The 72,089-nt window shown below is 34.1% G+C and overlaps 2 pseudogenes; both read right to left on the bottom strand.

Annotated features, from left to right (window-relative positions):
• Positions 1-40,945: 40,945 nt before the first annotated feature.
• On the bottom strand, positions 40,946-41,758 carry LOC144257190 (UDP-glucuronosyltransferase 2B15 pseudogene; annotated as a pseudogene).
• Positions 41,759-53,379: 11,621 nt separating this feature from the next.
• On the bottom strand, positions 53,380-71,415 carry LOC144257238 (UDP-glucuronosyltransferase 2B31-like; annotated as a pseudogene).
• Between the last annotated feature and the right edge of the window lie 674 nt (positions 71,416-72,089).

Genomic DNA, 72,089 nt, shown 5'->3' with positions numbered 1-72,089 from the left:
TGTAACAGGAGCAGAACTGCAGTCATTTTTGCAGACATCCTGGTCAGATGCAAGGCTTCCTTTCACATTGGATTCCCTCTGCTCTTGCTGATATCCAAGCAGAAATCATTAGTTAAAATATAACTTGTACACACCTAAGTAAATACATATACTAATAGACAGAGTGTCTGACTGCCAAGTGGGAAAAGCAAATGGTAGATGACCTCATGTTTATATGAAAATGAGCCATAATTACTTTCTGTGTTCTTCTCTGTAGTTAAGAGTTGATTACCTTACATGTATATGTCTCTTATGTTATACTTGATGTTTTTGAATAATGTCAAGAACAGTGGCATGTGACATATTACTTTTGTTTGCAGCTTCTTTGTACAGAAGCAGAAATGTAGTCATAATCCTGGTGAATCAGCATTTAAATATAACTTACTTCAATGAATTTTTTTTTGGGTGGAAGTGTCAATTTTTTTTTCATGTAAATCACGTATCACACAATGCAGCAATAAACATAAAGCTCAGTGCTACACAGTACAATCTCAGAATTGTAAAACCATCACTGCAATCAAGTTTAGGGCATTTTAGCAACCTGAAAATAAGCCCTATGCCTCTACTTATTCTCTTTGCTACACTCCTAAGAATGTCTAATATACTTTGTCTCTTTATGGCACTTTGTAGGGACTAGTATAAAAGCTACTAGGTACAGAATATGAACCACTTGCCTCTGTTAAACTGACTCCATTTCCTGTGTAATATTTACTTTCAAAGTGTTACATTTTTAGTCTCTCCTTTATATACCTCTGTATTAACTGAAAGAGTATTACATTAGTAAAATTAAAAATATGTCAATTTAATGTTCCAGTTATCTATTACTGATTAACAAATTGCTCTCAAATGTAGAGGACTAGAACAGCAACATTTGTTTTGGTATCTTCTTTCATAATTTGGTGTGTTGAGTGCATTCAGCAAGGTGGTTTTTAAAAGGGGCTTTCTAAGGTGGATATGGTCCTGTGGTGGCAGGGATATAATCATGGAAGGTCATTCATCCACTTCTCTAGTCAATGTCAAGAAAAAGTCAAACTGACTTTTTGGGTTGGAACAAGTGGGACAATTCTCTCTCTCCACTAAAAGTTTATCTTGGAGGCTTCTGTACTGATTCAGATTCTATAGAGTGTGGAGAATTGAATAAGAGAGAAAGGAAGAGACAGAAAAAGGACACAGTGACAGAAACAGAGAAAGAGAGAGAGAGAAAGAGAGAGAGAGAGAGAGAGAGAGAGAGAGGGAGAGAGAGAGAATGTGTTGTCTTTTATAATAGTTTTTGAAAATAAACTATGTCATTTCTACTGTATTGTCTTTGTTGAGGGGCTATAAGGCTTGCTGAAATTCAGCTGGAAAGTTCACCCAGAGGGAAGGTAGCTTGTTAAGACTGTCAGAATATTTGAAATCATATGTCAATCACCACAATTTTTTTAAGTCATTAACAAAGGTCACTAATTTACTCTAAAATGCATTAAATATTAATATTAAATGCTAAGTAATTTCACAAAAAAGTGTGACTTTAGTTTTTACTATATAGAAGTTTAATAATATATTTATTCATACTTTTTGTATTTTTAAATTTTTTTATAGATATACATAATGATAGAATGTATTTTGACTTTCATGGAGTATAACTTATTCTAATTAAGATCCCATTATTGTGGTTGCACATGATGCAGAGTTTCATTGGTCATGTATTCCTATATGAACATAGGAAAGTTGTCTCTTATTAATTCTATTGTCTTTCCTATTCCCATCTCTCCTCCCTACCCTTCATTCCAATTACCTTCTTTTCTTTCCTCCCCCAGCTTGTTTTGTGTTAACATTGTATATTATAACATTTGGCCTTTGGTGTGTGTCGATTGGTTTATTTCACTTGGGATGATAGTCTGCAGTTCCATCCATTTAATGGCAAATGCCCTAATTCCATTTTTCTTTATGGCTGAGTAATATTTCATTGTGTATATATGCTACATTTTCTTTATGTGCTCATCTGTTGAAGGGCACTTTGGTTGGTTCCTTTGATTTCTATTGTTAGTTGAGCTGCTATAAACATTAATATGGCTGCATCACTGCAGAATGCTAATTTTAAGTCCTTTGGGTTTATAATCAGGATTGGTATAACCAGGTCAAATGGTGGTTTTATTCCAAGTTTTCTGAGTAATATTTATAGTGCTTTCTGGAGTGGTCGCACCAATTTGCAGTCCCACCATCAATGTATGAGTGAACCTTTTCTCCCACATCCTTGCCAACATTGTTACTTGTATTCTTGATAATTACTATTCTGACTGGAGTGAGATGGAATCTCAATATGGATTTAATTTGCATGTATTTAATTTCTAGAGATGTTCAACATTTTTTATGTGTTTGTTGACCAAACATATTTTTTCCTGTAAAGTGTGTGTTCAGTTTCTTTGCCCATTTATTCATTGGGTTGTTTGTTTGTTTGTTTGTTTGTTTTGTATATCCTTGAGATTGATGCTCTATCTGACACAGAGACAAACCTATATAAATACAGTTATCTCATAGTAGATATAGGCACCATAAACATGTGTTGCGGAAAAGATAGCCTCTTCTCAAGTGTTACTGGGAAAACTGGAAATCTATATGCAGCAGAATGAAATTGAACCATATCTCTCACCTTACACAAACTTCAACTCCAAGTGGATCAAGAACATAGAAATTACACCAGAGACACTGTGCCTAGTAGAAGAAAATTTAGGTCGTACCCTCCATCATGTCAGCTTAGAATCTGAATTCTTCCACAAGACTCCTAAAGCATAAGAAGAAAAATCCAGAATCAATAAATGGGCAATATCAAAGTAAAAAGTATTCTCATATCAAAGAAAACAAGAATGTGAATAGATGGACTACAGAATGGAAGAAAATCTTTGCCACCTGCACCATAGATATTTTAAATATGAAACAAGTGTCATACTTTCTGGCCCAGGAAGTATTCTGAATCAGTCTAACAAACTGTTAATTTGATATCAAATCTTATAGCTAACTATGTTGAATCGATGTTTGTTATACAAATTAGTTTTAAGCCACATGGTTAATTGCAATTTATTATTGTGGAAAATTCAAATATCACAGAAGTACAGAGATTTAACATTAAAATTATTTACCTTGAAATTCTATGTATTTTTGCAAATTATTTACACCATGTTTGTACAAGTTCACATATATTTTACTTCATTCCAAAGTGCTTTTCAAATTTCTGAAATTTAAGAAAGTCAATTTGACAAGAACAGCATGGTTTAGTACTTTATAACATTAATTGTAAGAGTGTTTTCACTGACTGTTAGCCATGGAGTTCCAAAGAAAGTATCCCATAAACAAATATGATGATGTGTGGGTTATTGCTGCTTGTGATTTGCAAATATAGAATTTAAATAGCAAGATGACTTTTCAATTTGACTTAAAAATGTTACCCCACATTGTGTTTTCTTTGAAATAGTTTACTCCTAGTATTATAGTTTATGAGTCTTTTCTGAAAAAAAGTCTTGATTTCATATCTGTTTTCTACATATCATTAGATTTTTGAAGCATGTAAAGTTTAAAAAATTAATTGACACATAATAATTGTGCAAATTTATGGGGTAAATTATGATATTTCAATTCATATATAATATTTAATTGTCAGATCAGAGTAACAACAGATCCATCACCTGAAACATTAGTCATTTCTTGTTGGAAACATTCAAAATCTTCTCTACTAGCTATATAAAATATGCAATTAACTGTTATCAATGTTACTTATTCTACTATGTAAAAGAGCATTAGAATTATGACTCAAGTATAGTCACACCCCTCTGTTTTTTCCATTATTCTTTCCCCTTCTTCCTACCTTTTTCTACTTCTGTGTGATTAAAATTTGTGCTTCTACAAATGAGAACATATGGTATTTGTTTTTTGTTGCTTGCCCTATTTCACTTAACATAATGTGCTCCAGTTCTGTTTATGTTGGTGCAAAAGACAGGACATCACCATTTCTTTTGGACAAGTAATATTTGATTGTGTTTAGAAAACACATTTCCTATACTTATTTGTCCATTGATGGGAACTTAGTTTTATTCCATATTTTGGCTATTGTGAATAGTGATGTGAGAAATATGGGAGTATAGATTTGTTTTAACATACCAATTCCCTTTTATTTGAATATATACCAGTAGTGAAATTTCTGGATCAAGTGATATTACTGTTTCTGGATATTTCTTTCCTTTTTTGGGAATTTCCATGATGTTTTCCAATATTATACCAATTTACATTCTTGGAAATGAAGTACAAGCATTCCTTTTCTCTGCATTCTTGCCAGCAATTTTTTGTGGTCTTTTGATAAAACACAGTCTTACTGAGGTGAGATAATTAATATCTAATTTTGGTATAATTTGCAGTTTCCCAATAATTTTCAATGCTGAGTGTTACTTAATGGCCCTTTGTGTATATTCTTTTGAGAAATATCTAATCAGGTCTTTCCCCCATTTGTAATTGTGGTTGAGATTTATCTATCTATCTATCTCTCATCTATATATCCAACTATCTATGTATATATCATATATCTATCATTTATCCATACATACTCTAGATTGAATACAGGGCCTGTGCATGCCAAGAAGTGCTCTTCCACTGATCTACATTTTCAACTCTTTTTACTTTTTGTTTTTGCTAAACTGCCAAAGTTGGCATTGAACTCGCAATTCTCCTACCTCAGATTTTCTAGCAACTGGGATTAGAGAAATGTCAAATATTTTATAGCCTGATGAAATATTTTCATATAGTTCAATTTTGTGTAATTAAGCATGTATGGATAATTATATTTTAAACTCCACAGACAGTCTACTGGGAAATGACTTTAGGTGAAAGAAAGTAAGCATTTCTCATGTCCTAGAGCAGAGAAGTGTTGCTGATGTTGGATGTAAAAGCAGCAATACCAGTCTCCCAGAACCAAATAGAAAGACAAACCTTGACACACAGTTCTAATTATTGAATACCTTATTAAGAAAAAAATTAAAAATAAAAAGTTTTGATTCCAAATGAAATTAAAGCATGCTGAATATGTGAAAAACGATGTTGATACTTTGAGTGAACTTGAAAAAGTTGTGTATCCATGAATAACTTGTGAATCACAGTCTAGCTCAGTAAATTATTAAGGTATAACTTGTTAATTCCAGAAGTAATCCTAACCATAAATTAGGGCTTGGGGTTGGCCTACCCAAGAGAGATGATACTTTAAAGAAAGACCTAATACTTACCAAGGATTTTTTATTTAAAGAATAGGGGGGAATGTTAAAATATTGTTTTAAAAAGCCTAGAAATTAACACATTGACTGCCTCAGTCCGGCTGCAGCAAAATAACCGGGGGGGGGGGGGGGTGACGAATAACTTGTGTACGTTGATACAGCAGTTTATTGTAGGACAACAGAGCTATTTATACATTCCATACAGCTTATCTTAATTAGAAAAAACTAGATACATCAGTCAACCAATAAGGAATCTCCACACTTAATGGCTCACTTTTGTTACTTCTCAAACCACTCCTTCTGGCATTTTGCCAGGCACCATCCAGACTTGTTTACGAACTCTAACATTCCCCTGGCAAAATACCAGGTGTTATTTTGACTTGTTTACAGACCTTAACAACTGACAGAATATTTTATCATTCCACAACTATCCTTACAGGTATACGTCTTTATCTTCTCATTACTAAGTTCCTCTATGACTTAAGAAAGTTTATAAGTTTGAAACAATCATTCAAGATGATTAGATCATAATTTTTCCCCATTCAATTTACCCTTTACATTTTGCTACTTTATAATCTCATCAAAAAGAAAAAGCTAGTTTCACTGTCCCAATAGATACCGATCCCTTATTCACCTATCCTCTTTGCTGTAGTATTTTGTGTTATTATTTGCTTGTATTGCCTACCTAGGAAGTATAATAACAAAACATGGCTTATAGCAGTTTTATAAAACTCATTCATTCTATTTTTCCATTTCCTGTGTTCTTCTATTTTTAAAAAAGTTTATATTTCCTTTTTCTATCTGTAAAGCACAAGTAATATTTTCATACATTTAATGTTGATCCTTAAATTTTGCAGCATCCATTCAAATGTTATTTTATTTTATCAATATTAAAAGTGATTTGAAAAATAGACAGATACATTAGCATGTTTAAGTACATTCTCACTTTCCCCTTCTGTGTTTTCTACACCTTCATATAGAGACTTTTAACCTAAACAATAATTAGAGACTCTTTAAAATACAATGTTTATTTGAGAGTAAGCAGAGACCAATTTAATGTGAAATATGATCACCATAGAAAACCATAAGCATTTAAAAAAAATCACAGGGTAAAGGGAAACCTTTAAAAGGCAAAATAAGGAGGATTACAAAAGCTATTTTTAAACCATAATTATCAGTGTCTTCAATGAGCAACAACTAGGGTGACACAATCCAAAGTTGAATAGTCATTGACAGGTATTCTTGCAATAGTCTTTTCTCTTTCTTTCTTTCTTTCTTTCTTTCTTTTTTTCTTTCTTTCTTTCTTTCTTTCTTTCTTTCTTCTTTCTTTCTTTCTTTCTTTCTTTTTTTCTTTCTTCCTGTCTTTCTTTCTGTCTCTCTATGAAATCACATATAGTTTCTTTAAGTTAAAACATTATAGTTATAAATAGAAATTGTATTCATTTTCACAAAATCATACATACATGGAATTTTTATTCATTTATTTTTTATTTGTTTTAATTAGTTACACATGACAGTACAATCATCTTGACATATCATACATTTGAATCAAATGGGATATAATTTCTCCTATTTCTGAGTGTACAGGTTGCAGAATCACATTGGTCATACAGTCACGTATATACATACAGCAATACTAGTATCTATTTTATTCTGCTTTATTTCCTATCCCCCCTTCTTCTCCCCTCCCCTCCCATCACTTCTCTCTACCCAATCTAATGTGACACACTTCTTTTTAATTTTTTCCCCCTCACATCATCATACACATAATCTGTATAATGATGAGTGTCTCCTTCCATCTTCTGTGCGATTCCCCTTCTCCCTCCCTTTCCCTCCCACCTCTCTTACCTATTTAGTGGTAATCTTCTTCTCATGCTTTTCCTCCCTATCCCATTTTGAGTCATCCCCCTTATATCAGAGAAGACATTCGGCCTTTGTTTTTAGAGATTGGCTAACTTCACTTAGCATAATCTGCTCTAATGCCATCCATTTCCCTGCAAATTCCATGATCTTGTTATTTTTTAGTGCTGAGTAATATTCCATTGTGTATAAATGCCACATTTTTTTTTATCCATTCATCCATTGAAGGACATCTAGTTTGGTTCTACAGTCTAGCTATTGTGAATTGTGCTGCTATAAACATTGATGTGGCTGTGTCCCTGTAGTATGCTGTTTTTAGGTCTTTTGGGTATAGTCCAAGAAGGGGAATAGCTGGGTCAAATGGTGATTCCATTCTCATCTTTCCAAGAAATCTCCATGCTGCTTTCCAAATTGGCTGCACCAATTTGCAGTCCCACCAGCAATGTATACCTTTTCCCCTGCATCCTTGCTAGTTGTTGTTTGATTTCATAATGGCTGCATTAAAAAATCCTCAATAAAATTCTGGCAAATCAAATACAAAAACCTATCAAAAAGATTGTGCACCAGGATCAAGAGCCACAAATAAATGGTCTCACACTACATCTGAAAGCCCTAGTAAAAGAAGAGCAAATCACCAGCAAATTCAGTAGAAGGCAAGAAATACTTAAAATCAGAGCTGAAATCAATGAAATCAAAAAAAAAGAAACAATTGAAAAAACTGACAAAACTAAAAGTTGTTTCTTTGAAAAAATAAATAAGATCAACAGATGCTTAGCTATGCTAATGAAGAGAAGAAGAGAGAGAACCTAAATTACTAGCATAAGGGATGAAAAAGGCAATATCATAACAGACACTACAGAAATACAGAATATAATTAGAAATTATTTTGGAACATTATACTCCAATAAAATGGAAGATAGTGAAGGCATCAATAAATTTCTTAAGCAATATGATCTGCCCAGATTGAGTCAGGAGGATATACACAACTTAAACAGACCAATATCTAGTGAGGAAATAGAAGAAGCCATCAAAAGATTACCAACCAAGGAAAGCCCAGGACCGGATGGATATACAGCAGAGTTTTACAAAACCTTTAAAGAACAACTAATGCCAATACTCTTGAATATATTTCAGGAAATAGAAAAAAGATGGAGTACTTCCAAATTCACTCTAAGAGGCCAACATCACCCTGATTCCAAAACCAGAAAAAGACACTTCAAAGAAAGAAAACTACAGACTAATATCTCTAATGAACATAGATCCAAAAATCCTCAGTAAAATTCTGGCAAATTGGATACAAAAACATATCAAAAATATCATGCACCATGATCAAGTGGGATTCATCCTGGGATGCAAGGCTGGTTCAATATATGAAAATCAATAAATGTAATTCACCACATCAATAGACTTAAAAATAAGAACTATATGATCTTCTTGATAGAGACATAAAAAATTTGACAAAATGTTATGTTCAAAACACTAGAAAAACTAGGGATAACAGGAACTCACCTCAACATTGTAAAAGTTATCTCCACTAAGCTCAGGCCAGCATCAATCTAAATGGAGAAAAATTGAAGGCAATCCCTCTAAAGTCTGGAACAAGAAAGGGATGCCCTCTCTCACCACTTCTATTCAATATAGTTCTGGAAGTACTAGCCAGAGCAATTAGACAGATGAAAGAAATTAAAGGTATAACTATAGAAAAGGAAGAACTTAAATTAGCACTATTTGCTGATGACATAATCCTATACCTAGCAGACCCAAAAGTTTCTACCAAGAAACTTCTAGAACTAGTAAATGAATTCAGCAGAGTGGCAGGATATAAAATCAACACCCATAAATCAAAGGCATTCCTGTATATCAATGACAAATCCTCTGAAATGGAAATGAGAAAAACTACCCCATTCACAATATCCTCAAAAAAATAAAATACTTGTGAATCAATTGAACAAAAGAGGTGAAAGATCTATACAATGAAAACTACAGAACCTAAAGAGAGAAATAGAAGAAGACCTTAGAAGATGGAAAGATATACCTTGCTCATGGATAGGCAGAATTAACATTATTAAAATGGCCAAATTACCAAAAGCACTTTACGGATTCAATGTAATTCCGATCAAAATGCCAACAGCATTCCTCACAGAAATAGAAAAAACAATCATGAAATTCATCTGGAAAAATAAGAGACCCAGAATAGCTAAAGTAATTCTAAGCATGAAGAGTGAAACAGGTGGTATCCATGGAATTTTAATTATTCCATTCTCTGTTCCCCACTTTCCCTCCTCTCTTCCTTCCTTTTATTCTCCTTTCTCTATCCTTTCTCTAATCTACTGATTTTTCTTTTTTTTTATTGGTTGTTCACAACATTACAAAGTTCTTGACATATCATATTTCATACATTAGATTCAAGTGGGTTATGAACTCCCAATTTTTACCCCAAATGCAGATTGCAGAATCACATCGGTTACACACCCACATTTTTACATAATGCCCCATTAGTAACTGTTGTATTCTGCTACCTTTCCTATCCCCTACTATCCCCCCTCCCCTCCCCTCCCATCTTCTCTCTCTACCCCATCTACTTTAATTCATTACTCTCCTTGTTTATTTTCCCATTCCCCTCACAACCTCTTATATGTAATTTTTTATATCAATGAAGGTCTCCCTTCATTTCCATGCAATTTCCCTTTTCTCTCCCTTTCCCTCCCATCTCATGTCTCTGTTTAAAGTTAATCTTTTTTTTCCTGCTCTTCCTCCCCACTCTGTTCATAGTTGCTCTCATTATATCAAAGAAGACATTTGGTATTTGTTTTTTAGGGATTGGCTAGCTTCACTAAGCATAATCTGCTCTAGTGCCATCCATTTCCCTGCAAATTCCATGATTTTGTCACAAAGACACCTCAAAGAAAGAAAATTACTGATTTTTCTTTCACTTATTTATTTTTATTTGTACTTTCTATATATACATAATGCAAAAATTTGCTGTGGTATCCTTTGCTCATGGTTGTGCTTCTACAGTATTTGTGATATTTGTTACTATCAGGCAAAGGTGCATGACATCACCTCTTTCATAACTTCCCAGCTTTTGTTGTTGTTGGTCCTGACATGAACAACTCCATTTTGATTTTGAAAGCTTTCACAAGTTTTTGTTTGTTTTTTAATCTTTTATTGATTCTTATTTTTGCAGTACTGGGGATTGTCAAACTGAGGGCCTTGTTCATGTTAGGCAAGTGTTCTAACACTAAATCCCCAGCATTAGATTATTAGATGTGATTTATTCTCTGTATGAGTAATATTTATGACATCAGTATCACTGATTATCAGTATAATGTATTCTAACATTCAGATTAATGTTAGTACCATAATTACAGAAACTTTATTTTATTGATGTTTTTCTCATTTTTGCCTCATGAATTTTTCTTCTGTCCTTTAGGTTTAGTTTTCTTGTCATTAAATTTGCACTGATTTAAAAATATGAGGTGAGGGAAATGTAATTCTTTTCATATTTTACTTGTCCTTACATCTCCCAACACTGACTGTGCTGCAAGGACCTCAGCCAGAATTGCTGTTTTTTATTTGGTGGCCTTTACATGGTTTCATATGCATCTCACAACAAAAGAAAAAATTATCACTATTATAAACAGTAGGGCCAGGGTAATAGCATTATAAGGATTAGTTAATTTGACTATCAGGTTTCCCAATTTTCAGTTAATCCCCAGAAGAAAGAGGAGGTTGTTAAGATAAACACCTTAGTCTCATAGATTTTGAAAATTGCCTTAGTAAGGTTATGCATAATCATAACATATTTAGTATTCCAAGCACCCTTAATATACTGAGAAAAACTGGAGAACAGGAAGGTTACCTTTTTAGATACAACATATTGGGTGACACAAATAGAATAGAATTCAGGGTCACAAGTGAGCCTTTGCAACATAAACAGAACATCTAGTTGTTACTGGTGGAGTTCTAGTTCCTGCTGAATAACTAAAATAGTAGCTCAGGACAGTATTTAAGTCATTTTGAATGGGACAAAGCTTCTGCCATGGCAGTAGACAAATAGTTTACAGTCTGAGCAGATACACTGAGCAAAGCAGTGGCAGTCGCTGTGGAGGCGGTGGTGGTTACCAGGGCAATAATCCCAGCAATGATGAGGCTAACTGCACACCTTGTCCAGTGTAGGGCTTATTCAGAAGATTATTCATCTCCATGTCCCATGGATTCCTCCACTCTCTGGACAAGTTCACTGGAAGCCAGATTGCTAGGGGCACTCCAAAGATAAATATACGTTTCACTTTCATAGCATGGGTTATACAATTTGTGAGTCAGCAGGATGAATTGATTCTACAAGGGATCTCTGTATGAGTAATATTTATGACATTAGTATCATTGATTATCAGTATAGCAAAGGATGGCATAACACAAGGTTGTGTATAGTGGGTATGGGTATAATTTGGCATGAAGGCAATTCATGGTCAGGGTCTGGACTCAATATAAACCCATTCATCTAGCCAGCTGCTACCCATTTGACAAGTCTAGCATCCAGCAATATTGACATGATATCCATCATGCTATACTGATTGCCTGCATAACGGTTGGTAACGGCTTGTACCGTGTAGCGGGTACTGCAGTAGCCCATGTGTTTTTTTGGGCACATAAGTTACATTCTAAGGTGCTGCACCTGTCAAGGCACATAGATGTTATTCTTCCTTGGAGAAATTCCTCTTATCAAGGGGAAAAGGTATGGCTGTGAAACATTGATTTCATGGGATGCTATCATCTGAGAGAGGTTTTCCAAAAGTGTTGTTGGGAATGTTGGCAGCAAGGGTTTCTTGCATTTGCCATGGGGGCGTCTATAGCTATAGGTGGTATTAACTCTAACTCTAAGGTCAGTGAGAGATAGACCAACATATGACTTACTATAATTATCTACAATAGTTTCATTGGCAAGAACAAAACAGAAGGGAGTATCTGGATTACAGATTTCATTATCTACTGTGGAGAAACAAATAGGCAGAGTAGGTGTGGAAATGCTGGTATTCCAGGGTACATTTAACTCCTGGATGGATAACTCAGGATCAATAAGGTTGGAATCATTGGGAAAGAGCTTAGGTAGGGCACCTTCCCAATTAGCAACTGCTAAAGGTACTGGCCTAGTGACCAAAGCCCAATTTACCTGATGGGAGGCTTCACTGTAAGCAGTTAGTATTACACCCAATGGGACCACCATCATAAGCCCAGGGATGAGGTTGCCACCAGGCAAAGGGGCCAATCTGGTGGTGTGTTCAACAAGACCTTTAAGATGACCCCAGGTTACTTTATGTGAGGTCTATTTGTGTTGTTGAGTCCTTTGCTTGAGATGTTTCTCCTCCAGAGTTAGTTCCTTCATCTTTGTGGTTGGTGGTTCTTGGGGTCCAGGGCTTGACTTCTGGCAGGCACTCAGATAGGGTGAGGCTCCTGTTAACATAAGCAAACCCTTGATCCATGGTTAGAAGGGGCCACCGACCACCCCATGCATTTGTTATGAGATCCTTCCATCAGTCCATAGGTAAATGGTAGGGCCCTATGAGGGCTTCCCAATGTTTATGAACTGCTCTTTCTGTGGAAAATGTTGACATTGAAAGAAAATTTAAAGCAAATAATGTTTTGTTCAAGGCATCACAAGGAGATTTGGTATATTTCCCCCCCCCCTGTTTTGTAGCATGATCTTTAATTCCTTGTTTGTTCTTCTAGGATGCCTTGAGCCTGAGGGTTATAGGGGATCCCAGTCAAGTGCTATATATGCCAACCATTGCAAACTGCTTGAAATGTCTTGCTAATATAGGCTCGCCCATTGTCAGTTTTAATAGACATGGGAACATCTATAATTCCAAAACATTTAAGTAGATGGGAGATTACTTTTTTTGTGGTTTCTCCTGTGAAGGCTGTGGACATTACACAGCCTAAATCGATATCAATGACTACATGAATAAATTTATATTTCCAAAAGGGACATAATAAGTGACATTCATTTGCCATAAAGCTTAGATTTTAACACTCAGGGATTCACTCCAGCAGGTTATAAAGGGCCAGTGGGAAAAAAGTACACATTTTCAATAGTCTCTGACTAGCTATTTGCAAGCCTCTTTAGTCCTGCTTTTCTGCAACTGCCATAGTTGGGGTCAGCAGAGAGGCTTGAGTTTCCTGTGTTGGTCTATCCTGGATGGCCAAAATCAAGTCATCCAGTGTGCCATTTTGTACTGCTGCCACTGCTGCTTTATGTTCCTCATTTAATTCTTCCCATATCAATACCTTGGCTAGGGCTTACCTAGCTCCTTCATGAGACACCTTCCCTTCCACTTCCTTCTTTATATTGTCAATAAACTGTGGCAAGTCTTCAGTGGCTTTCTGCCTTACACCCTGTCTAGAAACAGTACATCCTCCAGCTGGTAACTTCCTCCAGGCTCTGAGCCCAGAGCCACACCTGATCAAAATAATTTGGTGGGCCTGTAGCTTGTCCTGCAGGGGAACTGAAGGTTACTTCTCACTTCAAGCATTCAGCTGGGAGGTTAACACTTGTGATGTGGTTATGATACCTCTGCTGTCCACATTCATCATAGAATAATGCCTTCCACTTCAAAAATGTTGCAGACTCAAGAACAGCTCTGGCTAGGTCTTTCCAGTCTTGAGGGCAATTAAGTTCAAGACTGGGTAATTAGAGCATTTGCCCTGTAAAAGGCCCCAGGGCTCATCCTCTTTTACTGCCTTCTTTAACTCCATCAGGGTACCCAATGCGTGTGGATACCAAGTGGCAGGGTGCTGTGGTGTAGGGGCCATGTTGACCAGGAAGGCTTGTCTTCCCTTACCTTATTTTTTATCACTTATCATACATAGATCTTCAAAAGGATCTCTGCACTCTTGGAATGGGTTTCTGAAAGACTATGGCTTGGGTCTGTCTGGCAGCCTGGTCATTTCTAAGCTGTCATAGTCCCTTGCTGGCTTTTGCATTGCCTCATAAGGAGGCACTTGCCATGGACTTAGGGAAAGATATAATTTTTGTTTGTCAGTAGAAGGTGCACTTGTGCAATTTGTGGTCACCTCTTCCTTCACCATGAAATCTAGGGGTACCAGTTCCTGTCTCTCTCCCTCCTGCACCTCTTGTGGTTCCTTGCTTTGAAGTAGATTCTCACTCCTGCTTTTTCCCCTTGTCTCTCACAGCCTCATCTTCCCTCAGGGCTATCACTTTATGACAAAGGTCTGTTGCAGGACCCCCTAAACTTTGCTAAATGGCTGTCACAATAGAAAAAAATGTAGTGGTCAAGTATACCCCTGTCTCACTTCAGCTTGTTGTGTTTGCCATTATCTTGTCCAATATCCTAGGATCAAAAACATGAGCAGCATTCCACAGACTAGTGTTTATTATTACATCCTAGAATGTCTGGGCTTCTCTCTTATTCAGGGTTAAATCTCTAGTATCTAAGAGAGTGTGTAGCACTTGCAGCTGCGAGTCTTTAGTGGAACTTGGTAGGTTCCCAATGTCCCCTTCCTCACGGCTCTGTGAGGGCCACACCCTTTCATATAGGCTTACCTTAGGTCCATGTTCGCGCCACTGCATGGGATCTCTTTCATCCAATGAGGAGGTCCATGGAAGAGAGTAGTGGAGAGTGTGGCTGCAGAGTCACTAATCAAGACCTCCAGAGACCAAGCAATAAGCAAGTCTGATTTTATTGTGCAGTTACCAGGTATATATACTCAGGCAGTATCTAAGCACAATACAAGTGGTCACTAATACAATTTCTTGCCAACTGTCCTTGTAGTGACCAATCAAGCAGCGGGCTGTGGAGCAAGTGCAGGGACTACATCACATGGACTCATGCTCAGGGCTGTGTCTACGGGGTAAGCAGTTTGCTTCTGCACCTAGCACAAAGGGAGTGGTTTGCCACCCATATGCCTTTAAAGTATGCCACATACACAGTACTCCATGCAACTTGTCCTCACAGACAAGGAGTCAAGGATCTTTGGTATGAAGTAGGGTTAGAATTTCAGGCAAGCTGGGTAGGGCTGCCAGAGAGGAAACAATTGTTCAAATAAAAGATGAGGGTAAACTCTAGCCCTCTGGAGCCTGAAAGGAGATTATTGTGATGTCTTTGTGTCTTCTTAGCATTCATATTTCTGGGTATAAAGGGCTTATTTAAAGAGATTTATTTGGCAAAATGATTGTAAGATAGAGAAGGGAAAGAAATTTTACAGTAAACCCGAGGGAGAGAATTGGAAAAACAGATATGGGGAAGACTTCACAGAAATAACAAAAGGAAGTTTATTTCATGGGCATTTGGGAAGAGTGAATTATGAAAAATTACAATTTCTCATTTCTCTGTGCTGGGTAAAGTGACTGTAACCATATTAGAAGTATAATAAAATTTCTGGTGGAATTTTATACATCTATTGTTAATGTTTTTAGAAAACATACAAGAAACTCAATTAAATTGAAAATTCTGAAAAGTGACCATTATTGCATAGGAGATATTTAAGCAAATAAGATCTTTTTTTTATATAAAGTTGTGATTTAACTGGGCATCTTGCTTCTGCCAATCCTATTTTTATTGACATAACATGGTTCTTCTTAGTTCTAATCATGTGCTGTTCACTCTGTTCTACTGGACATCCCTTGGTGAAAAAAACCAGTCACTTACCTGCTGTGCTGAAATCTACATTGTATTATGTGTCTTTCAGGGTGAGGATTAAAAGAAGTTATGGGAACAGACAGTAAACAAGGAAGTAAACAAATTTAAACACAAATATGTATCATACAGAATATGTGAAGAGAATGTCATAATGGCAACTGAGAGACTTTTAACCTATATAAGAAATTATTGCAGCTGAGCAGGGTGGTGCATTCCTGTAATCCTAGGAGCTCTTGAGGCTGAGGCAGGAGGATACAGAGTTCAAAGCCAGTCTCAGCAAAAGTGAGGAGCTAATCAACTCAGAGAGAACCTGTCTCTAAATAAAATACAAATTGGTCTGGGGATCTGGCTCAGTGGTCAAGTGCACCTAAGTGCAATCCCCAATACATAACATCCCACAAAAATAAACAAACAAACAAACAAATAAATTCATTTCAAACAAAAGAAACAATTATTGTTTTCAATGTGTAATCAGATGCGATTTTGTGTGGATGGACCTTTCTATGCAGAAAATGGAAAGATTATGTAGAACTAGAAGGTAATTTAGAGGTTAGGTTGGATATAATTAATATTATTACTAACAAAGAAAGGATGCATAGGACTTTAAGATTTATTGCCAAAGAGAGCTGAAGGAAGAGATTTAATAAAACTTTAAATTATGAAAGTGAGCACTCCTATCCCTCAATTTAGAGAAGGGGGAATGAAGCATGGTGATTTAGATATTTTTGAAATATCTCACAATGAATGAGTGATAGTATGTATTTTAACACAGAAAGGATAGTCTCAAATTGAACACTCAACTATTACACAAAATTGCCTCTTGGAATACAGAGAAATTCCTGTAATTAACACAGCATTTAGCTACATGATATGCTTCTCAAAAATACCTTGAAAAATTGTCTCAGATAACAAGGATATCTATGCTACTTGGAAACTCTAATATTTACAAACTAAAATTCCTTAGGAATAGAACAATTAGAGCAGAATCCATCATCATGTCTCCTGAAGACACATCTACCAACTGACCTTCTTTCTAAGAGAAGTTGTTCTGGGAGAACAACTGCAAGGTACACTCTAAAATGTAAGCTGATTTTAAAGTGTGACCTTGTCTCTTTACCCATTCACATAGTAAGAAAATGGCCAGATGTTTAATTGACTTGTAACCATGAGCACTGAGCTACATGAGAAATTGTTTCAATTAAAAAAAGAAAAATAGTGTAATCTTTCTTACTTAAATTATCTAAATTTGAGTAGCAACAGAATCCCCTCCTCAGGACAGCCTTACTACTTTTATTCCTCTGCTGTCCTTAGATATTGTGGCCTTCTAAAAAACCTTAACATAAGAGTGCTAGTTCTTATTTGTATGGTAAAATTCTTCAGTGAACATTTATTTGTGTCTATGTATTTCCTTTGGGGTAAGTTTTAAATTCCAAATTGAATTCTTCAATAGCTATAGTGTTATTCAGACCATCTATAGCATCTTATCTGACTCTTGCTAGTTTGTTATCTGTGAGAAAATTTTCCAAGTTGTTGAATTTATGAGTGAACAATTATTCACATCATATATACCTATATTATATTTATAGTGGTTTTAGGAATTGTTATGATACCCACTGTTCTGTTCTTTATCTTAGTTGTTTGTATCTCCTTTCTTTTGTCTTTGTTGTTCTTGCTGGAGTGTTATCAATTTTATTGATTTTATTTTTAAAAAGTGAGATTTTTGTTTCTATTATATTTCTACTTTTATTTTCATGGATTTGTGCTCTTATCTTTATTATTGCTCTCCTGATTTTTTGGGTTTAATTACTCTTCCTTTTCTAATTTCTTCATATAAGAAAGTAGATTACTAATTTAGTGCCTTTCCTCTGTTTCTAGAGTAGCATTTAGTGCAGTAATTTTCTCTCAGAATTGCTTTGGTTGTATCACACAAATATTGATGTGTTGTACTTTGATATTAATTCAGTACTATGAATGTTTTTATTTCATTTGAAATGTACTTTTTTACTGTAGGATTATTGGAAAGTGTGTTGTTTAATTTCCAAATTTTTAAGGATTTTCACATTGTCTTATAGTTATTGCTTTCTAGTTTGCTTCCATTTTTATCAAAGACCATACATTATATAATGTTATTGTCTAAAATATCTTATATTTTATCTCTGTCTATCTTTGTGAATGTTCCATGGGCACTTGAGAAGAGTGTGCATTTTTCTTTGTTGGTTAGAATGGTCTATAAATCTTGGTTAGAACCTGTTGCCTGATAATATTATTCAGTTCTTAATACTTTCTGTTTTCTACTGGTTGGTGGTTTGGTCAGTTGGTGAGGGTTGACTATAAATGTCCCCACTATAACTTTTGAATTGTTTTTTGCTGATTTCAGCTTCACCAGGTTTTGTTCCATGCATTTTGAAGGTATATTCTTTAATGTTTGGGCATTAGGATTGCATTATCTCCTTGGATTAATCCTTTTGTCATTATACAATGTCCTTTCTTGTCCCTAGTAATTTTTTTTGTACTGTATTTTACCTTGCCTCATATTCACACAGCCACTCCTACCTGGGTCCAGTCCCAGCAGGGATCCAGGGGTCCTAGGAGGAGTGGCATCGGACAGGAGGACAGGTACCAATTTAGGAACAGCCTCCAAAAAAATCTGCTGCCCTAGAGGGGCTTTTACTTATACCTTTTTTACAGGTGTTTTTTCAGGTAGTTAATGGATAGCCTCAAAGCCCAAAACTTCTTTGATTTGCATGATTTTGAAGAGTTACAATCTTTTCTGACATACATTGATTACCTAAGATGTTGGGTACATTGTTTAAAATATTTTCCTATAACCTTAAATCATTATTAAGCTTTTACATTTTCACATCAATCGCTAGGGATTTAGAATTCTGTTTAGGTAATTCAGAATTGAATTCATTTCAGTATTGGTGTCTATTGTCTTTGTACATTTAAATTGTGGTTTTCGTAGTTTTTAGAAAGACAGATTATTTCTATTTATATTCTGGATTTTGACTATGTTGTTAGGATTAGTTTTAGTAATTATTTACCCTGTTGAGGTTTAGCATATAGATTTTTACTGTATTTTGGGGACTTTGTTCTCATAGGAGTTTATTTTCATCAGTCCATGCAATGTTTTTCTTGTGTTGACATTCTGGGGTTGTTGGTGATATTGCTTTGTCCCTGCTCATTCCTTATGCAGAGGTGTATGGTACCTCCTGGGACCACTGGCTAGTGCTGTTTGACCTACTAAAGGAGGACAGAGCCTTAACGGCTGGGTCTCCTTGTGCCACCTGGTGGAGGGCATGCAGAAACAGAGCTTTGCTGCTGTGGTATATGAAACTACCCATGGGGGCCCCAACTGTGGATCAGAAGCTGGGAAAGCCTGGGGCATCAGGTCATGTAGATGGTCCCAAGTGTAGAACGGAGTTTGGGATTTTCCACTATGTCTCTTTTGGGCTTCTTATTTCCAGATCCTTTCTCTAGGAATTAGGTTTTGTTTTATTTGGTTTATGCTTGCTAATGGCTCCAGGTCACAAAGCTCCTTGTTGTACAATTTAAGAGCATATAGGAGATAAAAAAAAAAAAAATCCAGAGGGAGCTTACTACATTGGTGTCCTAGGTCAGGAGGTGACTATTTAGTATAGTTTCAGGTTTCTAATATCACTGTCAACTTTTTATAACTCTAGTGATCCTTAGAGGACAAAAACACGGGTAAGTGGGTCTCTGTCTTCCATTTTCTCAACTTTAAACTGATTTTAATGCCTGTCATTGCTTTCTATTGCCTCCTTAACCTTTATCTTTTTTACCCTATTGTATACTTACTGATGCTTAAGTGGTAGAAATGAGTTACCAAGGCCTCACAATTTTGTTATTTTCAATGTGCTGGTTTTTCTCTGCTCTCCCCAAAAATGTTATTGTCTATTCCTAGATCCAGAATCAAAGGAGCCAGAAACCGGCAAGATTTCACTACCAGAAAAATCACTTAAATGTATTGTGTATTTGAGGTGTTGATGAAGAAGCATTATGTTCCACAGTTTCTAGGAGAAAAAGCAGTCTGTCATTTTAATTATCTAATTTTTTTATGAATAACTTCTATTTTATTTTCTTTTTTCTCTCTCCTGCAGATGATTTCTCTTACTTGAAATGCCTAGGATGTTGCAGTATCATTTTACCATTTTTGACTTAATGAATAATTTACACCCTCTTCCTGGACCATGTAAGGATATCTGGAGAAATTCATGACTGGAAATGGTTAAGTGGTCTTTAGTTTAAAATTTATGTATATATCACCATTAGCTGTTACAGTTATGGATTTTTCTTTCAAAAGTTATTTTTTTTAAAATAAGTGCATTCAAATTCATCACAAATATATCTAAATTTCATTTTAGAAAATTAGTCAACTGTATCCAACATTTTACTGTACTATTCAGGTTATAAACCTGATATCAATCATTAGCATAATAAAAATATTCTAGAATCCTTTCTCGGTTACTAGAAATCTGTTCTTAGTCTGTGCTCACAATAAACATTACTTAATTTGCTCAAATCATTAGTTAGCTCTGTACACCTATATTTTTGATACTTGATAGAAATAATTTGTATGAGAATAGTTTTCTTCCATGTGAGACTGAATATAATTTATTGGCAGTCAATGTATTTTTATCTGAAATACTTACTTTGTTTTTCACATTTTAAAAAACTTAATTGCTTATACATCTATAAATGGCTAATTTTATCTTTTAAAATTGGTCTTATATTCTCAATTCCCATGATTGCCAAATTATACAAAATGTGTTTACAATTTAGCTCATTGATTAGGAAAAATAAATGATTTGATGAATCCTTTTGGAAATAGACTTTTTTTCTTGTTTTTGTGGTCTGTGGTTCATGGTTTAATCGTGTTAAGAGTTTTTAGAAGAAAAAGGTAGAATATCCAATACTATGAAGATATGAAAGAGGTAAAAGTGGTAGATATTTATTCTGGATAATATTTCTGCCCTGTCCTAAGATAAATCCTTACAGATTCTATCTGAATTACTAGAAATTCAGTCAAAATTTAACATAGGATAACATAGAATTTGGTGTTAAAATACAATTTTACCAACATTTAAGAAAATTGTGGGCTGGGTTCTTCATCTGTAAAAACAGGACTCTAATAATACCTAGCACCAAAAGTTACTCAATTAGAGTCAACATTATTAAATGAAACATAGTGTATAAATCTGTTTGTAGAACACATTAAATGTCTGAAGAATATTTCCCCTGTTATTTACTGTTATTTACTATTCTGCTAAATGGAAGTGGTTTTGAAGAATTCTAATGTAAATACAAGTTCATCATTCTTCTTTAATTCTTTGTCTAATTTGGCATATGCCCCTTTTCCTTCCTCAATGTTATATAAATTTTCCTCAGTACTGTATTCTGTTCTTTACAGCCTCCACATCATTTAGAAAATAGTGATCATTTATTTTACTAAGAAGATTCACCAAAAGGAAGGACTTTTTTTTTTTTTTTTTTTTTTTTTTTTTTTTTTTTTTTTGTCCTATAGGAAATTATTGCTCCTTACAGATACTGTCTGAGTTACAGGAAACAAAGTCCAAATTTAATGTTGGAGAACATAGAATTTGATGTTAGAATACAATTTTACCACCATTTCAGAAAATTGTGGGCTGGGTGCCCACTTGTAATCCAAATGGCTCAGGAGGCTGAGGCAGGAGGATCATGAATTCAAAGCCAGCCTCAACAAAAGTTAGGCCCTAAGCAATTCAGTGAGATTCTGTCTCTAAATAAATTACAAAAAGAAAAGAGAAAATTGTGTATATTGTGTCTTATTATATATGACACATGTAAAATGTGTTACTGCTAATAAAAACATATTTACCAAATTTTCTTAAGTTTCAGAATTTATCCATCTAATAATTATATCGCCATGTATGTTCAACATTCTTTCTTGTGTGAGATGGAGGAGCAGAAATTCAGTTAGTGTTCTTGGAAGTAAGCATAACCCTAGTATTGTGTTGTGCACATGAACACATGAATCAAAAACATCACTTGAAATGAGTTATAGGATGAAATCTTTTCTAAATAGTTTTTTATAACATGAAAACATAAAATATAGTGTTCTCAAACTTTTTTTCACAAATTACTGCATTTAATTTCTTAAAAATTACTTTTAGTAAAAGACAGCAAGGCAGACTTTTCTTTATAAATGTTTACATTATAACTTGGAGTAAAAAATGAATATATGTATAATATGTGTAATATAATATATGTAAAAGACACATGATATATATTTTTTATTCCCTGGTAGAAAATTTTGAAAAATCTTTTTTTATGCAAATTCTCAGGGATAGATGACTAAATGTAATTTCCAAGAGATTTTTTTTTCTTACCTCCAATCAGACAAAAATTGATGCCCTCTACTAAGATGTAAATGTAGAGGAGACAACCTTTTATCTGGTTTATTTGACTTCTCCAGTTTCAATAGGAAAGAGTACATGCTTGTCTAATAATGAAGTCAGTTTTTGCATCTCCTCTGTTGGTGATAAAGAACAAACATTTGTGGTAGACAGATCTAATGTATATCCAGACTATGCATTTGCCAAAATCTATGACACTGAATGTATTAATTCACCTGTCAAAGCTCTGCCTATCTCACTGACAAAATCGGAAAAATATGAACACTATGGCATAAGTTTTTGTGGGAGGGTTGTAGCAAATGAAATGTAAGTATTTAGGGTATTTTATAAACACAATACATGAAGAAGTAATAAATAGTGTTGGTCTAAATAGTTCAAAATTCACCTGCTCATTCATTCATTCACTCATTATTGTATTCACTCAATAATTCACTTACAGAAAATGCTCTTTCTGCATACCTACATGCAGCACATATTCTTTAGGCCATTCAAGGATAAATGACAAATCCATTTGCTTCAAAAAGCTAACAATGGAATATAAGAATCATACAAATGAATGCTGAAAAGGGATCAAGGTGAAATAGGACACAGGAACCAGGCACACCCAGATTGGAAAAATGGCTTCATGGGAAAATTAATGTCCTCATTTAGTGGCACAATAGTCAGCATAAAGGAAGGGACAGATGATGTCTAATGTCTAATCCTAAGTCCCAAATAACAACAAAACAAAAATCTGGCCTTTGACCAGCATTCACTTTATTAAAAAAAATTGTTACAAAGTGTTTGTGTTTATTGCATAATTTATGCACATTTCAGAAGATCACCAGAATGCTTCATGTATAACTTTTTATTTCTTAAATTTGTGTTCTTCTTTGTTTTTAATGACATCCTTTCTGATGCACTATTCCGAATATATTTGTGTTGATCTTCATGTACATTACAAAGAGCTATTGCCATGTGGTCAACACATGAAAGATAAATTATAATAAAAAAATAAATCATAATAACCAGAGAGACAACCTTGTTTAGGAGTATCTTTTTCATTTGAATACCTGGAAGTTTTACTAAAGTATCATGTGTTAACATAGTTTGTAATTCAATATTTTATAAAGTGAAAAATAATATTTTCATCCTAGAATATTAACAGCACATTAACAGTTCATTCATTTTAAAAATGAATTTTTATAATCACCCAAGTGTAAGAGATTAAATACACTCCAAATTTTATTTTTGAAAAGTTGTTCAGGAATGTTATGTTTGTGATTTTAATAGTGTGATTCTTACCCAAGTTGCAAATCAAGTGCAAACCTAGTGAATTTTAGGGAAAATAAGTGTCTTCCAGGTATCATTGTATTTTCATTTATAAATGCTAGAAAATTATATATCCATATTCTGTTTCATGGTTCTTTGGGCTAATGATTATTCTGTATACATTTTCCCAAAGTAACTCAGGAAATATAATAAGTCCTGACAATTAATCCAGAGGATTCAGTGATAACCCCATGACCCAGAACTGTCAGAAAAAAAATAAAAGAATCTCTCTCGGGAGAAAAAAAAGATTCACTTCCATGAATTTATATTAAAAATTAGTCCTTCTACCTTTTTAAAATTTAGATTTGTGTTTAGTTATAAGCCACATTTACAAATGAGAGGAAATTTCCAACTTTTTTAGTAAATGACACTTTAAAGTTTTCATACACAAGCAAGACTTTTCTTATGGCTTCTAATTGTTCTTTGGGTGTATGTTAGGTTTTCCTTCATAATGGATTTATTTTTATCTTTCATATGTTTTTTTTTTATTTTTTATTTTTAGGGATTACTAGTGACTGGAAAAATTACAACATATTGGCCCAAAATGAGAAATTTGATGCCCTTTATAAAAAAGCAATGTCTGGAACTACACTTCGATTTTGCATAGAGATTTAAAGTGCTGAACTGTAACTTGAAGAAAGAACAGACGACCAACAGGTTTTAGAAACAGGGCAGTTATGACTTGGCTGAGCAATCAAATGATTATAGGAAGAAAAGACCTTGATTTTAAAACTTTGGCCCATCATTCTCTTTTTATAGTCTATTCCTGCCTTTTCTAGATTAGACCAGATAAGACAGTATTTACCCTCCTCAGTCTCCCTTATCTTATAACTTAGTTAAGTTCTTTTCCCTATTATTATGGTCTAAGAAATGCCATTTGCAACCTGACACTATATTTCCTGCGTCTGCTGGTTTCTTTTGCTGAATTATTGACCCAGGACACTGTGTTCCACTACTATTTACTCAATGTCAAACTGTTCCTAAAGTCATAGCTCATCTTCCTCTATTTCGATAACACAGTTCATGTTCCAAATCTAGTGAAAAAAATTTTTTTTTCTGTACCTTATTTCATGTCCAGTTCTCCAAAGGGCAAAGACATCAGCATTCTCTCTAGGGTCTTCCCTGAGGGCCAGGACCTGCTTCCTGTGGAGAGTCCTCTTCTCTTAGCAGATCTTTTTCAATTTCTACCAATCACACATTGCCTTGCTCGGGTCACTTTCATCTTCCCCAAATAGATTTGGATTCCCTAATAGCACCCAAGATAAGGTTATAGCTGCTGCTGAAAATTTTCCAGTCTGCTGTCCAAGGAAGACTAGTCTGAGTCTCACTCTGCTCTCCTGACCCAGGATCCCTCCTACCTATTATCCCACACTATGGCTTCCTGCTTGGATTCTTTGATAGATGTTTCCTGGGAACATTTATATTTCAACTCTGGTTTAACCATGCATATAGCTATATCTCTATCCATGTGCAGCAAGAACTTTTACCTGAAGTTCATATCAGCATGTGCCAAATTAAATCCAAAGCCACAGTTTCTAAACTGAAGCTCCATAGAGTGCTCTGACTTGTGTCCTTCTATGTTTAGGAGTTGGAACTTCAAATGCATTGCAGACCCTCTGAGGCATAATACAGATATCAGTGGGTTGCAGTTTTGCAAATATATGTTCTCAGTCTGGAATAGTTGGAAACCTTCCTTCAACCTGTAACTACACTCCTTTTCAACCTCAGCAGAAAAGTGATATAGTATCAAATGTTACCTCTCCCCCAAGTGATTGCCTCTTATTCTGGAAATATTTGCTTCTATACCTTTACAGTGTATATTACAAATCATTTCAGGGTATAAAACTTGTGTTGATGTTCTTTATAAACATATTTTGAGGGAATTAATCTTGTGATTGTAACAAGATTTTGAACTAATTCCAGCTAATACTGGTGTTAAGAAGGAAGTAAAATAAGCCAAGTGTGTCTATTTGCTTTCTTATCTTTACTAACACTGAGATAATGTAGCCTAACACATATGGGTTTCTGTTACTATGATCTGTTATTGGGGAAAAAATCTTGTTCAAGATTTATCTTTTTAAAATTTTCTTTGGAGGGGTTACTGGGAATTGAACTCAGGGCCACTCAACTACCAGTCACATCCCCAGGGCTATTTTGTATTTTAATTAGAGACAGGGTATCACTGATTGCTTAGTGCCTAGGTTTTGCTAAGGCTGGTTTTGAACTTGAAATCTTCCTGTCTCAGCCTCAGGAGACTCTGGGATTACAGGTGTGTTGCACCCACCTGGTATAGACTTTAATCTTCTTAATAGATTGGCCACACTGGTTGCCTTCACTATCAGGGTATAATAATCTCCACATTCAGGATGTAATAATCTCCAGATTCCCTAGTTTTCATTTTTAGGATGAGTTTCTTAATGGGACTTGATGCAACAACAAAAACAAGATGCTGTAAGATTAAACTATTCTCCCGTTATTTTTCTCTGTACTAAATATAGAGTGTCAAACAATTTAGATTTATTCTGATTCCCTTACAATTAATCTCACTCTTAACACCACACTTTTTTTTTCAGAGAGAGAGAGAAAATTTTTTAATATTTATTTTTTAGTTTTCGGCGGACACAACATCTTTATTTGTATGTGGTGCTGAGCCAGGTGAGTGCGCTACCACTTGAGCCACATCCCCAGCCCCTTCCCACCTCATGTTTCTAGTAGTATTCAGTTTCAGAAGTGTTCGATATCTTTGAAATCATAAAAACCTGCCACTAAATTCATGTTTCAAAAATAATTTTTATCTCTATTTCTCTTTTAATCTCCAAATAAAACACTGTTTTATTAATCTCATTCTAATGGTGTTATTGGTGTGTGTGTGTGTGTGTGTGTGTGTGTGTGTGTGTGTTTAACCTAACTGATGTACCATGAGGTAAGGAAAATGGTAACAAATATCTGGCACTGATGTGAATATTCCCTATCTGTTACAAGTCTCATTATTCAATCAAGAAATTAATGAACAGCTTAAAGATCTTTCCATCACAGCACAGATATATATCCCCTTTCACTCTACTGTGTCATAACTTGTCTTACCCACACCATTTACTCCCTTTTCCCACTGGCCTTATTTTCCATTTGGTAAAGTTGCACCCTTTGAGGAGTTTGAGTACTATGCCCCATTTCACTATCAAACAACAGAGCACTCTCCTCCATAATTCTTATTGCTTTTCATATACAGACAAGAAAGTAGTACAATCTATTTCAAATACTTGATGTTAAAGAAATATGAGAAGCCAATTATTTTGCTAGAGTTCCTCAGACAACTGAGAAAGAGAAGAAGGAAAAGTGGGACTAAGAATAGGTGGTTTTCAGTAAACTACCTGTAAAAATGTCTCATTTTTTATTTGTGATCATTGGACTTTATATATAAATAAAATTTATATGTTGTTAAAACATTACCTTCAGCAGCAATCTTTGTAAGCAGCCACTTATCTAATACTCTGTAATATTGAAATTTGCCATACTAAATTTTTTGATGCCTATTTGGAGACTCTCTGTGCCATTGACCTTTTGTAACTATCTTTATTTTAATATCTAATGTTTGATTTTACAGGCTAATTTAATTTTCTACCCTCAACATATAAGTAGCCAAATATCTTAGTAGAAAGTGAAACATCAAAATTCATAGCTTCTATCTCACTAGTTAATAAATTGGTTTTTGTGAATGAAAATGGGACTAAATCAGAAAAGGGAGCAATAGAAAACAGAAGAGCACAGACTAGAGTAAAAGAGTCTTTTTGGCATCTGGTCTGTGCCACTTCCTACCAAGTAACTTGGGACCTTGAGACTGTAACTTAACTTTCCTGTGACTTAGTTTATTATCTGTACAATGTACACAGCATGGACAGAAATTTTCAATAAAATAATTATAATGTGTTTATTAAATATTCACATTCCCATTTATTAGCTACCGTGAAGAAAATTCGTTTTATATATCTTGAAATTTTGTTTGTTTAAATGCGTGTGAAGCATCAGATTTTTTGTTCCACACAGATGGCTTCAAAATGACAGATATTTTACATGTTAGAGAAAAAGAGGTCTCTGATTTCATTACAGCTATGAATATTATTTTGTTGTTTGCTCCCAAGTCTAATTTTCCTTGTGTGCAAACTATTGTGGTGTAAGGGATTATTGTTCAGTACTGAATATTTTCAATGGAAGCCAATGATCATAATTCAAAAGAAAACCACAAGAAGGCTGTATAGATTGTAATACCTTTACAAATAATGTTTAGGATATAACAATAAAACCTTTGAAAAAATATCAAAAAAGTTAGATATAATCAAATAATCATTCCACATAGATGGATTAAAATTTATTTGCCAATCATTCCACATAGGTGGATTAAAATTTCTTACTGGGCATTTGATTATATAGTGAAGTCTATATTGTTAATCTTTTCATCTGGAATTATGTTTATTCACATTTACATATAATTTTCTTAATAACTAAAAAATGAGAAAATAAAATGGAATATATGTCAATTGTATAAATTAAAATCAAACACTATGATTTGTGAGTTGATATATACTTACTATACTTTGTATTTCATTGCCATTTCAATTAGAATCTATCAGATATTAGACAAATTTATAGAAGAATTAGTACACACATTTTTTAAAGTATTCAAAGTGAGACTTATAACTGAGATTCAAATCTAAGTCTGTTTGACTCCAATATGTCATTCTTAACCATTATATGGCAATACATAGAATTATATATAAGAAGTTCCTATAGCTGTGAGGAACATTGTCGTAGAAACGATTAGGTAATGGTGGTCAATGTTACAATGTAAAGATTCCAAGTTTTATTTATTCTCAGAACACCAGTGTTGCAGCAATGCAGGCTAAGAACCTGTGATTAAATTTATGTTTTCTATAAACTATAATTGACCATAACTAGTACTTGTTTATAATTTTATAAAGCAAAAACAATAGCATCTTTAAAACTTTTGTAGGTTAATTAAATTTCCAGTATGGATTTTTAAACTTACCAATTAGAAAGAAATGCCTCTGGTAAAATGCATCAGTCTCAACAAATGATCAGTAAGATAATTTTTGGAATGCAGCTTACTTTTTTTTTTTTTTTTTTTTTTTTGCAGCTTACTTATAAGATGAGCACTGACTCCACTGTCCTGTCCTCTCCTATTGAGGGCTTGAAGAAAACTAGTTGTATAAATTTTATGGAGAAACTTCTCATGCAAGTTGGAATATGGCAAAAAAAAGAGGAGAGAAAACAAAATAATTCTTCATAACTTACCCTCTGTATACCCTCTCCTTTCTCCAGTCCTGTTATCAGGGGAACCAAAAATGCTGTGCATATTAGAAGTTTTAGAAAAGAAAAAGATTCTTGTGGTTCTCTCTAGAGGCTCTGATTAATAAAGCAGAGAATTTGTCCAGATTATGCTTGTTATATAAACATCAAAGGTGAATCAATGCCTGTATTATTTATTGATTTTTCCTAGTGATAAATTTGAACTACTCATATTTTACAAGAAACAGCTTTATAACCAGATAGATAATAGATGCTTTTAAAACAACTATCAAGGCATCCCTTTTGTACTGATTGGATTAATATTTATAAATAAAATATGTAAAATAAAATGGACAAATGAAATTTAAAAGAAATGGTTTAAAATAATTTGAAAGGAAAAAGTACATTTATCGAATTACATACCTCAGCACAAGCCTTTGTTCAAATTTGCACTGTTTCAAGTCAAATAAATAGAAACTTTCCCAGTATAGTTTGCTCAGTCACTTTTATTTTTTATTTTGGGGGTACTGGTGATTGATCAGGGGTGCTTAACCATTGAGTCATATCCTCAGCCAATTTTATTTTTGTATTTTGAGACATAGTCTTCCAAAGTTGCTTAGGGAACTTAAACAAGTTGCAGCAGTTGGTGTTGAACTTGTCATCCTTCAGCCTCAGCCTCCTGAATCACTGGGATTACAGGTTATGCACCACCATGCTTAGGTTAAAAGTGTCACTTTTGAATCATGATACTGTTGCACATAAATGTCTGCTTTCTCTTTTCTTGTATTCGGAGACTCTGTTCTTTCAATCAGTTACTCCCTAAATACTAGAGAAAGGAGGAAACAGAGAGAGGAACACGGAATTTGGACAGGATGGTGTGCCAGGTCCAAGAGCTCTACAAAGCTTTAAAAGATGAACTTATATTTTTCTTTAGGGACATGATGAATGTCAATCCAAACTAGAAGGACTCAGGTTCATAATACAGAAATCTGACACAAGAAGCCGAGGAATGACAGGGGGCTCCCACTTTCTGTGGTTCTTCTCTCTAGATTTAACAGTGACAAAAGGGAAGAGCAATAGAAAAATTCCACATATACAAGTTTTATTTCTCATGAGAACTTTTTTCCTAAGATACCATCTCTTCCTGAACATCATAGAATTTCAAAATACTTAAATATCTGGACTGAGTCTATTCTGATACTAACATGCACTCTGGTATGATATAAACATTCTCATACTCTGTTATTACAATAATTATCGCCATTTCTTTAAGGAAAAAGCTACCCTTTTTTTAAGCTCATGGTTTTTCTGACGAATTCACCTTTTGTCCTATGTATCAAAATTAACATATTTTTGTTTTGATTTCTTTGTTTTGAATAATGATGTGTGTGTGTGTGTGTGTGTGTGTGTGTGTGTGTGTGTCTGTGTCTGTGTGTGTTAGATCTGTGGGCTTTATTTATTTATTTAAATTCTTAATATCTTTATTTAGAGGCCAATTACTCAAGGGTTAACTCTCAAATGCACTGGAAACTAAGAGATCTCCTAGGATTAGTCTTAAATCAGGAGATAAGTAGTGGTGATGGTCAGATTGCTTCTACCCTCTTGGAGGATGAGTGGTAACCTGAACTTGGATTTCAGCATCCAGGGTGGCTGACAGACTCTACTACTAGTATCTCCCACTGTACAGGTTCTCCCAATATCTGAGTCATACTAAAATAAAGCAAGGTTTCTAAGAATTAAAATTCCAACTAACAGATGTAATTTTGTATGTAAAAAGAAAGAATGAAAAAGAAAAAAAAACTATATTTGAAAAAAAGTACAAAAAGTAAAGTATTTCATCTTATTAAATAAGAAGTAATTGACAAAAGTTTAGAAATTTTATAAGGATTTCATAAGCATTCACATGCTTCAAAATGTAAACTTAAGAAAGTAAAAATAGTCAGTACCAGGAAGCACTGAGAGAGAACTCCATTTTCCAGGGACAAACTATGTACCCTAAAGACAGGCTTCCAATGACCTACCTCTTCCAGCCTCATCTTCCCTACTTACAATTACTACCCATTTGGTCTATGGCAGGAATTTAATGCACTGATTAGGTTAAAACTCTCATAACTCAATCAATTCTCCTTTAAACTTTCTTGCATTGTCTCACATGAGCTTTTGGGGGACACTTCATATGTAAAACATGACACCAAGCATACAAGTCTTTTATACTGTAAATCTTATAAAAGCTCTTTACCAAGTTGGTATTCTGTAAACTAAAGTTTCAATAATTTTTTGTAACAAGTTTTCAGATGTTTATGAACATAAAAATTTAATTCAGCATCTATTTATGTCATTTAATGTTTTTTAACTGGATAAAAGTACTCTTAAATTCAGATGGAAATTTAAATGTGATTTTTGGAGAGGTAATAAGGAGTGCCTGATTTGTTTAAAGTTTGACAATGTAGAACATGAAAACATTTTGCCACATTCAAAGCTTTCATATACACTGAATATGTTTTTTTCTTGTTATTTTTATTTTCTATTTTTTGTAGAACTTTATGATTATTATCTGTTAGTGTTTTATAGAAGTACTACTTCTAACACAATAATCTTAATAGATAATAATCCATCACCTACAGAATAGACAAAACATAATTCTTACTCTGAGTACTCATAGGAACCCCAATTAAATGGATAAGTTGACCATGAAATCATAGTTAATAAATTTAAAACCATTTCTATTTAAGATTGTTTCAACTGGTCTGCTTTATGTTTAAAAACAAAACTTGGACACAAAATAGAAGGAATTAAAAAGGCTAAGAAAGAAGGCAATATTTTGGACCTTGTCTTCTAAGATCATTCAGGACCTAGGGAATGATGGAATCTCTCTAAGAGCCCTAAAACTCTGGTGAGTCAACTGACCTCCCAATCAGGGGAATTGTGTGGATTCTAGAGAAAAAGAAGACAATTACTGAACATATTACAAAAAGGAGGGGAACTGAGGAAGAAACTATCCATGATTGTTCCAAGGGAAGCTGCATGTGATCACCAAGACCCTGATAGGGGTCTGGCATATGGCACAGCTGGTAGAGGAAAAGTTAAAGGAGTCAAGAGACTTCCCTTAAGCTTCCAAGAGTGATCTATGAGGAGTCTCAGCTGAAATTAACTAATTTTAATTAATTAGAGGCCAATTGCTCAATGATTAACTCTCAAGTGCACTGGAAACTAAGAGATCTCCTATGATGAGTCTTAAATCAGGAGACAAGTAGTGGTGATAGTCAGAGTATTCTACTCTCTTGGAGGATGAGTGGTAACCTGAACTTGGATTTCAGCATCAAGTGTGGCTGACAGACTCTACTACTAATATCTCACACTGTACAGGTAAGAACATGTAGGTAAGAATGTGGTTGATTTTTTTTTCCAACTTTCTCTTAACACTGATACCTTGTAGACATTAGATGTTCCCCAAAAGCTCATATGTAAGACAACTCAAGAAAGTTTAGAGATAAATATTCAGCCATAAAGGAAAATAAATAAAATTATGTCATTTGTATGAAAATGGATGGAAATAGAGACCAGTAGGTTAAACAAAATAATTCAAACTCAGAAGATCCAAGGTTTTATGTTTCCTCTCAGATGTGGAAGCTATAGAGGAAAAAGAAAGATGCAGGCAGTTCTCATGAAAATCAAAGTTAAATCAAGAGATGAAAGGAACCAAAGAGTGGGAGGTGGAGAGGGAGGGGTTTAGTGCTTGGGAGTGCTATTGGCCAAATTATACTCTTTTATTGTGTATCTGTGTAGATTCCTTATTAGTGTTATGGGTGAGATGAGACAATAAGTTACTGAGGAAACAGAAAAATTAGACAAACTCTTCATAATTACAGGTTGTAGAACAGTAAACATAATTGCAAACTGTCTCATTACTTTTCACATCATAACAGTAACAAATAGAGATAGCATTGTGTCTTATTTGAGGGAAGAGCAAAACTCAGCAAGTTTGTTTTCTGTTCATGTTCTATATTACCACAACCTAAAATTGAGACCTAGTATCTGTTTCCAAAGTATGATTATGAGAATGGGCAACCTGATCACTATTTTTGAAAAATTAAGAGTAAATAATAATAAGCAAATGAAAGCAAATATATTTATTTATAATTAATTATACTATAGAAAGCAGATAGGAATCATTATGTTTTTAATTCCACAGACATTGTATTGGGAAGTGATTTAAGTGGAAGAAGGGAAATGACTTTATGAATGCTTCAGGAGAGAATTGATGGTGAGACTGGATTATAATAAAACACACTAGCAATACTGGTTTCTCAAACCCAAAAGGAAGAGTATGATTTTTACAAATTGTAACTATTGAGGGCTTTCTTCAAGAAAGTTAAATGTACAAAAATCTATACCATAATGAAGTTAAAGCAGGTAGGAATCTGAGAAACCATGTTGATACTGTGAGTGAATACTTACTAGTCTTATCTCAATGAATAATCATAATTAAGCTTATCAAGTTTTTGAGTATGACTAATAAAGTATAATATTCAATTTCTAGGTAGATTTATATAGTTTAATATTTCCTGACATTTGATTTTTCTTTCACTTGAAATGTTTATACCCCTCGACCAGGAATGAAATCTCTAGAAAAGAAACTTTTAATTCATTAGGTAGGTTGTGAAAATTTGTTTTCTCATGGGCAGTAGGGAGTCTAGCATTGTATCTTCTTGTTGCTGGAGTAAACTGGAAATGCCTGTCTGTGAGGACTCCCAGGTTCAGGCTGAATAAAGTATTCCTCTTTTTTTTTTTTTTCTTTTCTGTTTTAGCAAACTTCTGACAACAAAACAGACAGCATTTGGTGATGATGAATATCACAGTTGCCACACAGGCCAGCAGGAACTGAAGCACATCCAAAGAGTAGTACTAGAACCAGGAGAGGTCATGGGCAGCAACCCGGAGGTGTTTAGCTCCTTTGTGGCGCATGACAAACTCAATCCAGAAGACAGCAGGGTCCAGAGGCTTCCCTGATGTTTATGGTGAATTCTTGATAATCTCATAACATTCTCTTTATATCCATACAACAATCATAAGATACCAATATTTTAAAAAAGTTAATTGGCCTACAATTTTAAGTCCCTGAAAGTGTTAGACCAGGACTCAAGAAAAGACCACTGACTCCAATTAAAATCAAATTAAAGCAAGCTTATTATTTTGACCTGCCAGGCTCCCTCTCCCATCCAAAATCATGGGAACAAGATAGCAGCAGCAGCTTTCCTGCAGCCCAGATTTATAGCCCAGAAAGTCACACAAAGGGGGGTTACAGATAACAGAACTCTGATGAGCATAATACTAATGGTAGTTTACATTTTTGCAGGCCCCGATGTCAGAATTTATGAAGGTCATTAGAGCCTCAGAGAGGGTCATTATCTGGCCAGGGAAGGCGAAGATTTGTGAGGCATCACTAAAGTTTCAGAGAGGGCTGCTATCTGGTCAGAGAGCCAGGCATGGGTGAGTTCAAGGCACGGGCAGGCATTCCAAGCAGGTTCAGAATTTGTAGTAATTTATAGTAAAGCCAAAATTATCTTTTCATGGCTTTATGGCAAGATGACTCCCATTTTTAAGAAAAGATCAGGTTGGGTCTATCATTCCCCCCTTTTCTTATGTGTCCCTTTCAAATCTTTGATAGGGTAGAAGAAGAGCACTGAGGGAATTTTAATCCCTCAGGTAAGTCTCCAACTTTTTAGAACTCACCTAAAACTGGTCTCCCTGATTTGATCTGACTTAATTAATTACTTATATTGACAGTCTATTTATTTTTGGCTCCACTGTTGTAAGAAGAGGGATGTTGCTCATTTTGGCTTCTTCTGAGCTGAGAGGGGGTGATATAAGGGAGCACGGCATGAGGGATGTGAGTTTCCTTTTAGAAGTCAGATCGGTTTGAAGTCGGATTGGGGAATAACAGGTTGTAAAGTCATCTGGGGATGGGTGCTTCTATGAGAGAAACAAAAACCATGAGCACTGAATAAATGGTGCAGCAGCTGGAACATGTCACTGTATAGAAGTTCCCTCACCAGGAGATGTGAGGGCTGAGAAGTTAGTATATATATATATATATTTACCAGGAGAAGCCATCCCCATAATAAGGCCAGAGTGGACAAGGCCTTTATATAGAAATGTAAATCTTTAACAATTTCAAAGTTATCAGGAATGTAAACACAACATTAAACTTTTAGTGTTACAGATGTCCTTTTCCATAAGATACAGTTTAATAATATCATCTGATCAAGTAAAATCCTTTTACTAGTATGACCTCTGTGTCTAATAGAGAAACCTTTAATTCTGTTACTCAGGGCTGGATAATCATACTAGCAAACACCAAGCCTACCTGTGAAGGTTAGGAATATCTGTAGGCCTTAAACAAACAAACAAAAAAAAACACTTCTGTCTCTGGCAGCTCCTCTTGATAGTCTCTTTTTGTCTCAGAATCTTTCTTTGTAGCCTCCAGTCTTACTTATTTTGGGAGGCTAACATAAAGTGTATACCTTAAAATATTATTATTATTATTATTATTATTATTATTATTATTTAAAATGCCCAGGAATGGCTGTATTTTGGTTTTAACTGTCTTTGCTAAGTGTTTAAGATGAAGCAGTCAAACTGACTTTTGTTTCTATCTATTGTCAACAGTCAGCTGAGTTTTTATGGGATTCATTCCTGGGGAAACTTAAAAGAAGCTTCTCAGTTCTTCTAGTGCCATTTGCACTAGGATGGATCCAGGTCTTGCTTGACCATGTGGCTTCTCTCAGAAGCATTAGGGATGTCTCCCTTCTCTGATGACCCTCCTCTTCATAGCAAATGCACTGATTGGGTTTCTGTTCTCCAGTGATCTCATTAATCTCCCTGATCGGGAGGTTATGTGGCCCAGAGTTGCAAAGCTCTTTAGAGAAGTCCCCTGTTCCCTGGATTCAGACTGACTCAGAGGGCAAGAGCCAAATATTGGTTTTCTTGGCCCTTTTAATTTAACTTTAATTTTAAATCTTAATCTTAAACATCCAGCAAATAAATTTTAACAGCCTTATATTAAGAGTTCTTGGCTTTAATGTCTATAAGTTTATAATTATTTATCCTTTTTATCAATTGGGGTCTGTATTATTCTATCTATTAAGTGATAGAATAATACAGACCCCAACTGATAATAATAAGCCATCTGTCTTGTAGGTGATGGCTTATTATCTTAAATTAACCCAGGTTGTGTTCTTAAAGCAACACCTCTGCAAAACACTAACACTATTTTCCTTCATTTAGAAGGAAATTACAAAATAAAATTAACAAGAGTAAAAACATATAGTTCATGTAATAAACACAATATTATAGGTAAATTATGTTTTGAGAAATTCTTGTCTTTTTAACACATGACTGATTGTAAAAACAAACTTATACAGACCTTAGTAAATAAATCAGATATCTAACAAAAGTACTCATGAATGAGTAATCCCATATCAAATTTACTTTACTTATTTATCAAAATATTAGACAAATGTATTGAACTGTGTTAATCATTTTTTCTTGTTGAAAGAAAAGTTCTAGAACCAAGACATATTAGACATTTTATAGACATTAATATTTTATTAGTTATTTTGAACACCTAGAAAAACTTGTAAGTTTAAATTTAAAGACATTTATTTGTATCTGTTTATCCAATTTAAATTGAACCATTTAAATCACGTGAATTAAAGATCTTTGGATCCATTTTTTAAAAATTTGTTTTTATGAGCACTCCTTATATATGTTATTTTGTATATCATATATATGATATACGGACATATGTACATATAGACATACAACACATAACACAAATTCGGACATATGTACATATAGACATACAACACATAACACAAATGTGCACACATAACAATAGTAAAGGTCTTGTAGCTTTTCCCAGGTGAAATCTCCATTGCAATGTTTCAAAAACTCCACAGTTGGTCAAAGATAGTACTGATCAGAAAAACATTAACCTAGGTCTGTAGGATAAAAATCATGAGCTAAAAAAAATACAGAATCTAGAAAAAAAACAAGAGTCTTAGAAAAAATGACTGGCCAGTAATTAGTAAATACCATACAATTTACTTTTTTTTTTTTTTTTTTTTTTTTTTTAAGGCCTCAGATCAGTCTCCTACTGAGCTTGCAGGTTTCTTTCATTTGCATTTCAACATAAATCCTGGCTGAGGTCTGGAAGGAGCAAGGAAATCTTCTATTCTGAGCAGACACCTCAGGCCTAAGGCATTTTAACCATAAGTCATATTTTGCAGGTTCAGATGTTGAAAATTATGATACAAGTTTAAGATAAAATTTACAAAATTTTATATTTTTACATCTTGTTTTGTCAACAGATACCATACTATGATTTACTATCCTTGTCCAAATTAATGCACTGGTACACACAGTGACATTTTCCCAGGCTACCCAATTCAAAATTGGTGAAAAAAAAACCTGAATGATTGGTAGTTACTTTCCAACTTGGAAGTAGAGTTCTTTAGTTTTCCATCCTAAATATTTAAGTTCTCTGGTGTGAATTATCTGAAATCATAAACTAAACAATTACCTAAACCCAACTTTTAACTGCAAGATTGTACAATGCTTCAAAAACCCATTCAGATACCAGATAGTTACAATAAAATATCATCTTTTAGACACACATTCAGCCAAGATCATTCCCAAGAAAGAATTTATAATATCAACACATTATTGCACATGTCTTAAAGGGCCAGAAACAAAGACACAGGACAGACAGACAGAAAGGAGCTCCAGACTATGGCTGACAGACAGAAACCTTTAAAACAGAGCAGATAAAAGAAAAATCTCCTACACTAGTGGCACCATAGATGTCCCCACAAGGGGACCAGATGTTTTCACAGAGGGGCAACCTGAAATGTAAAATTAAGGGTCTCGGTGGCGACTTTACTGCATTTAGTGTCCCCCCCCCTTTTTTTTCTCTTTTTTAAGTAGACAGAGGTGGCATAATCCTTACAGTGCAAGGAAAGAAGGCGGGAATTCCCCGAAGCAACAGGGCTTCAGCAGCTGCTGGGAGTCCCTCAGTCCCTCCTTTTACTTACAGGATTAGCTCTTCTGGTTCAGTTCCACCCCAGGCATGCTCCATATCTCCTAACATTTCAGTAGTCAGCTCTGAAAAAGTTCCCCTGGGGGCTCCTTCAAAGTTCCATAAGGTGCCAAATTTGTAACTTAAAGTTTGGTTTCTGACCTTGAAGCCAATTAATGCCAATTTAATAATGAGGACAGGGCTTTGAGAAAAAGAAAAAGAGAAGTTTATTGCTTTGATAACAAAGGAGAAACTCAGGGGACTCTGCCCCAAAGGTTGTGACTCTCTTGCTCTGGAGGGGCAAGATGTTTTAAAGGAGTTTCACTTGTTAATCTGGGAGATACTCAGTTCTTAGGTCCCCAGCAGGCATTGCCCTCTGCAATGTGTGTGCTCCAGGCAGCCAAATAGGGGTTTCTCTCATCCTGCTTAAAAAGGGGGGGTAAAGTTCATTGCAGTTCCTTAAAACACAGTCCAAAGGGGTGTCAGGCTTACTTGCTTTATTACCCATTTTCATGTCCAATACCCTTAAGTTTTTTACCACAGAAGTCACACAACAAAAGGCATAAAAACAAACAAACAAACAAACAAAAAAACACCCATATAGAACACAGAACAAAACACAAGAAAACAGAAACCTGGCACAGAAACAAAAAAACAGAGGAGCAATGCAGCATCTTGCTAAAGCTCCCGGGGTAGGAGCATGTGCTTCAGCACCTCTCTACCCTTCTAGAGGAATTCCCTACAGAACTAGGACAGAAAGATTTCTCCTTACTGTCCTGGACAGGAGTATATGTGAGCCTCCCCAGGCCACCTCTTTGCTTCAGAAGAGATCTCCCTTAACTGGATGCCAGATGTTATAAAGGCACCACTTACCTATGGAGGCCTCCTCCACCAGGTGCTTGCTAATAGTTTTAGTGCGGCAGTTCACTGCAGTTCTCCAGGGACTGAGGCTCACTCCTAGGCCTTGCAATGTCTCAAGGTGTGCACCCCCTAGAGAGACTATCCAACCTGGAGCTCTGGAGCAAAAGCTGGCTTTCGAATTTCCAGCAGTCTGGTCTTGTGGTCTGGTCTGGTCTGGCAGGGTCATCTCGCCAGGGCCTCCAAAATGCTAGACCAGGATGCAAGAAAAGACCACTGACTCCAATCAAAATCAAATTAAAGCAAGCTTATTATTTTGACCTGCCAGGCTGCCTCTCCCACCCAAAACCATGGGAACAAGACAGCAGAATCTTTCCTGCAGCCCAGCTTTATAGCCCAGAAAGTTACACAAAGGGGGGTTACAGATAACAGAACTCTGAGGAGCATAACACTAATGGTAGTTTACATTTTTGCTGCCCCGACATCAGAATTTATGAAGGTCATTAGAGCCTCAGAGAAGGTGGTTATCTGGCCAGGGAAGGCGAAGATTTGTGAGGCATCACTAAAGTTTCAGAGAGGGCTGCTATCTGGTCAGACAGCCGGGCATGGATGAGTTCAAGGCACGGGCAGGCATTCCAAGCAGGTTCAGAATTTGCAGTAATTTCTAGTAAAGCCAAAATTATCTTTTCATGGCTTTGTGATGAGATGGCTCCCATTTTTAAGAAAAGATCAGGTTGGTTCTATCAAAAGTTTCTTTGAAAGTTTCACAAAACTCAGTTAAATAAGTGTCATAGAATAGCCATAGAAGAATTTTTTTTTTAATTCTGTTGTCTTGAGAAATTCAGCTTCTAAGACGGTGATTTATTTATTTACTTCCATTTCAAAGTTCAAATATAATTAAATGGTTATTGTATAGAATGGGTTTGAAGTCATTCAAGCTCCTTAAGTTGGAGATTTGTGTTGGACAAATATTTTCCAAAGTGAAAATGGAAGGTCAGGTGGGAAAGGTAATATTACCTAGTGGACCAAGTGGAAGTATGCAATTTTAGTGTGGTAAGTGATATGGTTAAACACTATTTAAAAATGATCATCTTGATGTTTTTGAAGAGGTATTGTGTAATGTTGGGTGAAATGACTTCCATCAATTCTATTTTGCTCTTCTATTCTTCTACCTGTTGCTATGTATTTTCACTCAATACCCAGAAAGATCCTTTTTAGTTAAACATATGTCAGCTTCTAATACTGATGTGACCAAAATTTTCATATGGCTCCCCATGTATTTAGATTAATATCCAGATGTGGCTATTTTAGTTAAATATTTATATACTTGTTTCCTCACTTAATTACTGCATGTTTGAACAATATATTATTTATGATTTTGTTTTTTAAAAATGTACTGAGTAGGTTTTATGGCATAAATATACATTCATCACTTAGGCTACATTTGTCACTTTCTACAAATTTTATATGCACTTGTATTTATTAATTTTTAAAATAATTTCTGAGTTATTACAAAAAGTTATTACAAAATCATTTATTATTACATTCTGTGTGTACTTTCTTCTTGTTATTTAGACTTGTTTACTCTTTTTAGTAGATGCATAAAATTTAGAATGGTATTGTTTGGAATGGTTTATGAAATAATACTTGAATAATTATTAGTATTTATTTTTAGAGGTTATTTTGGACTATTTTGGTAATAGTAGTAGAAGTGAAATAGCTTACATTGATTATGGCTTCATTGGGACTTGTCTTACATTTTCACTCATGTTTTATTGTATACTTAAATTTATTATGTCTTATAAACAAGGTTTAGTTAGTTGAGTTAGTTTTAAAAATATGGTCTTTGATAATAATTCTAGTTTACCTTCACAGTTGAATTAACTATTTAATTTTAGATTCATTTTCTGTTTTTCTGACCTATGTTTCATTCCCATTCTATTTTCTTCTTGATACTTTAAAAGCACTATTCCATTGAATCTTATTACTATTTTGTTTTTGTTCACGAAATATTAAAGTGTTCCTTTAGGTGATGTTTTCCTTATATAGTAATATTACTGATCATTGTGATGAATGTTGAATTTATTGTAGATGTGCTGGGCACTTTGTACTTTACATTGCATTTCCATTTAAATTGGGGCAATTTTGATAATTAAAGAATTATTTAACTAAAATGAAACATTTTCATGCTTCAAAGTGCACTATGAAGAAACTGATGGATCTCTCTATAGTAGATGGATTTTCCACTTTGAAATGAGAGAACATTTGCAAATCACCCAGTATCTCACTGTAAAACTGATTCCATCTCTTCTCATTAAATAATTTGAACCAAGAATCAAAATAAAGAACGTAGAGCATATATTTTACCCACTCAACAAATGTAATTTGATTGCTTAATCCTGAAAATATAACAGGCATATAGGAAGGAGAAAAAAGTAGTACCCTACTATACTTTTTTAATTTTGTAACCAGGTGATAAGCAGAGAATGTAAACAAATGGTTTTTGAAGAATTTCAGCCAGCAGCTCACCACAGGGACAAATGGCATCTGAAAGAATGACATCAAACCTTGATTCTTGTAGTTTTGCCATAAGTTTCTTGTTCAAAACTGCATCTCTACATATAGTCTCTACTTAATCAGAAAACTAGCCCATAATTTTTTGAAATCTTGAATATTTCCAAAATGGATTTTTCAAACTGTTTCATAAATAATTATACCAAGTGATTGAGTGTAAAACTCTCTATATATTCTCTTGAAAATGATGAAGCATAATTCTCAAACTTAATGGCAGATGATTTGTCTTCACCCACAAAAAATGGAACCTGAATGTCTCAAAACAGTCACCTCATGCCCCCTCTGTGTGAGCACCTCCAGTATTGTCTTCATATTGATCCAATGGCTGTATTCCATTGCCCAAACCAGCACCTTTCCACAACTTTCAGAACCAACTTGTATCAGCTGTAACAGGAGCAGAACTACAGTCATTTTCATAGACATCCTGGTGAAATGCAAGGCTTTCTTTCACATTGAATTCCCTCTGCTCTTGCAAATATCCAAGAAAAAATCATTATTTGTTTAAAAAGTAACTTGTACGCATAAAAGTAAATGCATAAGTGAACATTTAGTATACCTGGATGCCAAGTAGAAGAATCAAAGAAGACTTTGAAAAATCATTAGGTGACTTCCTGCTAGTGTATGTGTAATGACTCTTTCATGGTTATACATGCTCTCCTGCAGTTAAGAATGGATTATCCTGCATGTGCAATACACCTATCTTATGTTAAAAGTTTTAGAATAGTGTAAGGAATGGTTGCAAGTGAGATGACTTGTTCCTATAGATTCCTTGGCTGGAACTAAAGTAAATACATAGTTGAATCAACATTTCTTATAGATCATTGTTTAACAGATTGTTTTTTAAGTAAAATCTTTGTTTGCCTATAATTCACATAGAATGAAACTCACCATTTTTTAAGTATACAGTTCAATTGTTTAATTTCAGAGTAGAATCTCAGAATTGTAAACCTCAGTTAACATTCAATGTTGAGGCATTTAACAATCCAAACTCTCCCAGTACCTCTAACCATTCCATGTCCCTCATTCCTAGGTAACCTGTAATCAATGTTCCTCTCTCTCTGGATAAGCTTATTCTGGTGGCATTTCAAATAATTGTTATATAATATATGGATTATGATTGATTTCAACATTTTCAAATAATTGTCATGGGTTTTGGTGATTTATATCAATACTTAAAATTATGTCACTTATCGATATTCCAACATGTGTCAGTACTTCATTCCTTTTCATACTGTGACAGGGCATGAGCTATGCCACTGAACTGAGGCAACCATGGAAGTCCCTTTTCTCCTGATTTTTGTGGTCATGCTAGAAATATTTTATACATGTTGCTCAGAGTAGCAGACATACATTTATTGAAGGGACAGTAAAAAGGAAATAGGGATACTAAGGCAATTCTAGGTGACTTTGAACTATGCTGACCTGTTCTAGTTGCAACCTGCTCCTAAAATGATTTTAAGGTTACAGGTAATTATCCTTATCTCCTTAAGTTTTGTAATCAGGTCTTTGTAAAGCTTATAAAATTCTACCTCTCCCTTCCCACCAGGGTACCTTGTATTCTTATTGGCATTTTGGACCTGCATTTCTCCTGCAGATAACAGCTTCTTTGCTAAGTAATATAGCATAATCTATTAAGTGAAACCAGCAGTTAAATTTTGTGTGTGTGTGTGTAAAAATGAAAGCATGTGGGTATCAGCTCAATGGTCCTACTTTATAGAATTATGCCCTTAAACTCCTATGCCCACTGTTAATGTTTGTGTGCTTCCTATCAAAGCCAAATAATGAACTCATAGTGTAAAATATATCACATTCTTTTTCATTCCTAAGTTTTTGCACACTAATTTTTCCCAACCTTGGGCTATTATGCATAATCTTATTTATTAATACTTATTTAATAGTTTTATTTGCACATGTTTTCATTTCTATTTAGTATATAGGTTAAATTCAAATTCTTGGGTCTTTTGAAAACTCTGTCCTTTGAGGGCCAGAATGACTCCTTCCTCTAACCAGCATTGAATGACTGTTTTTTAATTTCCATTCTAACCAGCATTGAATGAGTGTTTTAATATCTCACATTATTGCTAACACTTTATTATTAATTTTATTATAACTATGGTATGAGAAATGTAGTCAAATATCTCAATATGGTTCTTTCTGAATTTCTTTTTACTGCTGGTAATAATATATTTCCAGGTGTTTGCATATGTTTTCATTGACATTTTGACAATTTTTCTTGAAGATATGTCTATTCAGTTTTTGGTCATTTTTTATTTTGTGATATATTTATTATTGAGTTGCTAATTTTTTATATATATTCTTGATGTAAATCCATTACCAGAGGTATGATTTGGAAATAATAGTCATTTTTTTCATTTATTTTATTGATTGTGCTCTTTCATGTAGAAAAATTTTAAGTTTCATGAAGTCCAATTTTTCCATTGAAATTTATTTGTGCATTCGTACCACATATTACCACCTTCAGGGTCATAAATATTTAAATATTTATTTATTTATTTCTAATCAGCCCAAATATGTGGTTCTTTTATTGCATGCTTTTGAAACTAGTCTTAAAAATTAGAATAAAGTCCTTATTCCCTGGTGTTGAAGATTAAAATCCCGAGAAATGCCGAGGCAAGAAAACAAGTTTTATTTAAATGATAGTACAGACACACACATACACACACACACACACAGAGAGGGAGGAAGGGAGGGAGGGAGGGAGACACTTCTCAATTCCCAATGAGGAGGGGGTCTGGAGCTGGTGCTCAAGGGAGTAAACGTGTTCTGCTCATATCTAGATTTTGGATTTCCATTCATCTCACACACCCTCTTTCTCCTATCTTACCTATAGGTTGAACAAAATGTGGAAATGACACAGGGGATATTCATGTACAACTCCTTTCAATGAGGAATAATTCCTTTGCGACCAGGTAGTCTTGGAAATAGGCTGAGAAGAGGGGAAAGTATTCTGGATATAAACATTTTAATTCCTTTTGAATTAGCTTCCATCTGCTTGACATAATAATTTATTTCCTACACTGTCAGGATTTTTAATTCCCCCCCACCCCCATTTCCTTCTGACATACGTGCAGGAGAGATGTGCCCCCAGAACTGAGAAGCAGATAGCAGCCAACAAGTAAGACTTTCTCTTTCCTGATGCAACTTGCTCCACATGTTGTAGCATGCCCCTACATTACACTATATCTGTATTGCCCTGTTTTCATTTTCCCCATCCCCCCAATTAAGGGAACCCTTACTGCTATAAGGGGAAATTGAAAATCACCACCCTGGTTGCTTCAGGCTGAGAGTTGGTGACAGGGGGCAAGAAGATCAGATTTCTCTTTAAGAAAAGATTTGGGTTGTTTGAGGGGTCTTTGGTAAAATTCTGGTTTAAAAAGAACAGATGTAAAGTCATCTGGATGTATGTGTTTCTATGAGAGAAATAAGACATGAGTGCTGAAATGAGATTAATACAAAATAAATGTTGTAGCATCTGGAACATGTCAAAGAAACAAGTAATTATACACCAGGAGGTATAAAACTAATTTTTTTTTTCCCCATTAATAGGCCAATGAAGTCATGGCCTCTATTTGAGAATTTCAATGTTTAAGGATAATTGTTACATTACCAGAGTAATCCAGACTATGAACACAACACTTAGTTTTTATATTGTCACAGAGGTCCCCATAAGAGGTACTAGTATCCTTGGAAGAACCCAAAAAGAGAGAAGAGTCAGATAAACAAAGGAGAAGTTAAATTCTGAAGAGAAATCCTGGAATCCTGGAAGTTGCATTGGGGAAACTACAACCATATAGGAGCAGAAAGGCATTTCAGAAAAATGTATGAAACAATCTGCAATAACAACCCAACCTCCCAGGTTTGGGCAGGCAAAACTGACATGCAAGCACCAGTTAAACTGAGAGAAAGCAGGCAATTCAAAATGATAGCCACAAACTAGTAATAATAAATGTAAAGGAAACTTAAAATTTTTATATTCAATACAAGGGTTTCATTTGACAATGCCTCCTCCTGCATAAAAAGCTAGCCTGAGAGAAGAATTTAATATGACCCTCACCATCTCTTAGTGTATTATAACCAGGAGCTATCTCTAGAAGGGCCCCATTGTTAAGAAGTAACTACTCTATGAATCAGAAAAACAAGGAACATTACTAATTCTGGGTTCCTGTGGACACCCTGCTGCAAAGACAGATTCAGAGAGTTACAAGGAACAGTCTTAGTAAAGGGGAGAGTCTTTCAAAACTGTTCTAAGAATTTAACAAATGGGGACATGGTCTGTGTAAGTTTGGTGTCCCTAACTCTCTCTGTTGATTAATGAAAACCTCATTTATGGGGACCAGGTCTTATAGGACTGAGACTAGTACTGGCATATTACTTGATACCTGTAGATGTTTTCCCTGGAGTGCAGAATTCAGTGGTCACTCAGCTTTTCCCACAATGCAGTGCTATGCCAGAATTAGGGAAGTTGTAATACCCCCAAGTGCATTGCTTGAATGTCTGCTTAGCACACATAATGCTGAAGTTCATAAGGACTAATAGTACTTCCAAATATGCATTCAAATTCATGGGAATCTACTGAGTTCCACAGCAGACAAGACACCAATGAGTAGCCTGGAAGAGAACGTGTGGCCAGGCTCAGGTTATGTATACAACAATGTGTTTGATGGGAGCTCAGCAGTGGCCTAGTACCCCACCTCATGACCCATACCTGGTTAAGTTCAAATATCAGAGGGCCTAGAAAGGAGCTTCTTGAATTCAAGCACCTCAAGGGGAATACTTTCCTTGATTTCCTTTTTTCCCCTTTTCTTTTCCTACACACATTTTATTGTTTATTATGTTAATTTTTCATAGTTGTACCAGATTTTCATTAAACTTCAGTGAGGTATTTTTATGCATTCTCTATTGTCTTTTACTGTTTCATTTCCCCATCTTCTTTCTTTCTTTCTTAATTTTACTTTTCTTAATTTTTAACATTTAACTTTTTCTACAAAGTTTCTGCTCCTTCACTTCTAGACTTTGTGAGTTTTTTTCATTCTCAATACATTATTAATTTTTTTCTATATATTTTTTCTATATATTTCATTTCATGATTATAGTTTATAATTCTTTTATCTTTCATGTTAAATTCATTCCTAGGTAATTATTGTCAAAAACCATTATAAAATTGATTGATTTCTTGATTTTTCAGGTAGTTTCTTATTGGTGTTTAGAAATATTAGCCACTCTTGTATATTCATCTTTTATCCACTAACATTATCAAGAGTATTGCATCTGTTATTTTTCATTCAAAAGATTTATGGTGGAGTGAGTAGGTTTTGCTCTATATAAGATCATTTGGAAAAAAAAAAGGTGATAGTTTGACTCCTTCTTTTCCAATTTAAATGAACTTTCTTTCTTTGATTAATCATTCTGGGTTGAACTTCCAATATTATGTTGGGTAAGAGTGGTGAAAGTTAATATCCTTTATTCACTCCCAAACTTGGAGGAAAAAAATTGACTTTTTCCTACTCAATACCATGTTATCTGTGTGTTTTGAATATATAGATTTAATTGTGTTGAGGTATGTTCCTTGTACTTATAATGTACTTACAAGATTTATTGAAATTTACTGAATTTTATTGAGTACCTTCAATTCCCATGTGTGACAATTGTCATTTTTACAAATTAGTAGCCATTTTCCCTTGTGTGAATTTCCTATCCATCTCCTTCATGTATTTGTATACATGACTATTCATATTTTTTTGGTGATTTGTAATATTTATAACTATTTGATGAATACTAATCTTGACCATAAAACCAAAAGCAATATACAGATTCAGTGAAATCCCTATAAAAGTACCAATGGCATTCTTCACAGAAGTAGAAAAAAGAGAGTCCTAAAATTTATTTGGAATTATCAAAGACCTAGGATACCCAAAGTAATTCTGATCCCAGAAAGCAATGCCAAAAGCAACACAATGTCTGACTTCAAATTATATTACAGAGGTATAGTAACAAAAACTGCACAGTATTAACATAAAACACATACACCATTGGTATAGAGATGAAGATACAGAGACAACCACACATATGTACAGTCATCTAATCCTTGACAAAGGTGCCAAAACTATACTTTGGAGAAAAAATTGCCTTTTCTACAAATTATGTTGGGAAAATAACTTATCATGTGTAGAAGAATGAAATTATACCCTTTTGTCCCAACCTTCAGAAAAATTAACCACAAGTGGATCAGAGACCTAGGAATTAGACCAGAAACTATGGAACCCCTTGAAGAAAATAAAGGATCAACACCTCACTGTATAGGCATAGGGAACAACTTTCTCAAGAGAAGCCCTAAGACTCAGGAAATAATACCAAGAATTAATAAATCGGAAGGTATCAAATTAGATAGCTTCTGCACACAACAAAGGAAACCTTAAGAATTGTGAAAAGAGAACCTAGAGAATTGGAAATAATCTTTGCTAACTCTCTTCTGACAAAGGATTAATATCTAAATATACTAAATTACCAAATTATTAAACCAGCAAATGAATTGAACATATACTTCTTAAAAGAAGACATGCACATGACTAACAACAAAATGGAAAAAGAATGTTTGATGTCTTTAACCTTTGTGGAAGTGTAAATCAAAACTTCACTGAGATTAAATTTCAAACAAGTCAGAATGGTAGTCTTCAATAATGAAAAGAATAATAAATGGCTGAATAAAATGTGTAAAAAAAGAAACACTGTTGATGGGATTGTCAACTAGTACTACCATATGGATGTCAGTATGAGGTTTCTCAAAGGCTAGGCATGAAACCATCATGTTACCTAGCTGTACACCTTCTTAATACTTAACCCCAAAGAATTAAAGTCATCTTATTACAGTGATACCTGCATACTCATATTTAAGCAGCACAATTCACAATAGCCAAATTATAGAACCAGCTTAGGTACCTACCAATGAATGAATAGATAAACAAAATGTGGTATATGTACATAATGAAGGGTTTTTCAACGATAAAGCATTATGTCATTTGCTGAAAATGGATGAAACTGGAGATAATTGTGTTAGACAAAACAAGTCAAACTCAGAAAATCAAGGATTTTATGTTTTCTCTCATATGTGGAAGCTAGAGAGGAAAAGGAAAGACTGGTGTGAATCTCATGCAAATTAGTGGGAGATCAGGAGAGGGAAGGAGCCAAAGGATCAGAGGAGAAAAGGGCAGGGGGAAATGCTGGGAACTGATATTGGCCAACTTATATTGTCATAGTGTGTCTTTGTGTACGTGTACAAATATGTCATATCAAATGCTATCAGCTTGTATACTATAATGCATGAATAAAGAATTGACAAAAAGATATAAAAATAGGTTTTAATATTTATTTTAATTAATAACTTATAACAAAGATTGTTTCTTGTGAGGCTTGGATGGTGGTATTCATATCAAAAGAGAAAAAAAAAACTGTTGTATTTTGGGTGTGAGAGGTTCTCTAAAAGCTCACTTGAGAGACAATGTGAGATGGTTTAGAGGGGAAATGATTGGACTGTGAGATCCTTAAACCAATCAGTGAAATAATGACCTGATGAGATTCATTGAAAGGTAATTGAAGGCAGGTGGTATTTATCTCTAGGTGGCAGATAATGGTGGTCTGGCTTTGGGGTATATATTTTATATGTAGCAAGTGGAGTTTCTCTCGCTGTGTGTCCTGGTCATGATGTGAGCTGCTTTCTTCAAGCACACTCTCCCAGCAGGATGTTCTGCCTCATCTGTAGCACAGAAGAAATTAGCCAGTGAAAAAGCTGACTTAAAAAAATAACTATTACTCAGTTTTGGTCCACATTGATCATAAAAATGTTCTATGATATTTTCCTTAAAGGACAGCTTTAGGACTACTTGTGGTTTTATTTATCTCTTTTCCACACAATTTATATAATTTTTATATTGCTTTCAGTGTTAGTAATTATTGTAATAGATAACAAGCTGAGGTTTGAAGGAAAACTATGAAGATTTTATTTTTCAGTCATTCCAAATGATTTAGATCCTTTATTAGAGTTATGGGTGGGATGAGGCAATTAGCTACTGAGAAAAGAGAGAAAAATTAGACAAGCTCTTCATAATTACAAATTATAGAACAGTAAACATAATTGCAAACAGTCTACAAAACTTAGTACATTTCACAATATAACTGTAACAAATGTAGGTAGCATTGTGTTCTATTTGAGGTGAGAGCAAATTTCTTTCCTGTTCCTGTTCTGTATTAACACAACCTATAATTAAGACCTAGTATCTATGTCCAAAGTATGATTATGAGAGTGGGCAACCAGTTGAATTCATTTGAAGGATTACAAGTAAGTAATAATGACCTAATGAAACCAAATATTTTCTTCTATAGCTCAACTATAGAAAGCAGATGAAAATCATTATGTTTCTAACTCCATACACATTCTATTGGGAAGTGACTTAGCTGAAACTAGGCAAACATACTTCCAGATGCTCAGGAGAGAAGTGATGCTGAGGCTGGGTTTATAGTAAAATACAGCAGAAATACTGGTTTCTGAAATCCTATAGAAGGATTTAGTCTTTTTACACAATTTAAATTATTGAGTGTTTTCTTTAAGAAAGTTAAATGAACAAAATTCTGTACTAAAATTAAGTTAAAGTAGGCCAACAATTTGAGAAACCATATTGGTACTCTGAATAAATCCTTACTAGTCTTATTACAAAGAATAATTTTAATTAAGCTCAATAGATTTATGGGTATGAAGAATAAATTACACTATTAAATTTCTACATAGGTTCATATAGTTTTTTCTTTTCCAAAGTTTGATTTTTATTTCACCTGAAATATTTATACTCCTTCACCAGGAATCAAAATTCTTGGAAAAGAAACTTTAAGTCAATTATGGTAGGTTGTGAAAATTTCTCACAACAGTAGCTAGCACTGTAACAGCTTTTTGCTGGAATACACTAGAAGAAGTCCATCTGTTAGGACTCCCAGGTTCAGGCTGAATAAACTTCTCCCTTTTTTTGCTTCTTTCCTGGTTTAGCAAACTTTTGGCAACAAAACAGACAGCAATTAGTGATGATGAATATCACATTTGCCACACAGGCCAGCAGAAACACAACCACATCTAAAAAGTAGTACTGGAACCAGGAGAGGTCATGAGCAACAAACAAAGGTGTTTAATTTCTTTGTGGCACATGACAAACTTGATCCAGATGATAGCTCAACTGGATGCTTATGGTGAATTATTGATAATCTAACAGCATTCTCTTTATCTCTAAAGAAAAATCATAAAACACCAATTTTTAAAGCCAGTTAATGGTCGAAATTTTCAAGTCTCTAAAACGTTCTTTGAGTTTACAAAAGTGGGTCAAACAAGTGCCATAGAACAGCCTTAAAAGTATTGTTCTCTGAACTGTTGTCTTGGACAACTTGGCTTCTAAGTTGGAGGTTTATTTGTTTCTTTTCTTCCATTTCAAGTTCAAATGTAATAAAACAAAAATTGTGCTTGAAAAGAGTGAAATCAAAGTAGTATAATCTCTTTCAGTTGGAGATTTCTGGTGCATAAATATTTCCAAAGTTAAAATGGAATGTCAAGTGGGAAGCTTAATCTTTTCTAGAGACCAAGTCGTAGTAAACCATTCTCAGAATGGTAAGTGAAATGGTTAAATGCTATTTGAAAATGATCATCTTGACCTTTTTGAAGAGGCATTTTGTCAGTTTGGGTGAAATGACGTTTAACAATTATATTTCTTCTCTTCTATTCTACCTTTTGCCAGAAAGATCATTTTTGATTAAACACATGTCAGCTTTTGATACTTGTGTGATCCTAGTTTCCACATGGATCCTCATGTATTTAGATTAATATCCAGATGTGATTATTTTAGTTAAATATATTTTGTTTACTCACTTAAATCCTGTGTATCTGCACAATACATTATTTATGACTTCTTCCTCTTCAAATCTACTAAGTTTTCTTGTCATAAAAATATCATCACCTAGGTTACATTTATTACATTCTATAAGTCTAATGTGCACTTATATTTATTAATTTTTTATACTATTATTTATTTATTTTTATGTGATGCTGAGGATTGAACCCAGGGTCTCATGCATGTGAGGCAAGCACTATACCACTGAGCTATAATCCTAGCCCATATTTATTAATATCAAAATAATTTATGTCTTATTTAAAGGTATTAAATATCATTTTATTATGTCAATAGATTCTGTGTATTCTTTTCTTTGTTCATTTAGACTTATTTACTTTGAAGTTTATTTAGTAGGTACATAAAATTGAGATTGGTATACTTTAAAATGACTTCAAATAATATTGTAAAAATATTAATATTTAATTTTAGTTGTTATTTGGAAAATAATGGTAATATTATTGAAGGTGAAATTGCTTATTTTGGTTATGGGTTCAGTAGGACTTTTCTTACTTTTTCACTTACAGCCTTCCTCTATACTTAAATTCAGCATGTCTTATAAACAGGGTAGATAGTTAGTTTTTAAAAATATTGTCTTACATTCTTTGTCTGATAGTAATTCTGTTTTTTTATAATTAATGTAAACTTTAATATCTTCACAGTTGAATTCACCATTTTATTTTATATTCATTTACTATTTTTATCACCTGAATTATATTTCCATTCTATTCTTTCCTTGAATTTTAAAGTACTTTTCCACTGAAATTTATTACTATTTTTTGTTCATGCATTGTTAAAGTGTTCCTTTAGGAGATGACTTTCTTATACAGTAAGATTAGTGTAATAGTTGTAATGAATGTTGATTTGAATATAGATATACATGGCACAATGTAGTTAACATTGTCACTTCCATTAGAATTAGGAAAATCTTGGTAATTAAAGAACTATTTAACTAAAATTAAATATTTACATGATTCAAACTGCACTATGAAGAAATTAATCTGTGTATTCATAGTAGGTGAGTCTTTCATTCTGCAATGGAAAAATATTTGCAAATTAAGTATCTCATAATGGACTTGTATCCTGAGTCTTGTTTTGGAAAAACACTGGGAAGAAATGAAAAAGCAGTAAGTATTTTTACTAATTCTACTACCAGTTCTATATTATCATAATTTATAATTGATATCTTACATCTCTTTCCAAAGACTGAATATGAGAATCAGTGTAACCAGATCATTATTTTATGTGGTTAAAAGAAAACAGAATAAATGTGCAGGTAGAAAACTGTATATTTCTTATTTGACATACCTTTCTTGGAAATGACTTCAGCAAGAAGAACATAAAAGTCTTATCAGGTCATGAAGACAAATGATGCTAAGGCTGGATGTACAAGCCAGCACCACCAGTCTCCCAAAACCAAAGAGAAGGGTGAATCTTGACACACAATTTTAAGAATTGAATACCTTATTCAGAAGAAGTTAACACTACAAAACTCTACACCCAAGTGAAATTAAATCATGCTGAGTATTTGCAAATCTATGTTGATACTATGAGTATACTTTTGAAAGTTCTTGTATCCATGAATAAGTTATGAACCACAGGCCAGCTCGGTAAATTAATACTGTGAAATTTGTAAATTCCACCTGTAATTTTCAATAGACACTTATATAATTTTATTATTATTATTTTTTCCCATATCCCTTTGTCCTGAAATAGTTCTAACTCTTAAACAAGCAGTATATCTTGGAAAACTGGGCTCTGTCTTAATGAGATGAGTTTTGAAAAGTGATTTTGTAAGCAGAAGAAGGAGACTGGTTCACAATCTCTTCTTGTGAAATTGCCAGAAAGATCATTTTTGATTAAACACATGTCAGCTTTTGATACTAGTGTGACCAATGTTTCCGCATGGATCCTCATGTATTTAGATTAATAATCAGATGTGGTTATTTTAGTTAAATATCTTTTTATTTGTTTACTCACTTAAGTCCTGTATATCTGCATAATATGTTATTTATGACTTCTAACTTTTCAAATCTACTAAGTTTTCTTGTCATTGAACTGGAGAAGGTCCATCTGTCAGGACTCCAGCTTTGGGTCTAAATACAACTATGCCCTTTTCTTCTTTCCTGTTTTAGCAAACTTCTGGCAACAAAACAGACAGCATTTGGTGATGATGAATATCACAGTTGCCACACAGGCCAGCAGGAACCCAAGCACATCCAAAGAGTAGTACTGGAACCAGGAGAGGTCATGGGCAGCTACCCGCAGGTGTTTAGCTCCTTTGTGGCGCATGACAAACTCAATCCAGAAGACAGCTCGATCCAGAGGCTTCACTGGCTGTTCATGGTGAATTCTTGATAACCTTATAGCATTCTCTTTATATCTAAAGGACAAACCATAAGACAACAACATTTAAAGCAACTTAATTTGCCTAAGTATATTAAGTCTATGTAAGGTTTTTAGGAATGTTCATAAAACTGAATCTAAACAAGTGCCTTAGGTAGCCACAGAAGAGCCAGGTTGGTGACACAGGCCTGTATTCCTGCTATTTGGGAGGCTGAAGCAGAATAATAAGTTCAAGGATAACTCTGGGCAACTTAGCAAGACATTGTCTCAAAATTCAACAAAGTGGGCTGAGGATGTAGCTTAGTGATAGAACATTTGCATATCATGAACAATGCACCTGAGTTCAATTTTCAGTACTACACACAAATGCAAAGAATATCCATAGAATTTTGTTGTTGTTGTTGTTAAAGATGTTAGATCATCATAGAAAGTTGAACTTTTAATTTGGGATTTTCTTATGGGCAGATATTTTCCAAAGAGAAAATGGAAGGTTGATTGCTTCAGATAAAATGATAATAAGACATTCTAGGCACTATAAATAAGATAGTTAATTGTAAATGAAATGATCATCTTGAAGTCTTTGAAGAGAAATTTTCATAGTGGGTGAAATGACTTTTAATCAGTCTCTCTGTTTTTAATCTTCTTTATTGCTCTCTACTGTCTAATTTCTACCTAGTGTCCATGTCAGATTATAACACTGGCTCAAAGATTTTCACTCATAATCATATTTAGAATAACATCCAGATATACTCTTTGGACTACTGTTAGACCAGGACACAAGAGAAGACCACTGACTCCAATTAAAATCAAATTAAAGCAAGCTTATTATTTCGACCAGCTGTGCTGCCTCTCCCACCAAAAACTGTGGGAACAAGACAGCTCCACAGCTTTCTTTCAGCCCAGATTTATAGCCCAGAAAGTTACACAACGGGGGGTTACAGATAACAAAACTCTGAGGAGCATAACACAAAGGCTAGTTTACATTTCTGCTGGCCTCGACTTCAGAATTTATAAAGGTCATTAGAACCTCAGAGAGGGTCCTTATCTGGCCAGGGAAGGCCAAGATTTATGAGGTGTCACTGAAGTTTCAGAGAGGGCTGCTATCTGGTCAGAAAGAGCCAGGAATGGGTGAGTTCAAGGCAGGCATTCCAAGCTAGTTCAGAATTTGCAGTAATTTATAGTAAAGCCAAAATTATCTTTTCATGGCTTTGTGGTGAGATGGCTCCCAATTTTAAGAGAAAATCAGGCTGGGTCTATCACTACTGGACCACAGAAGGTCATATACTGGAAATGTTCTTTCCTATCATTCTTCCTGTTAATGCTATGTTACAGAAACATTTTTGTTTGTTTGTTTTCAGTTTTCTCCTGAAGCCCCCAATGTCTGTCTCAGTCCACCAACTTTTCTGCACCCATTCTTTCTGTCTCACCTTCTTTGTCCCATCTCAAATTCTTGCACTCATCCCATGCCCCATCCATTTTGCATTAGCAATCATTATCAGAGAAAACATTCAGTCCCTGTTTTTTTGGAATTTGTCTATTTTGCTTATCATGATTTCTCAAACTCCATCTATTTACCTGCAAATCCCAAAATTTCAATCTTTTTAATGCTAAGTAATATTCCATTGTGTATAATATTCCAAAGTTTTGGTATCCATTCATCTATTGAAGGGCATCTAGGTGTTTCCACAGTTTGGTTATTGTGAATTGTGCTGCTATAAACGTTGAAGTGGCTTCATCACTGTAGTATGCTATTTTTAAGTCCTTTGGGTATAGACCAAGGAAGGGGATAGCTGAGTCAAATGGTGGTTCCACTTCCAGTTTTCCAAGGAATCTCCATAGTGCTTCCCAGAATGGTTGCACAAATTTGCAATCCCACCAGCAAAGTATGAGTGTGCCTTTTTGCTTACATCCTTGCCAATACTTACTGTTGCTTGTGTTCTTGATAACTGCCATTCTGACTGGCATAAGATTAAGTCTTAGAATAGTTTTGATTTGCATTTCTCTAATTCCTAGATATTTTGAACTTTTTTTATGTATTTCTTGATCAATCATATATCTTGTTCTGAGAAGTGTCTGTTCAGCTCCCTAGCCCATTTATTGATTGGGTTGTTTGTTTGTTTGTTGGTGTTAAGCTTTTGAGCTCTTTATATATCCTGGAGATTGGTGCTTTATCTGTCTTGAGTGTGGCAAAAATTTGCTCCCAAAATATAGGCTCTCTCTTCACTCATTAATTGTGTCTTTTCATGGAGAAGAAGATTTTCCATTTGAATCCATCCTATTTATTGGTTCCTGATTTTATTTCTTGCACTTTAGGAGATTTGTTAAAGATGTCAGGGCCTAATCTGACATGATGATTTGGGCCTACATTTTCTTCTATTAGACATATGGTCTCTGGTCTACTTCTGAGGTACTTGATCCACTTTGAGTTGAGTTTTGTGCATGGTGAGAGGGGTTTAGTTTTAGTTTACTGCATATATATATATATATATATATATATATATATATATATTTCCAGTTTTCCTAGCACCATTTGTTGGAGAGGCTATCTATTTTCCTACGTTTTTGGCACCTTTATCTAGAGTGAGATAACTGTGTTTATGTGGGGTTCTCTCTGTGACTTCTATCTGTTCCTTTCGTCTACATGTCTTTTCTAGTTCCAATATCATGCCTTTTTGTTAGTATAGCTTTGTAGAATAGTTTAAGGTGTGGTATTGGGATTTCTCCTGCTTCACTCTTCTTGCTAAAGATTGCTTTGGCTATTCTGGATCTTTCATTTTTCCAAATAAATTTCATGATTGCTTTTTATATTTCTATGAAGAATGTCATTGGGATTTTAATAGGAATTGCATTAAATCTGTATAATGCATTCGGGAGTATGGCCATTTTGACAATATTAATTAATATACATATTATTTGAAATATTCATATAGTTCTGTTGCTTATATGCCTGGGTGTGGTATTGGTGATATAAAAATGCAAGTATAATTGTGATTTCTTTATGGAATCTAAATTACTTAGACATATATTACTTACTTTTCAAAACCTAGAGGGTTTTTAGTTAATTTTTTTAAATTTTTTTTTAGTTAATTTTTTCTTTAATTTTTTTCTGATTTAATTCCAATATGACTGGAAAATATATTCTTTAGATTCAAGTCATTTCTGGGCAGTTTTATGGCATACCCAAATATATCAGGTTCTTCAAATATGAATATTATTTTCCATCATTTTCTGTTATAGATAAAAGTTTTTAAAAACGTTTCATTATGACTATAGACCTGTACATTTACATTTTATATTTTTATGTAAAATTTCATTAATATGTCTATTTTATATTGAATGACTTCTAAATGAAGAAACATTCTTTTCATATTTAGTTTTGTCTACTCTTTCTGACAGTAATATAGGTATAACAGCTTATTTATTTATTTTGTGTTAGTGATGATTGAACTCAGGGGCCATCCACTACTCTAATCCTTCTCATATTTTACTTTGAGATAGGATCTCTTTAAGTTGCTGAGGCTTGCCTTGAGCTCACAATCATGTCTCTGCTTCAGAAATTGCTGAGTTACAGGCTTGCACCACCATGCCCAGCTGCAACACCTTGATTCACACTAAAAATCTTTTATCTCTTTTCTCATAGAATTTCTATGCAATTAAGTTAAACATATCTCAGAAAAAGAGTGTATGATGGGTTTTTAAAATCCAATTTGATTATTATTTAATGATATAGTTAATATTATGACAGATATTAATATATTACTATATAAATCTACCAACTGATTTCATATTTTCTTTACCACTTTTCCTAATTGCATTATGATTTTTTATTCCTTCTTATCTAATTTTAAAGTATTTTTGCATTCAAAATTGTAACAAAATTTTTTTGGGGGTAATCCATTGTCAAAGTATTCCGATAGGTGATGCCCTCTGTAAATAATGAGAATTGGTAGTTTACCATCAATGCTGACTTGATGGTAGAAATGTAAGCACTACACATTTTGCAGAACGATTTTTGTTACATCAAGAGAAAATTTGATTATAAAAGATATTTTATAAAAATTAAAATTATTTGCTTTTCAAAGTACACCATTATAAAAATGATGAACTCATCCATTCAGAATAGAAGAAAATATGTACAAATCAAATATCTCAATATAAACGCATCTCCATAATAAAAAATACTGACAGTTCAATATTAAGACAAGTAACCTAATTAACAAAGGATTTAAAGACTTGGATAATTATTTGTACAGAGAAAAAAACATGATTACTAGTATGCAGGTGAACAACACTTTATCATTTTAAACAACCTGTGGAGTGAAAATCAAGGTCACAATTAGTTGCTACTTCATAACCACTAGGATTGGCATTACAAAAACAAGACAGACAATAGCAACTTTTAGCAGTGATGTGGAAAAGTTAGAACTCTCCTATACTACTTCTAGGAATGTAAATTCTTGCCAATTATTTGGCAAACTGAATGGAATTTAATTACTAACATGAAGTTCTCATGTGAGGAAGTAATGCCACTCTTTGGCACTATACAAAAGAAATGAAAAAAAAAACTTTTTCCACACAAAACAAGCCATGTTCAAATATTTGAAATTAGGAAAAAAGCCCAAATGCCCATGCTGTAATAAATGGTTAAATAAAATGTTGTATATCCATCCACACCAAAGAATACTATTCAGCAATAAGTAGAAATCACCTAGTGCTACTTGTTTAAACATGGACAAAATTAAAAAGAAACAATATAGTAAGTGAAACAACCCAGTTGGAGCTGACTACCATTGTATGGTTCTATTTGTATGAAATGTGCATCTAAGGCTAATTTTTAGAGACTGAATGTATAATTAGTTGTGTCAAAGAGCTGGAGGTTAAGAGAGATTTACTTGAAATATATATGAGATTTCTTTTTGGCACAACAAAAATGTTATAAAATTATTTCTTGAAGAAGAATTCTGAACTATGTGAACATAACCCAAATTATTTGACTTTTACAGCTCAAACAAGAAATTTATGGTATATAAGTTATTTATAATAGAATCTGTTAAAGTAAAAATCAATTTTGGAGAAAAATTGTATTTTCAGTAGAGGGGAAATACTTGAAGAAATCAGTATAGTCAATGACTTTTTTTTTTTAGATGAGATTCCAAAAGCACAGGCAACAACAACAACAACAAATAGATAATTAGGATTATGTTAAATTAAGAAGCTTTTGCACTGCAAAGTTAACACCAAGAGAGTAAACAGAAAACATGCACAATTGGGAGGTAATACTTGTAAGAAAAGATAAATATCTAGAATATGTGAGGAATTCTAAAAACTCATCAGCAAAAATCCAAATTATTGCTGTAAAAAGCAGAAAATGATCAGAATAGACATTTTGATTTCAAAAGAAGATGTTGTATATGACAAAGTGCTCAACTTTACTAATCATGGAGTGAGATGTAAATCAAACAACAATCAACCCACAGGGTTGATTTAAGAACTATTTTACAGTTTTTTTCTCAAATTTTGAAAAACACCCATCTTCAGCATGCCAAAAAGAGCAGCAGCAGCAAAAAGAACAAAAGCAAAAATGAGAGAAAATCACATTGAATAGATTGGTCATAATCTAAAATCTAAAAAATAACAGATGCTGGTGAGGCAGAAGAGGACGGGGACATCTTATAGTCCACTGAGAGAAATGCAATGGCCTATATGGAAAAAAAGAACATGGAGTCTCCTCAAATAATGCAAATAGAAATACCATAGGATTCAGCTTTCACATTACTGTATACTAACACAATGAAAACGAAATCAGTTTATCAAAGAGGTCCCTGAACTTCCATGTTTACCTACATCGTTATTCACAATAGTCAAGTTATAAATCTACTGAGGTGTTCATTGTTGGAATGATGGCTAAAGCAAACATGGTAATACACACCACACACACACACACACACACACACACACACACACACACACCTGGCTTTTATTCAGCCATAAAAAAGATTGAAATATTGTCATTTCTACTAACAAGCATGGAAGTGGAAGTAATTATGCTAAATCCTATATACTGGCACCAAAAGAAAAATAATCTATTTTCTCATTCTCATGGGGAGGAGCTTAAAAACCTAATTTTATAGAAGTACATTATTGAAAAGGAATAATTAGAGGCTAGGAATTGTAGGAGCAAGGGGGTCTAAAGAGAAGTTGAAAAAAACAGAACAAGCTACAGTTAGATAGAAGGAATAAGTGCTACTGGTATGTAGCACAATAGGCTTACTATTGTTTATAATTTCTTATATATATTATAAAGAATTAGAGGAGAAGAGTTTGACAGTTCCTAGCAGAAAACATTATGAATATGTAAGAATATGGAAATAAAAATTTCCCTGATTAAGTCATTGCATATTATACACATGTATCAAATTATTCTGCCATACCAAATAAGTATATATAATTTTTTAAAAAATGTTGGTAGTTTTGGAAATTTTAGGTATCAAATAGAAATATATTATTGCTTCAAACTGCATTGTCCTTCTGTTCTCTTGTCATATTAGTAAAAACTGTGTTCTTTATATTTAGCTTTATAGTAAAAAGTTTTTAGTATCACATTATTTTACTAATAACTAGTACTGCTAATTAAGTAAAATTGTAAGGTTAATTTTCAATGTAAAAATGACTGGTTGAGAATAAAAGCACATTTCAAAGACTTCAATAATTTTAGTTATTCACATTAGACTCAAAGAGCAATAAATCTTTTCTAATTTTTAAGTGTACCTAAATATAAATATTACTTCACTGAAAAAATTGTTATACTTACGAAGGTTTATTAATGATTGTATTCAATGCATTGAGTAAATCCATACTTGACATTGTAATAAAATTCAATCTAAGAGCTGCTCCTTTGGCCTTCATGTGCATGACATTATCAGGTTGATCTCCAAACAAGGGAATGCCCACCAGAGGGATCCCATGATAGATGGCCTCATAGATGCCATTGGTTCCACCATGAGTTATAAAAGCTTTGGTTTTTGGATGACCTAGGATTGAAACCAATCAAGGGAAATTATTCATGTCAGAAATAAATTGTCAAATACGTAATGTAAAGCAATAAAAATAAATTGTTTTCTAGGTAATAGATTCTTATAATGATGAATTCAAATGGAAATCACTTTCAATTCTTGGGGCAAGAGGCACCTGTGTCCAATGGCAAGGTAAGTGAAGATTACATGGAAGAGTTGGTATGTTACATGAGATCTGAAAAATGAAGACAAGGTTGCTACCTAGAAAAACGGAAGGAGCACATGCTGGGTAGAACAACCAACCTGTGCAAACATAAGAGGGGACCTGGATTTATGTGTTCAATTAAAACAACAATGATGTCCCTGAGCATGCTATGAAGGGTGTCCAATGCAGCAGGGAGTGGGTTGTTGGTGGTTATGAAATCAGAGGTAGGATTGGCTATACTTCATTAGGAAGTCCAACTTCAAGATTAAGATCTTAAACTTGATTGAGAAGTGTTTTTCAGTAGAGAATAAGGATGATCAGAATGTTGTGCCAGAAACTACCTTTGAAAGCTGTACCTTCCAAGTTCAGGACAGCAATCCTGGGGCTTTTAACTTATATGCTACATAGCTGAGGCATAAAGTTTATTGTGTAGTATGTTTGGAATACATTTGTCTTACTGTTTTTCTGCTAAAACTCTTTGTAAATATGGTTTGTTATTATAGCACTTTTTAAAACAAAACTGTACTAGAACAGTTCCAAACTGTATATATGTATAAAAATTGTCTTCTAAATGCGTTTCCTATTACTACGTGAAATTTCATATTTAACAGTGTTCTGTAAAAAAGGATTAAATTCTATCCTTTTCATAACATTTTTTTTAAAGATTATGAATTTTTTTAGTGTATGGAACATGCAGAGTCAGTTGTAATAACATGAGAGCGCTGTTTTTTTTATCAGCATTTCAGATAGCACTATTGTATGTCAAAGGGTAGGTGTAAAATTGTACAAATTGGAGAGAATGGACAATCCAGAAAGTGACAAAAAATTCTTTGTGAGAGGTAATTACCCATAAAATAAGGATACTTGAACTATGAACACAAACAATATGACTTTATAATAAAATGCCCACAGTTGTTCTTTATTCACTTTCTTTCAAGACTAAAAAGAGAACTTTAATCATCAGATTATTTTGAAATTTTCTTAATAAATTTCCAAAACATTCTTTAATTATTATTTTTCTAATTGGCTATTACTCATGTTTTTGAGATTTATTCTGAGTCTTACCAAGAAGGTAATTCTGGGGAATCCATTTATAAAGCTGAGTATTGGGTCCTAAGGTAGCTGGTTTCTTGCCATCATATCTCCATATGACCTATTAGGGTAACACAAACCTCTTATTAGTTGAGTTAAATTTCAAATTTTAGGATATTAAAATTTGAAAAGAAATCACATACTTAAATACCTATCCTATGCAAGATAAAGAAATGAGATCAAGAGACAAGAAATAATAATAATTATTGAAATGGGTATATAAATAGAGACATTATTTTCCTGTATTCATTTTTATATTTAATCAAAATCATATAAACCATAGCTTCATGTAAGTAGTAGCTTAGACAAATGAGTTTATCAATATCAAATACAAATTATAATTGATAATTATAGATCTACAGCATAATGTGTAAAAAATTACTATTTACTTCCATTTTGTTTTAGAAATCTGTATTTTGTACTAGTTCTTATCTACTAAATTTAATATTAACCTTTGTCTTGATATGTGAAGATTACTATAACCACTTTCTCCATGTGTTACTAGTGTTTTGTCCTTGTAGGGTCACAGTTTCTAATTCACAGGATTCCATCTCCACCTTTTCTCTTATACCTTCCTTCTTGAGAAATCTATAATAGGGCCATGTCCATCATGACAAACTAAGTCTCCTTATTTTGATGGATACTTGGACTCAGGGTTGGTGAGCCTGGCCTTCCTTTCTCTAACTAGCAGCACAAAAATCATCATAACTAGGCCCCTTCCAACATTTAGGGGGAGTATCAAGGCCAGGATTATATAGGATGATGATGATGTATGATGCTATTCAGACTTTTTTATTGCCTGCTATTGCTATTGCACTGATGAAATCCCTGACTAATATTTAACTCCATGCTTCTGATGTCTGTAGTGTGCACAGTGTCCTCATGTTCTACAAGTAAAATAAGGAAATGAAAGAGCACAATTTGGAGATTACTGTGTATCTGCATGTAACACTCTTTTGATACCAAGTTCATACTACACCTGAATAATGTATTTCATTCTGAGCACAATGTTAATGTCAAAGTATTATTAATCAAAAATATCCTTTGTGCTATTTCAGAATTTGCTGTATATATTTTTGCTTTAAGTGTGTTTTTGAGATAAATTTGTACTATAATGACATTTAATCTTTCACAGAGAAAATATATGTAATTATAATCTTAAAAGGTTTAAGATAACTAAATAGGTACTTATTTAGTAGTTATCTACCATTAGGGCACTTTATCTAACCTTTTGTGGAATCTGGGCAAGGGCTGATGCAATCACATTGGCCCTTTCTTCGGTCATGTTATTGACCATTGACCCCAGAGAAAACACCACAACACCATTCTCTCCAGAGCTCTGGACAAAGTCTTCCATTTCCTGTAAAGGAAAGAATTTGTTCCATCACAAAAGAGAAAAGACAGAACACAGAGTATTGTGAGGATTGGTACAACCATTTAAGGAAATAAATCAAGGATTTATAGAAATTATGTTGGGCTGTTTTAAAAATTAAGTCATAATATACACAATATAATATATAATTATAACCATTTATAAAGGTATAAAATTCTGTATAACACATGCATATATTTCACATTTTTATGCAAACAACATCCAGAACATTTTTATTTTTTACACAGGAAATCTGTATAAGTTAAACAAGGACTCCTGGTTTCCTCCTCCCCTGGTCCATTGTCTACTTTACTTCTACTTTCTGCTTCTCTGAAATTGGCTAGTCATGTATTCATGTAAGTGGATTCACAGTAATTTCTTTTTTTTTTACAGACTTATGTTACTTAGTGTAATGTATTTTTAATATTGTAGCATGTATCCCAATTCCCTAATGTTTTTAAGGTTTAGTGATATTTATGTACATTTTATCAAAAAATTCATTAACATATACCTAGGTAATTTCCACCTCTTCATTTCCAGGAATATAGTTTTATGATTGACCTTGGGCCAAAACCTTTTGAAGATCCTTCCAGCAATTCTTGTATAATCTGTCCAGAAGTGGAAAGGGTAAACCATAAATTCATTCATAATTCAGTATCGGGGTATGTGTGTGTGCGTGCATGCGTGCACGTGTGTGTGTGTGTGTGTGTGTGTGTGTGTTGCCAGAAGTTAAATCTAGGGCCTTATACATGCCAATCAAGTGCTTTACCAGTGAGCTACATCCCCAGCCCATTTTATCCTTCTTTTTAAAAAACTTAATCACTTAGTTTTGTCGGAGGTTTCTTATATGAAATACATTCCCTTTATTATGCATATATGCATGTGTATGCATCTCTGTGTGTTTGTGTACAAGTGTGTGTGTGTGTGTGTGTGTGTTGAAGCAAAAAATGAAGTGGTCACTATAGACTAGTGAGAATGTTTTTTTTTTTTTTTTGTCCTTACCAAAAGCTTGTTGTCCTATCTAAAATTACATCTCCTATAGGAACAGGCTTTTGTGTTTCCTCTTTGCATTAGTATTTGGATATGCTTCTTTGTATTGTCAAGAATCCTCCAAATTTGAGTCTTGTTAAATTAGCTTAACTAGAATCTGCCAACACTGATATCTAATATTTTATATCTGATTTAAGATATTTTCAGATCTTTCAAACTCCTCCTTTCCCAGATATCCCACTGACCTACCTTCAGCTACTATCTTGTTAGGTTAGTTTGGCCAGAATCCCTGCAGCCCCTTATGTTTTCTCTTAATAACTTTCTATCCACTGATCCTCACCTTACACCTTTTCTCTAAATCTATCTTTTTCCTTGTGTTCATAACTGGACTTAATTTATCTCCCTTTTCTACAAAATTCAATTGCAGTGGTGTCTACACTTACTGTGTAGATGCAAAATGCATTCCGCATTACTGTGTTTAATGTTTGTCATTATTTTTTTTTCTTTAACCCCCAGAGAAGGTCATATTCATTTCTAAACTGCTTAATCTTTCATTCAGGACTGTAAGTGTGCATCTTTAAAGCCTGTGCCTTCACTCCTCACTGGTTGATTGGCTACCTATTGGGGAATAAAACTCCTGAAACTTTGTCCTGAAGAAACATCTGCTGACATTGCTAAGGGCAGATCATGTTTTTCAAGAACCTCACCATTCTGTTTAAGCTGATCTAAAGTCCAAGAAATTGGAGGCTACGCTTGTCTCCTAGGAGTCTCAGTTTTAAGGGGCAAGATTAGAGTTCTAGGCAAGTAAAAGCTGCTTACTGTGACAGGCATCTTTGATGGAAAGATAGCTGGGTACCTTACTGGCTGTATCTGTGGAGTGGAGATAATTCCCTGACATCTGGGCTCTAAAATTCCTTTTTGCTTGGCTAGGCCTGAGACCTATTTACTAATTTTCCCATGGAAACACACCAATCAAATGAAAGCTCTTTTCAAGCCCCTGCCAACTTTGTGTTCTGACAACTCTCTCTGCTTTCTTGTTGGTATAATTTCAGTACAGATAGTTTGGATCTTTAAGTTACTTAGGGAAAATTTAGATATCCCCAAACATGCTCCTTGGTGGACTCTCCCTTTCCATCTCCTGTTTCTTCTTCCTTTCACATGCCATTGTTCCCCTCAGGTCCCTTAGGATTCTTTGCTATGTTTCCTTCTAGGTCCTACCTCCTCCCTCTGCCTGTGCCCAGAGCTGAACTTTTCACTTCCCTCTTTAGGGCCTCTGTTCCTGCAGTGACAGTCACTTGTTCCTCTGTCTCAAGCAAGGGCTCTCAAGGAACTCAAGATCTTCCAAAAGCAACTACTTGAGGTTGAAAGGCAAAAGGTTAATTAGACATAAACTAAATATGTTGTGCACTTAGATGGGCTTCAAAGACATTAGAGGGCCACAAGATTTCTTGTCTCCTTCACCTAAAATGAAGACTCCCTTAAAAGCCTTCTTCACACATATTTTAATTCCAAGAATCTTTACCCCATATTGAATATATAATCTCACCTTGTTGCATTTTATCAGAAACACAATTTAGATGAAATATTATATGGAGATAATAGCAGTAAGTTTTGTGTTACAGTGTTGCCTGATTCATGCCTAAAATTTTAGAATGGAAGCTTGAGATCTGTGTGTCTGCATGTTTATGCCTGTATGTGTGTATGTATGTGTGTATGTGTTACATGTTACATATATATGATATTTTCTCAGCTCTAGATGATATGCCTAATGAAATATATAAAATCTCTGAATGGTTTTCTATTCCAACTCACTGTGAGATAAATGAGCACTTACATAAATTAAACATACCTAAAATTACCAGAAATGTAGAAAAAGTCAAATGCTTTCAATATTTACATGGCTTAGTAAATCTTTGGAATATATGACTAGTTTGATGTTATTGGTTTACTAAAAACAGATGTGTTACTCAGTTATCATCATAAGTATAATAGGAGCTTATATTTTTATTCCACCTGGGTTTACCAGTCACCTATGGTTACAATTAGTTAACAAGGAAATCATTTGAGATGAGGTCTAGTATTTTTGCTGTTAAGTGTGAAAAGTACATCTTCCTAAAACCAGGTTCCAAAATCTTTTCTTAATTTGATACCTTAGTTATATACTAAGTTAAATTAAGGAATATTTGTTTATTAGATGTGTAGCCCATTTCTACATAAGACTGAAACACTTAAGTATGCATTCATTTAATTTTTACATGTGGCTTTAAAGCATAATTATATTTGTGTCTATTAAGAAAATTAAGAATTATTGAATGATATAACAGTCCTATAAGAAAACGTGTCACTAAAACATTTGCTTGTCAAATGGACTTTCATCACATCTTTAACTACTGCATTTTGATGAACCTGCCTAATGTAGACATGGAAATGAATGATCTAATAAAGAATGATTATAATATTTTTGACATTATTTGAGATTTTTCTGGAATTTGATGTGTTGTTTACATGATTCAAGGAACCATTTTTTCTTTTCCCATACAGTATTTTTCCACATAACAAATTTGTAGTTTACACTTTTTTATAGAAATTAATCATTTATTGGCTTCTCTTTTTCTAATCTCTACAAAATTTGGAAACAACATACTAGATGCTCTTGCCCTTAGAAGTTTAACTCTGTTTCCAAACTTGGCTTTCCAGGTTTCCCAGCCTCAGAAGGCTTTTAGAAGTCTAATATGAGATTTCTTTTGGAAAGACCTGGCAAAGGAAACCCCAAAGCCTTTTGATCAATTTCCACCAATTGCTTCATTAATGAAAATAATCCACCCAATAAAATGAAATTAAACATATTTGGTCAAGAAGAATTACCTTACTTTACTTATCATTTTTCAGAAATGGAGTTGAGTGGTTGTAGGTAAATTTCATGTCACAGAGGACAATATTTTGTGTTATTTTAACCTGCAAATTAGACAGTGTCATGTTGTGTCCATCCTCACTAAATTTTCAATTCTAGGTTCCTCATCAAACTAAAGTGTTCATTGTTTCTGCTATCTTCCTGGTGTAGACTACCAGGAGCAAAATTCTGACTTTTTTTTTTGTGACTCTAAAGATTTCCCACAAGTTGAAGCTGGGAGGTTTCATGCTTTGCTCTAAGAAATCATCACAACTGTGACATTGATATCTGTGCCATCACTAGAAGCACTTAAATTGCACATCAGGAAATTTGTCAGTTGTGATATCTGAATATTATGTTCTGTCTTCACCAAGGATTATTATTTTGGCCAAAATTTCCTTGATTTCTGATGTTTGTTCCTAGTAATCTTTTATCCACTGACCCTCACCCTGCACTTAGGCCGACCTTCATCTATCTCGTTCTTTATCTGGACATCCTCTCTTTCCTCCTATATTGACACTGTCATTTCCATTTAACAAAAATGGAGAAATCTTTTAAAAATAGAATTGAACTACCCAGAACTTCCATTACTTTTAGGTGTGCTTTTGGAATTGAATTGCAACATGTAGACTCAAAGTCTGGTTTTAAGTACCTATGTTTGGATTTTAAATGTTCAATGAGATCAGATACAATGGTACTGCTAATAAAAGAGTACACAAAAAGAATTTCTTAAGTGATTACTTAATAGTGAAATAAAAAAAATGATTGCTGTTTTATGTAACAGCTCTGTGTTTGGGATTGTATAGGGATTCTGGCCCTGAAAATGTAAAGGGAAGCATTCCCATGGTGAGAAAACACATGGGGGAAGTGGGGTAACCGGCACTGTGTTTCCTACCCTTAGAATGCCCTATAATTTTTCTAAGGATCTAATAATATAGCTAATATATGTGCTATGTCTAGCTTTTATGGCAATGCCCTGAGACCTCTGAGTTAGAGCCTCATCAAGCCTCAACCTTGATTGCAGGCACATACTCCTGGGAATAGAAAAACGTGTTTGCTAGATAACTACAAGGTTTCATCAAGCTTCTGTGCTCCTGGAGCTGCCCGCCTAACATTCAGACAGTAGCTTTTCTTGAGAACTGCACAAAGCTCCTGACACTGCATATTGAAATTGTGAAATGTAACTGCAGAATAACCAACTTTACTGATATTCTAAACAATAATGCGGTTATGGTACTAATGACCTGATGTAACCTATTGGTATAAATAAATGTGGCCACTTGGACAAAGAGCCACTCTGCCACCTTCCCTGCTTCTGCACTTTGACTCTGTCTCCTCTTTATTATTATGCCTTACAGGATTGGGTCTCTGATGGCTTCATGACTTTGGCATGCTTGATGGCTAGGAATCTTCAATGCAAAGACACAGAATGCCTAGCTGCTGTAGCAATGACTGCATGAGGAGGTTCTGTGGTAGAATCTTATCATCCTCAACTTTCATCTCAGGAACATAGCCCATGGGAATAAAAAAAAAATTCTCTTGTTAAACAACCACAATGTTTCACCAAGCTCTGCTGCATGAACCTGCCCACATAATAGTTACTTTAAAAAATGGACTTTCTTTAGAGGTATACAAAGCTCCTAACAGTGTACACTGCAATTATAGTGTGTAACTGAGAAAAAAGCTGCATGATGTTGCTAACTCTGTATCCTGCCTAATGACACAATGAACAATAATGTATTACTGATGCCAGTGACCTAATGTAACCTGTTGATATAAAGAAAGCTGGCAACTTGGCCATTCTGCCATTTTGCCTCTGCATCTTTTCTCTGTGTCTCTTTTTATTATCCTTACAGTTTTTTGGAAATATAAGTGTGCAATATTGTTAAAAAATACATCAGATTTTTATGGTTTTTCATAATCAGTAATAATCTAAATACTTACAGAATTTTGAATCTAAAGTATGAAATATGAGATTTCAAGAGCTATGTAATGTTTTGAACAACCAATAAAAAAAGCTAAGAGCATCCTACAGATACAAGTAGTACAAGTTAATATATATTCTTCAAATATGCAAAATTTATGGTCATTGATAACTCTGCAGTATATCTCTTTTTTTCTGTAAGACAATTAAAGTGTGGTGACCCACTTTCCCACAGGGAGTTTTCCTGAGGTTCCCCGATAGCCTTGGGTTGACAGGAAATGCCTGTGGTCCTTCCCTATTACAATATTTCTCACAAAATTTCTCTTTCATGTTCACAGTCTGTGTTTCAATGTAGAATGTAAGGTATTTGGGAGAAGAGACTCTGTTACTTTGTTTCTCTGCATATAAAGAATTTTCCTATGGTATATGCTAGTCATTTCTTTGAATTAATGACTGATATTGTCTTGTATGTTGAGAAATAAAGACCTTAATTTAACTGGAGTTTTGTGTAGCTCTCAAAAGTCCCCAGGTTTTACTTTTCTACTATTAAAAAAATAAAATTCACATAGTTATGTGAATATGCATAGACATGTAAGAATTTCTATCTACAGATCTCTTTGTCCCATTTCCTATAACTTTTTTTTTTCACAGTGAATGAGACATTCTGAGTGAGAACAGAGAATCATTCTTGGTGAAAATGCAAGGACAACAGAACCAACTAAATAGGAATAGGTTTACCTTAGGCAGAGGTTTGGCAGGTCTTCAGTGGAGTCCTGCAACGAAATCAACATTTGGTAGGGTTGGGCTTGGAAATTCCAAATCCCAATAGGTTCTAATGAGCCAGATATCTGCTTTTGACATTGTCTCTAATAATGTAGTGGGTCGTCCTGAACAGGAAAAGGAATACAAAAGCTATAGGACATTAGAGAGTTATCATGTGGAAATGAATATGTCTGGTAAGTATCTGAAAAAACTTTCAATAAAGAAGCCAAACATGTTTAAGAGTGTCTGTGATTTAATAAAGCTAATGTGTGTGTATGCATATGTGCATATATAAAAAACATATATGTTGCACATTTTTATGTGGACATATGTGAAAAGCAAAATGTGAGAGATGAATTAAGTGACAAAATATTTGAATTTATAAATGTGGAAACAAATCTACAGATACAGAGATGATTCTCTCAAAGCTACATAGATAATTGTTTTAGAAATATTTGTAGGGGTCATCAAACTACATTCTAGACTCATGAAGACATTGATTAACATTAAAAATTATTGCTTTTGAAGATGGAATAAAATGGATACTAAAAGGTTAATATAGGTGTGTGAATGCAGAGGGAAGTCCTCAGTGGCTTATTTTGTGTGTGTGACTCCCTACTGTATCCAAACATTTCAAACTAACTTTACAACTTAAGCTTTTCCATAGTGTTTTGAGTTTGATGTATTATTGTGATAAAATATTTTTTTATTTTATCACCATACTTTTAAAAGTTTAACTTCTCTGACTTCATACTCCCTCAGGCTCACCCTCAGAGACATGACTAATTTTGGAATTTTCATTGCCATTAGAAAATAGGACTTACCTAAAATTTCACTGTAAAACTGATTCCACTTCTTTTCATCAAATGTTTGAAACCAAAAGTCAAAATACAGCACATACAGCATATTTTTTATCCGCTCCATGAATGTCATTTGATCACTTAATTCTGACATAATAATAGGCACATAGGAAGGAGGGAATGAAAGTCCTGCACTATATTTTTCATACGTGTAGCCAAACAAAAAGTGAAGAGTATGCACACTTGGTATTTCAAATAGCTCAGCTAGCAGCTCACCACAGGGACAAAATGCATCTGCAAGAATGACATCAAACTTGGAATCACGTAGTTTTGTCATAAGATTCTTGTTAAAAACTACCTCTTTACAGAGTGTCAAAAAGTATTCAGAATCTTCCCATACCAGTTCTTGCAACAGTGAAAAGTATGTCCAAATTGATTGTTTTGGCAGCTCATAAATCAACTTCCTGATTGCTTCAATGTAAAAATCTTCCATGTCAGTTTTAGACACTGCTGAAGGGTAAGTCTCAAATTTAATAGCAGATCCTTCTTCAACATAAAAAGAAATGGAAGCTGAGGATATCAGAACAGTCACTTTGTGACCTTTCTGAACTAGTTCATCCAATATTGTCTTTATATTGATCCAATGGCTGTATTCCATTGGCCACACAAGCACCTTCCCACAACTTCCAGAACCAAAGTGACTATTCAGCTGTAACAGGAGCAGAACTGCAGTCATTTTTGTAGACATCCTGGTGAGATGCAAGGCTTCCTTTCACACTGGATTCCCTCTGCTCTTGCTGATATCCAAGCAGAAATCATTAGTTAAAATATAACTTGTACACACCTAAGTAAATACATACACTAATAGGCAGAGTGTCTGACTGCCAAGTGGGAAAAGCAAATGGTAGATGACCTCATGTTTATATGAAAATGAGCCATAATTCCTTTCTGTGTTCTTCCCTGTAGTTAAGAGTTGTTGACCTTATATGTATATGTCTCTTATGTTATACTTGATGTTTTTGAATAATGTCAAGAACAGTGGCATGTGACATATTACTTTTGTTTACAGCTTCTTTGTACAGAAGCAGAAATTTAGTCATAATCCAGATGAATCAGCATTTAAAGATAACTTCCTTCAATGAATTTTTTTGAGGGGGAAGTGTCAATTTTTTTTTCCTGTAAATCACATATCATACAATGCAGCAATAAACATAAAGCTCAGTGCTACACAGTACAATCTCAGAATTGTAAAACCATCACTGCAATCAAGTTTACGGCATTTTCGCAACCTGAAAATAAGCACTATGCCTCTACTTATTCTCTTTGCTACACTCCTAAGAACGTCTAATATACTTTTTTTTATATAACTTTGTAGGGACTAGTATAAAAGCTACTAGGTACAGAATATGAACCACTTGCCTC

Source organism: Urocitellus parryii, chromosome 10 (genome assembly GCF_045843805.1).
Source record: "Urocitellus parryii isolate mUroPar1 chromosome 10, mUroPar1.hap1, whole genome shotgun sequence".
Lineage (NCBI taxonomy): Eukaryota > Metazoa > Chordata > Mammalia > Rodentia > Sciuridae > Urocitellus > Urocitellus parryii.
The sequence above is the reverse complement of the archived record's forward strand: the minus strand, read 5'-3'. Positions and strand labels throughout refer to the sequence as shown.